Source organism: Peromyscus eremicus, unplaced genomic scaffold, assembly GCF_949786415.1.
Source record: "Peromyscus eremicus unplaced genomic scaffold, PerEre_H2_v1 PerEre#2#unplaced_582, whole genome shotgun sequence".
NCBI lineage: Eukaryota > Metazoa > Chordata > Mammalia > Rodentia > Cricetidae > Peromyscus > Peromyscus eremicus.
The window spans coordinates 113,095-185,183 of NW_026734818.1; the positions used below are offsets into that span (position 1 = coordinate 113,095).

At 38.0% G+C, this 72,089-nt stretch overlaps 1 protein-coding gene and 1 long non-coding RNA gene across 7 annotated transcripts; one reads left to right on the forward strand and one right to left on the reverse strand.

The window, feature by feature from the left end:
* The first annotated feature begins 22,171 nt into the window (after positions 1–22,171).
* Positions 22,172–47,331, forward strand: LOC131901878 (sperm motility kinase X-like). 6 transcript variants are annotated; one of them, XM_059252942.1, is made up of 7 exons: positions 22,172–22,949; positions 29,677–29,738; positions 42,208–44,318; positions 44,817–44,907; positions 45,289–46,561; positions 46,661–46,765; positions 47,170–47,331. In XM_059252942.1, the coding sequence occupies exons 3-4, from the start codon at positions 42,241–42,243 to the stop codon at positions 44,848–44,850; spliced, it is 2,112 nt and encodes a 703-aa protein (XP_059108925.1). In that variant the 5' UTR covers positions 22,172–22,949; positions 29,677–29,738; positions 42,208–42,240; the 3' UTR covers positions 44,851–44,907; positions 45,289–46,561; positions 46,661–46,765; positions 47,170–47,331. The 6 variants fall into 6 exon arrangements, with proteins under 6 accessions (XP_059108925.1, XP_059108924.1, XP_059108927.1 ...); XM_059252944.1 differs by lacking the exons at positions 22,172–22,949; positions 29,677–29,738 and adding an exon at positions 39,860–40,026 and having other exon boundaries at positions 45,289–45,474; positions 45,911–46,561; XM_059252941.1 differs by lacking the exon at positions 29,677–29,738.
* Positions 47,332–53,136: 5,805 nt separating this feature from the next.
* On the reverse strand, positions 53,137–57,027 carry LOC131901875 (uncharacterized). The gene is made up of 2 exons (XR_009376923.1): positions 55,999–57,027; positions 53,137–55,537 (listed from the first exon to the last, which is right to left on the reverse strand). It is a non-coding gene; the product is annotated as an uncharacterized LOC131901875 (long non-coding RNA).
* Between the last annotated feature and the right edge of the window lie 15,062 nt (positions 57,028–72,089).

Genomic DNA, 72,089 nt, shown 5'->3' on the forward strand with positions numbered 1-72,089 from the left:
CCTACAGTCTGTACTGTCTATAGAATGTGCTAGAGTAAGGGTGGCATAGAGATTGAGGGAGTGGCCAACCAATGACTGGTTCAGACTGAGATTCATGCCCTGATAGTGCCTGTAGCCCCAGGATCCAGTGGCTGGATGACACAGAGACCTAGGATAGAACCAAATATGACTGGGGAAAAAAGCCTGTCAATGTAATGAGACCTAACAATATTCTATTATACTCATAAATTGGTGTCTAGCCCAGTTGTTATCAGAGAGGCTTCATCCAGTAACTTGTGGAAACGGATGCAAAGACCCTCAGTCAAACATTAGGCCAAGCTTAGGGAATTCTGCTGAAGAGAGGAAGGATTGTAGGAACCAGAGGGGTCAAGGATATCACAAGAAAACCCACAGAATCAACTAATCTAGGCTCATAGGAGCTCAGAGTCTGAACTGACCAGGGAGCCTGCATGTGACTGAACTAGGCCCTCTGCCTAAACGGGACATTTGTATAGCTTGGTCTATTTGCGGGAGTCCTAACAGTGGGATTGAGGGCTGTCTTTAACTCTTTTGCTGGGTCTTGGGACCCTATTCCTTATACTGGGTCACCTTGCCCAGCCTTAATACAAGGGGAGGTGCTTAGTCTTACTATAACTTGATATGCCTTGTTTTGCTGATATCCACTGGAGGTCTAGCCTTTTCTGAACAGAAATGAGGTGGGGTGGATTTAATGGAGAAGTGGGGTAGAGAGGAGGTGTGAGTGAGGGACTAGGAAGAGAGAAGCGAAACTGTGGTCAGGATGTAAAATAAACAAATAAATTAAAAAAAACACACAGAGGACAACCACTGGAAGGAATAATTTAAAGTGATATATTAGAAAGCCATGTTTATAAAAGGAAAAGTTGTGATAGTTACTCTCAATTTTCAATTTCACAGGTGTTGAATCACTTGAGAGATGGACCCATGTTCGTGCCTGTGGAGGATTATCCTGATTAGTTTAATTGATGTGGGAAGAGAAACCATCCTGGGTAACATCACTTCCTGGGATGGGATCCTGAACTGCCTAAAAAAGAGAAAGCAAGTTGAGCTTTCTCAGTGCTCATCATTTTCTTCTTCTTCTGGACACAATGTGGCCAGCTCCCTCAGGTTCTTAATGCTGTGACTTCGCTCCCCACTGTGATGGACTGTAATCTGAACTGCTTTGGCCTTTATGTCCCTTTTGTCACAATATTTTATTTTACTTATTTAGTTTCATATTGTCCATAGAATCTATTGATCAAAAAGAAATTAAAGTGTAAATTCAATATAAAGGAAACAAAAGTTTAAATACTAATATCACTACATCCAATGAAATAAAGCAATAAAACATTTACACTAGATTTTCTAATCTCTGCTCATTCCTCTCAAACAAAAACCATCTAGTTGAAAGGAAATACTTTTGTAGATGAGTGTTTAAAGCCCTCTTCATCAATTACACAGAAAAACTCTAGGTACAGTCATAATTTCTATATGTTTAAGATACCTTTGAACTATAGATTAATGTAACAATATTTTAATAGTATCTTCATTTCTAATATGTAAAATTATTTTCTAGTCTCACATATTGCATGCTTTCATGACTGAATACATAACACTTCATTTCAATTCTAATGCTATTTCCAAACTTCTATGTTTTATAGGTACAAACTAAGCACCCAGTCATAGTCACTAAACCTACATGCTGTCACAGTGATTTTCAACCTTAACATATGTACTGTTTAAAATGGCCTGGAAATAAATATATTTCCCAAAGAGGAATAAGGTGAGATTTTCTTTAGTTATAAAAACAAGTAAGTTCTTAATTTGTGGGAATCAAAGCAGGGGCCAGAGGAAAAAAAATTTAACCAGAGCCAGGAGTCAGTAACTACTTTCTGTGAATTCTGAGGCATTTGTATCAATCATCTCAACATCTTCTTTTTACAAGTTCACTTTGTGATTTTTTTTTATCTTTAAACTTTCTTGAGGACAAAAAGGAACTCATACAGAAGATTTTTTTTTATCTCAAGGTTTAATAATGCCTTCCTTCTGAAAGAATAAACAGAATAAACAAAATTTCCTATAGGATTTACATTATCAAACCGCAGAGCTCTCTACTCTAAACTGTAGCAAAAGGAAAAGAAACTAACACAGAGACTAAATGCTGACTCTAGGAGGTCTTAAAACAATATTTGTTTAAGAAAAGTCTCAATATACCTGGATCCTTTTAATATCAACTTAATCTTACTTCAGCCACTCAACAGAATATAACTATCAAGGTGTAATAATGATAGCAAAGTCAGAATCATTGTGCCAGTGGGAATGTATTACAATCAACCTCATGGGTTGTTTGAGGGAGCTGTCATAATCACTTTAGAATGACACTAATTACTACCTGTGAAAGAAGCATGTCATTCAATTCTTTCCAGCCAGAGGAATTTTTAAACATTAAACTTTCATTTTCAGTTTTGGGCAATTGTCTCCTTTAAATTTTATCTTTTTTAAATGCTAAAGTATCTTACAGATAACATATCTACTTTGCCAAAATATTTATAGATTCTGCTTTATTTAATTGATTTTTTTAAAAAAATCTTATTTTGTCTTACAAAATGTTTAGAGACATGGGCTTTTGAATGAATGCCTAGAGAAATTGATTAGATTAGCCTGTGGTGATAAATTTATCTAAAGAATGGGATTTAGAGGAGGAGACTCTATTTTAACTCCCAGTCTCAGGTTATTGCCCATCACAGTAGCAAATTCACAGTGGTAATAGCTTCTGACAACTGGTGGTACTACTTCCATAACCACAAAGGGAGAAAGAATGAGTGAATGAATGTCTGCTAAACCTCGGCTTACTCCCTCCACTGTTATATCCATGATCTCCTGTACAGGGAATGGTGCCCCCCACAGTGAGCTGGTTTTCCAACCTCAACTGTTCCAATAATAGATTAATCTATCTAGACAATGTCTCATTACGACTCCTTCCTAGATGAGTTTAGATTTTGTTCAGTTGACAAAATGAACCATATGGGTTCCATATTTAAAGCCATAACACTTTGCTTTTATTCACTGTTTGCCCCCCCTCGCCTTTCCGACACACACACACACACACACACACACACACACACACACACACACACACAATCTGCCTCTTCTAGTCCTTTTCCTCTCTTCAAACAGCCCACCCTTTGCTTTCATCACCTGGAAATTCTCACTGCTGTTATTTCTTTACATATGTGATCTCACATTTCCTCCTCTGCCATTCCACTCCCATCCCAAGATATATGTACAAGGACATAATTTCTAAGTCTTCTAATTCTATGAATAAACTAGACCTTGAAGAGGTCACTAATCCATATTTTGAGAGCACCCAAATAACATAAACCTTTGAACACAAAGATAATAAAAACCTTGTATTGTTCCTCACCAGATAGTATATCATTATCCTTCAATGTCATTTATAAATATGAATTTAACTGCACCCTATACTAGAAGCACTTTGTTGGATTCTGAGGGATTAATGACAGAGAGTATAAAAAAATGTATTAAGATATAGTTTCTGCTCTCAAGAATTTTACAACCTATTTGGGAAAATGAGGGAGGCTAGACACAGAATGCAATTTAAAGATAATGACACAAAGCAGGCTACAGCATGGTTCAAAATGAGCAGCTTCCAGGGAGAAAATAAGGGACACTTAAAGTTATTGACAGTAAAGTAATTCAAAGGCTGGTAAGATAATAGTTGAGAATTTTGAAAGATGTCAAGAAGCAAAATGTTTGCATACACTTGCCCTCGGGCTCTGGGAGATCTGTTTTCTTTGAGATCTGCATCATTGCAAGCAATAGATATTACTCACACTTAAATTTTTAGGAGATTCAGTTGAAAATAAATAGTACCTACTAGAGCTCTAATTAAAATTGATCTCCTTATAAGGATGTTAAACTCACTAACATGCCTGTGAACACTTAATCCTAATAGCTTTTTCCTACTATTTTTCTATTGTTCTTACTTTTTTTGTATTGTTCTGTTATCATACATTCAGTTTATTTACTTATGGTAGGTATAATGGTGTAGTGCAGGTTGACAAATCATATCCTTTGTAGCTCACTGAACATTCAACATTAGGAAGGTAACAATGGAAATTCTCATGGATTATAGATCCATCTATATATAGGTTAATTATATTAGTTTCATGATGCAGGGCTACTTACAAAATCAGTCCACAATAAGATTCAGACTCTGTGCCAGCATGTAAGTCAACTGTGTTCCTCAACAAGAACACTTGGCTGTAAAACCGTCAATTCACTAAGCCCTGTGCTTAGTTATATATTTGTACTTATTAGTTACCATTTGGCTAGGTTCTCATAGCAGGCTTATAACTAGTAGTGTAGAATAAATTGCCAGTCCTTAGTGTCAGTTTTTCATATATCATTCTATACATTTCTGTGTTTTACATACACATTTAATTTACTTCTCTTTTTTTCTCATCTCTAAAATGTGTTATATATGCAAATATAATGCTATAGGTTAGTATAATTTGTATATTTGATATATATATCTATTATCTATCTATCTATTTATATACCATTTATCTATCTATACTTATACACACATATACATACATATGTAGATTCTATATGTCAAAATAAGACTCACTTGAACAAGACAACACTGTCATTTGCTTTGTTTGTATATTCTCCCACAGTAAATAAAAACAACCCTTTTTGCTTTATGCACAGTGGACACTTAATAGTTGCTTTTTAGTCATGTGACTTAATGGTAACAATTACTCTGCCAAGTATATTTGACTTAATTTAGTATGCTTAATATATCAGCAAATAATCAGCAATACTTCCTCAGCACTTATATGACAGATATTGAATATTGTCAAAAGCATCATGTATAATCAAATAAAATATGATGTCTTCTTTGGAAAAAAAGAGTTACATATGTGAAGAGTAACTAAGTGTTATGTGAGGCCAGATATATTTACAGGATATATTAGGACTTAAAAATAATTGGGTCTAGAGAATGGATTCAGCATTTAGGAGCACATGTTGCTCTTTTAGAGGACTCAGGTTTGATTCACAGCACCCACGAGGTGGCTTACTACCACCTATAATTTAAGTCCCAAGTGATCTAATGCCTTCTTCTGAAATCTCTGGATGCCGGCTATACATGTGGAATATACACATACATATGGGCAAAACACTCATGCACATAAAATAATAAAATAAATAAATCTAAAAGCATGTTGGAAATTGCTACTAGCTAGATGATTGGGAGAGGGGGAAAAAAATCTCCCCAGTAGAAAAGACACTTAATTCTGCTTTTATAAGATATTTTTCTTGGTAAATCTTAATTTGTTTAGCCACAGGACTTTGTGACTGCTTCCTTAAAAGTACGTTCAAGAACTTTCATTTAGTACACACATTGCATAGACAGTTGGGCATTTACATGCATATAGGTCAAATTGGAGAGTTCAATATCACTTTGATAAGATGATAACCCAAGTAGATGTCAGACACTCTAATATAATGAGATTTTTCATACCTATGAGTACTTCTGACATAGTAAAAATTCAAACCAAGCAATATAAGAATAAATTGGTCTTAATATATCTTGCTATTGTATATATCTTGACCTTTTAGTCTTCACCTGTGACCTCAGTGTTGCTCAAGGCACAGACTATCAGCACTTGTTTGGTGTATCCACATGACATGGCATGTGATGAAGTTTAGTGTTGCCGTGTCAAAATGTCAACATGAAGAGTAAAGAAGGATGAGGATACCATAATCTTCACCAATGTGGAAAGCTGCTCAATGCTGAATAATATATGCTATAATTTTGGAAATAGTTTCTTATCCCTTTTCCTGTGATTGCCTACTTCTTTTCAGTTCTTTTTCTGCCAAGAACCCTGAGTTTTTAATCTTTTATCAATTTCAGTCTTCTGTCTGTCACTATCTGAAGTACAAGTAAAATTCTTCAGTACATTTTATCCTGTATCATCCTTTACTTTTCTCCAAAATACTGATTACATAAACCACCTTATTCAAAATGGTTCTTCTGGAAGAAACCTAATAAAAACCTAAGCTTTTTCTAAACTGCCAGTCTTATATCATGTTTTCTTGAGGTAAACATCTCTATTTAACTTAAAAATCTATAGCTTTATAAAAGAAACTCTACCTTACACACACACACACACACACACACACACACACACACACACACACACGAGTGAGAGAGACAGAGAGAGACAAAAACAAAGACAGAGAGATAGAGAGACAGAGACAAAAACAGAGAGACAGAGATAGACATAGAGAGACAGAGAAAATTGTTTACAAAGTTATAGCCTCTGTTGAACACTTCTTACATTTTAGACACTGAGTGTTAGCAATATAGTAAGCATGAAAATTCAGGCCATGGTTTTGATATGCCCAAAAGTATGCTTGGCTCCTAACATCATCACTAAATCTTTGCTCTCCAATAAAGAAAATGAACAACACTTATAGTCTAAGCCTCTTTTGCTTGTGATTTCAGTGTTTTAAATTAAAAGTTAAAGGTTCAGATAGATGTTCTAAAGTTGCATTATTAAGGTAAATGTGGTCCCTCTAAAATGGTAGAAGCATGAAGACTTACTCTCTTTTATTTAGAAGGTTAAACACAAAAATTTAACCTCAGAAAAAATATTTCTCTTGTCTGTCACTGTTCATTTCTTCCAAATAATAATTTCATACATATTTTTAAATGTTTTACGTTTAACTTTCTTAGGTTATTTTTTGTTTTTTTGTATTAATCTTTAAAAATGGGTAGTTCCTATTTTAAGCTACTAGTGTCTGTTGAACCTGAACATTTGAAGGGAGAAAAGATTACTAAACTATGTTACCATTTCGAGTTATTCCAATTTAAAGCATTTAAAACACAATTTAATTAATTCTAGAAATATATAAGTAGCTGTAGCACCTTTATAACAAAAGAAATAGAAGGATTCACTAAAAGGAGAGTAGATTCCATCTTACTCCTGTCAGAATGGCCGACATCAAACAAATGCTGGTGAGGAACACTCATTCACTTTGGGAGGATTTCAAACTTGTACAGCATCTGTGGTAATCAATGTAGGGAATTCTCAAAATATGATAATTAGATCTACCATAATATACACCTAATCCACTCCTCAACACATGTCCATAAGACAGGACATCATATTCTATAGGTATTTGTTCAACCATGTCCACTGCCACTATATTCACAATAGCTAACAAATGGAAACAAACTAAATGTCATTCTATTGATAATAATGGATAATGAAAGTGGGGTATACATGCATTATATACATCTATTCATCTGTAAAGAAAAATAAGATCATGAAATTATTGCACAAATTGATGAAATTAGAAAATAATATACACAGACTCCAAAAGAAAGATGCTGAATTGTCCTTATTAGTAAATCTCAGCTCCTAGTCTTATATGTGAGTTGATGTGAGTATCATTTGGGGCATCCACAGGTCCCAGGAAAGGAAAAGACACCATGGGATGAGGGAAGCCCTAGAGAAAGGAATAACAGGACATAGCTGTGATCAAGGAAAAAAATAGGAACAGGGTCTTCTTTGAAGAGCAGGAAGGGAGGGAACAGAGGGACAAGAAACCAGAAGATAAAAATAGAACTAAGAATATTTGCAAAAGCCATGGGGATTCAATTTATCATTACTTAAAATTACACACAGAAATGTATGTGTGTAAACACACATGTGCGCACACACACTGAGACAGTTTTAATAAAGTCATGTGCTTCAGTTAATCTCGTGTCTTGCCTAGCATGCTTTTTTACACCATTTAGGACCTCCTCTTCAGGGGTGGCACCATTCATAGTGGGGTGGTCCCTCCCGTGTTAATCATAAATCAAGAAAATGCATCACAGGTTTGCTACAGGCCAATCTGTTGGGGATATTTTCTCAATTGAGGTGATTTTCTTCCCAAATAAGTCTAGCTTTTGTCACTGTGACATAAAAACTGGACAGCGCAGGTAACCTTCCTTACAGTTGCTGGTCACAGGAGTCCAAGAAATTCATAAAACAATATAGACTATTTCCATTGGCCTGAGGTGCCTGCCAGTACTTGTAAGTAAGACCTTATTGCTGATGACACCAAATATGTCAACACAGATCTTAGAGAAATTAAACTGGAACTGACCTGGAAGTCTCTTCTCTGAGCCTAGCTCTCCTAATATCAGTAGATACTATTTGAGCTACAGATGGAGAAAGACAATTAATAGTTAGTTATACCTAACCATAAAGCCTGTGAACCACAACAATGACCATTTGGGAAAATATCCCCAGTGGTACAATAGCAACACTTTTACACCAGTAGCTATCTAATTAGACTTAAGGTTCATGCAATATAGGAGAGAACTCAAGCCTGATACTATAAACCTAGCCAACTACCCATGGCTAGTGAGACCATGAACCCTAGAGGACAGCCTACTTTTGATGCTTCCTAAACAAGCATCAATTTCTAATGACAATCAATACATTTATCCTTAAATCTATAGACAAGTGGAGCCTTCACTCCTCACCAAAGAATTTTTTTTTCTGCAGATGAAGACCATTACAGAAAGCCACAACTGGTCAAAACGAAGAGAACAACTGACCGGGTTACTCATGCCCTGTTGATATATCTACAACACTAACATAGATGGGCAAATCTCACAAGATCCTACTCCAAGGTGAAGAGCTACAGGAAATTAGTGGTTGCTGAGAGAGGGGAGTCAGTCGTCTCCAAGGACAAGCATCTCCATAGGTTATTCAATTCCAAGTGGTCAGCCCTAAATACATGTACACATGAGCAACACTAAGGAGTCTCAGTAAGTTGTATTTCTAAATTTTCATATATATTAATATATTTATGAAATATTAAAATTCAACATTCAAATATACACATATATTTATGTTTAAGTAATTGTTAAAAAATAGCAGTCATGAATTTGAAGAGTTGTAGGGACTACAGAGGAGTTGGAAAAAGGAGATTCAGGGGAAAATGATGTCAGTACAGTTCCTATCCATGAATTCCCCCTCAAAAAAAAAAATAAATGTAACTGATAGTAACATATTCTAATCTCTTCTTATTAAGCATTTCGTCTTGTAACAAACTATTTAGGTATTAACACCTGAAGGGGTTTATAAGTAACGTGTATTATCATAAGAATTTAAAAATGATAAACAGGAAATACAAGAAATTTCCATACATCTGAAATGGTTTTTGTAGAGTTTCAATAATTTTTTTGAAATACTTTTTGAATGAAAACCATTATATTTTGCAACATATACTTTAAATATCTACATGGTGAGCAGTCACAGTGTTCACCCAAGCCCTGTCCATGTAACCTAAGGAGTGTTCAATAGGATGTCAGGGAGCTTTAACAGGTTTTCAGTTTGAAGGTAGAAAATACAAGCATCAAATAAATCAGGGTTAAATGCTGTGTATAATCTTGACCAACCATCACAAATAAGGTAATTGTCTAAGATGTATTGCCATAGTCAGTCTTAGCATGTGACCTGATTACCCCTGCCCCAAATAAAATTCCATTTACTGATCAGAATCCCTGAGTCTTGGGATATAAATAACCTCATGATTAAGACAATTAGACCTAAACTGATTACATTAAGGTGATACAAGCCATGACAAGAAGTGTGGCACAATAGAGCTAAGGTGGTTCATAAGGGATGCTAGATCCCTATGGAACACATATAAATTGAGGATGCCTGGAAGTGACTGAATCCTTTTTATCTCCTAGGAAGTGTTTTTTTTTTATTCTGGGTTCAAGTTGTCCCCTGGCCTTAGCTTCAGAGCAGCTGAGATTACAGGTGATGTCATGGCACTCTGAACAAGTCGATTTTAGAAAGCCAAAATGATTCTGAGGGTGTGTTGGCCAAGAACCTCCAGTAGCATTTGATCAGAGATCAGTGCTTTAACCGATGAGATGGAGGACAAATTCTCCTCAAAAGCAGGATCTTCTCCCTTTTTATTTTCCACTAAGTCATTCGAGAGGCTCTTGTGTATTTTTAAATTATTCTTTTTTTCTGCAATAATTTAACTGTATTATCTTGTGTATGTCTAAAAATAGAGTCCCAAAGCTTCTTCCTCCTGACTGAGATCAGTTGCTTGTTTGTTTGCTTGTCCTGTGAAATATTTTCTCTTAGATATACTCCTCTCTTCTAAGTTGTATTTTCAAGAGCCACTTCCTCATCTTAAGAAGGTCATTTAAATTTTCAAGTTTGTTCTCCAAGTACAATTCCCCCTCCCTATTTGATGTTATCCATGACTGTATGGAATAAGAGGTCTACTTAATCATCCTAGTCACTGATAAAGATAATAATGGACCTAGGACAGATTCTGAAGCACCCTTCAGTATCCACCCCCATCCCTCAGAGCAGCTTGGACCGATTAATAACCACTCTTAGAGTGTGACCTTCCAAGCAGTTCACACCCATGCTGTAATAACAGGATCTCAATTTTGCCTTCCTGCTCCGTAATTAATGTCGTATGAGACTAAATTAAAAGCCTGACTGAAATAAAGATCTTCTATCTATTGCTTTCCTCTTAACCACCGGATCTGTCACTCTGTCACAGAAGGGATTAGATTCATCTGAAATGATTTGTTCTTCATAAAAGCACTTAAAAGAATCCCCACCCCAGAGAGCCCCTGTATGTTTGCAAATTGAGAACTGGTAATAGAAATAGCACATAGAAAGCTTTCTGCTTCAGAAATCCACATGCTCACTGCAAAGGGCCTCAGAAACCAGCATCAGCATGCTGCAGCAATCACTGCCTTGACTTTCCACACAACACAGGAAGAAGCTCCTGTTTACTTTTTGTGATTTTAATCTCATCACATATTTTACACAGATGTGTAGAACAAAAAAGATCTATTTCCAAATCTGAAACAGGCCATAGACTCTGAAATAACATTAGAGAAGAACAGAAATGATTAAGAGTGTTTCCAAGGAATGAGAAGATCATTTGTGGCAAGGTCATTGAAGTAGTCTTGATTCGGCTTCAGAATCCCTCTTCAGATTTTATATTACATTTAAGAACACACAATTATAACTGTTACAGCAAAAATACAATGTATTGTTCAGGGTATGACATAGAAGCTATCCATAAGAAATCTGAAAGATGAGTATATTTGGTAGAGTTCTTAGTTTTTCAGTACCTAAAACTTTGCACACACTACCAAGTTTCACTAAATTATTTTTATCTTTTTTTCTTAAACATTCTAATAAGTAAATTTGCTGGACACAGGGGCCAGCCTGTTCTATACAGGCAGAGCCTATCCCTAAAGAAAAACAGAACAAAACAAAATCTTTAGGTAAATAAATGTAAGAGTTAATTGTGGTTTGTGATGAGTGGAGAAAAAACATGTATTTCGGCAGGTAGGAAGATGGGGAGAAACTGAAAGGACTTGGTGGAAGGGAGGACTGTGATCAAAATATATTTTATAGAAAAGGAAAATATGTTAATTGGTAAGTAATATAATTTCTAAGAAGAGAAAGGATGATAGACTTCCTTGTCTGAGGCACAGACAGATAACTCCCAAGAGCTTCCCATATGTCCAACCCTAATTCAGGCATAGCGGAAAAACAAATCAGACAGAGCTCTCCATCCTCAAGGAATCTTCAGTATAAGAAAAGTGATCGACCATAGGCACTTAGCTGAAGAACTCAAGACAGTATGAAGGCATCAGCAACTGATGGGGAGAAGGATGAAGCAGAGACGGGATTTTGAATAGAAAGGTCAGTGGAAAAGATGTCAGTGGGCAGTGAAACCATGAGGTGAACTGCTGAGGCACTGAATAACTGCAGAAGAATGTTTCCAGGGAGAGGAATTTCAAAGATTAAAGACATCATTTCCAGTTCTGAAACAACGGAGCCACAAGGTGAGTTTCCAAAGAAGAAAAGATAATGTCACTACGTCTACAAATACACCAATTAGATATATGTTGAAAATTAACTATGTTTTTGATTGCCTACCATGAATCACAAATATTTGCTGTGAGAATTCCTCTGTAATAAATTTGTATTTGAATATATTTTCATTTGTTGGTAAAAAAATAGTTGTATCTAAGAAAATGTTTAATTTTGAAGTGGACTTCATTCATTAGAAAAGAAACTCCCTGAACAGTATTTTCTGAATTTTTACAGTTGCATACTGAGGGATTATAGGAAGAATATACTTTCTCTGTGGGGAGCTCCATACATACACATGTGTATCCCAGTGCCTCAATGCCACAGAAAGTGATGGAGTAGAAAATTAACAATTGAAATGTCAAGATCTTAACTCATTTACCTCTTATCATCTTAAAATACACATGAAATAGCCAAGTAAGTGATTTAAAATAATTATACTTAAAATATTGATCGAAAGGAAACACATTTGTCTTATTTAGAAGAGCTTCAATTCTAAGGCTTAACGAACTGCAAACTCACTCAATGCGATTGCCAAATGTGCGCTATCCTTCTTTCACCCACTGCACTTACCCTCTCCGAAGGAAGCTTACACAGTTACCATTGGCACCCGTACAAAGGGAAATCCATAATGGAGGGCACTTTTCAAGGTGTGTCAATTTTAAAGGCCTAAAAACAGTGCAATTTTATGGAAAGTGAATGGTCTTATCCTTTTTAAAATTTCAGTGTCTGATTGAATCAACTGAAGCATTCAATCCATCATATTTCAGGTAAGACCAGCTATAACATGAGCAAATTGTCAGGTTAACCTTCGCTGGCTATAATTGGTATAATGTATTATCCAAAATGCATGAAAGGACATTAACATAAAGTGTGTAGTTTGGGATTCAAAAAAAAAAAATAGCCGAGATGATATCCTCCTAGGTCATAGGGAGAATGGGTTTAGGACATCCTATGAAAAGTCAGTAACTGAGAAAAGAGACAGAAACAATGACCTCCAGTTAACATGGTGAAATAGCAGAGGTAGCAAAGGTGTCAGAGCTTGCCAGATTGTTTTAGCCACAGAGTGGCTTGTTCCCACTATAAATTATAGACAAAGAGAACAGGCTTAATATTAATGATGCAATGCTTGATTACTCATGTGATAGAGAGAAATATTACTACTTAATTTATATCATTCCTTCTGCCTGGATAAGGGAAATATACACAAGTCATAAATTTATAAACATTTAAGCACTTACAATAGAAGAAGTGGAAAGGGCAATTGTTTTTAGAGAAAGTAGATATTTTGAGGTAGGCCTGTTCTTATACAGGCTTTTCCCAGCAAATTGTTCAAGTGATATTATACATCCATACTACAGTTAACAAACCATATGCATGAGCACATAAATGGCAAAGAATTAAAGCACTAAATGCCCAAATATTATAATAGTCTAGATAAGACAATAAAAGTTGGCAACATAGGATTTGTGACATTTTTCATAGTATAATTTAAAGGCATCCAGAGTGATCACTATCATTATAATTCTGGTCCATGCTTCTACCTTGAAGTAATAGACCTGGAACACATTTCAGTTGAGTCCACCTTCATGATTAATAGGCTGACATTGCTCACTGATAAAACATTATTTCTGTAAGAGTGATCAATAATTAGTTTCCACTGGACAGAAAATTACATGAATGACAAGGTCTCTTCTCACTCCATGAAATCGGGCTACAGGTGGAAACTTGTGAATAGTATACCTAAGGAATGGGAGCCCCAGTAACCACTGATTATAACCAGTTATTGTTATCAAATAACAATTATGTGATATGCCATGAAAGAAAGTAATACTTATCTTGGATATGCTCCGAGTTGGACTTCAGTAGTCAATCAATGATACTTTAAGCGATTATCTAAATGCTTGTTTTTGGTTAGTAATGCAGGATAAATGAGACATTATATGGTTCCTTTGAAAAAACTATTAAGCGTAGAGGGTAAAAAAAGCCTTATGAGCCGGGCGGTGGTGGCGCATGCCTTTAATTCCAGCACTCGGGAGGCAGAGCCAGGCGGATCTCTGTGAGTTCGAGGCCGGCCTGGGCTACCAAGTGAGTTCCAGGAAAGACGCATAGCTACACAGAGAAACCCTGTCTCGAAAAACCAAAAACCAAAAACAAACAAACAAAAAAAAGCCTTATGCACACACATAAGCACTGGAGAAGACAGGAAAGTTAAACACACAGCTCACCTCTTCAATGGAAGGAGGTGTGCAGCTGCTCTACCTGGAATGCCAGGAATGATGGAGCTTTACAGCCTGGTGATCCTTTGCTGTCTGAGGAGACAGGCTCTGCCCGTATCTCCAGAATTTACTTATCTCAGACCCTAAATCTTGAGCATTGCTTTTAGGCCATAAAGTCCATTCTTATGAGGGATGTCACTTGTTCTTTACAACAGCCTAAGTGACTTCTGTGTCTTCTTAGGACCAAGGCAATTCTGACACCCACTAGCATTATGATTACCACAGTCATTCTCCCCAGATCCTTATCTTGAGGATTGTTTCTATGTCAACAAGAAACCACCTTACAGATGAAGCTGTATGTATTTTGCAAAGAGCTTCAATGTAAACATGGCCGGGTGGTGGTGGCACACGCCTTTAATCCCAGCACTCGGGAGGCAGAGCCAGGCAGATCTCTGTGAGTTCGAGGCCAGCCTGATCTACAAAGCAAGTTCCAGGAAAGGCGCAAAGCTACACAGAGAAACCCTGTCCTGAAAAACCAAAGAAAAAAAAAATCAATGTAAACATGTCTGAAGCTTTGTTATAGTCATGCAACTGAGTTAATTGTTATCTGAATACTTTTTTCCAAAATTGTACCATGCTTAAATATGGACAAAGTAAAGTAAAATGATCTGGTCCAGACTATGGAAGTACTAGACTATGGAAGTGCTAGTTATGATAACATTGGGCTGAGACGAATTTCATTCTTACCTCACTTTGTTTAATTAACCCCCACAATTACCCCTTGTCTCTGAGATTAATACACCACAGAGGGAATTCATAATACTAAGGACCCACCATCGCCTAATCAGTAAGTGCACAGAGATAAGTTGCCCAGACAGTTGTTAAAAAAATGAAATTTAAATAGAAAAGAAGTCTATGACAAAATGGTGTCCATCTTCCATCTGGGAAACCCAAATGGAAGCTCTACTGAAATTTTATCTCACTTTAATCGGAATAGTTGTCAACAAGAAACCAAATGACAATAGTAGAGGGAAATGTAAATTAGTGTATCCATTTTGGGAGTGAGTAGGAATGTTCCTTAGGTTATAAAAACAGAACCACCACAGGATGCAGCTGTACCTCATCTGGGTAGTTACATATAGGAATTCCATTCAGCACAGTGCAGGGCTTCCTGCACACTCATGGTAAGTGCAGTATTTTTCATAACAAATGATTTATGGAATTGGTCTAGGTGTTCACCATTAGATTAGAGAATAACAAAATGATGTGAGTATGCTTAATTCAGTACTATTCAATTGTTAAAAAGAATGAACTGTAATTTTCAAAAGAAGAAAATGGATAGAACTGGAAATCATTATACGAAGTGGAAGATGCCAGGACCAGGAAGACAAATATCATCTTTTCTTTCATATGCACTCTAGACCTAAAATTTATTTGTTTTTTTGGTTGTTTTTTTTTTTTTTTTTTTTTTTTTTTTTTTTTTTTTTTTTCCGAGACAGGGTTTCTCTGTGTAGTTTTGCGCCTTTCCTGGAACTCACTTGGTAGTCCAGGCTGGCCTCGAACTCACAGAGATCCACCTGGCTCTGCCTCCCGAGTGCTGGGATTAAAGGTGTGTGCCACCACCGCCCGGCTAGACCTAAAATTTAATATTAAGACTTGAGAGAAGAGTGGGGGCTATTTAGATAAAGGATGGGGTCCAAGACAGGGTAAAGAGTATGTGTGAATAAGACCAAATTACATGCTATGAATACATGATTATTTCATAATGAAACTCATAATTTCAATTTGAAGAGAAAAACTAAGTGAAAAGTATGGGTCAAGACTGACCTGTAGTGGGTAGCCATTCCAGCTTTGATCTGAAGTTCCAACCCCCATGGAGACTTCGGCAACCGTCACGCCTACAAGGCCGGGCCAAGGGAGGCGCCTGGAGACCTGAGATCTGGATGGGCGGTGCTCTCACTTGGTTCCGGGACCTTGGACGGTGAAGGTGGGCCAAGCAGAGCTCCAGAGAACACCGCTGGACTGCGATACACCTTCCCCAGACCCCGCGACCTACCGATCCCTTAACTTGTAAGTTACGCCACTAAATAAATCTCCTTTTAGCTACGTGGAGTGGCCATAATAATTACACCAATATCTCCTCACTTGGTTCCGGTTTGTAGGCGTGACGGTTGCCGAAGTCTCAACGGGGGTTGAAACTTCCAGATCAAAGCTGGAATGGCTACCCACTACAGGTCAGTCTTCTGTGATTTCTTTATCAAGTTCTTAGCATTTTAGTGAAATACAAATAAATGGAACAAAGATTTTTGAGACCAAGTTTCTCTATTTTGCTCAGAATGAGTTTGACGTTGTTATTTTCCTGCCTCAGTCCCCTGGTATCAGGAAAAGCAATTCTGAGAAGAAAGATGTTTCCAGAAGAGTGGAATATCTTACCACGAGATTTAAAAAGGAAGGAATAATACCTAGGAAGAAGTGAAATATTTATAAAGCAAGTTTACCATGCAGCAAAAACTCACAGGCTCTAATTTACAGAAGAAGCATAAGCCAAATGAATTATTTTTTAAAGAAAAAAAAGCATTCTGAAAAACGTGATTGAGAAAGTTGATCAGAAAACAACCATATTAATAAAGCTAGGACAATCTGATTAGATTTCATATAAATAATGCTTGAAAGGCTGTTTCATGCTGGACTGCTCATTACCCTGGTAATTAGACTTTTCCTTTATGCTAACGTTACTGTTTTTCTTAAGTGATAATTTTAAAAGATAACAGATGTTGGTAAGGATATTGGCAGGAATGTGGGTTGATATAGCTATTCCAGAAAACAGTATAAAGTTTCTAAAGAAATTAATATGAGATCAGAATTGTGATTTAGTAATCCCTCTTCTGGTCAGAAACCTTAAAGAAATGGAATCACTGCCATGTAAAGCTTTGTACAGCCTCATGTCCTCTGAATGATCAGTTATAGTAGCCAAGGTTCTCAAATATTCTCTGTTGAGAGACGAGAATACAAATATGGTATACCAGAATATTATTCAATCCTAAAAGAACAAGCTTCTGCCATATGCCACACATAAATGAGCCTAGACATTATGCTAACCAAAAAAGAAAAAAATCTATTATCTTCTGGGATAGAAAATCTGCAGAAATCCAAGTATACATAGATAGACACCAATATCTTTACGTAGAGAAAGAATAGAGAGAGGTGTAGGTCAGGGAACACAAAGTATCAGGTGTACAGAATAACTCCAGGTTTAACGTACAATATAAAGATTATAGCAAAAAAAGTGCCATTAGATGTTAGCTGTTTTGGAAATACTGAGGACTGACTGGTAACTGGAACAATACATACCTTAATTAGCTTAAGTATAATAGTTAGATTTTAACCTGCATGCATTCCACAATTTGCCATGAACCTTAAAGTAATATAAGAAAAATTATAGTGATAGAGTCCCAATGATGTATATAGTAACAAACCCAGCAATAATACTATCAATTAGAGTTGAGCTCCAAGGTTCCAACCAATCCTTCTTTGGGGGAAATGTTAGGGTGGAGAGACAAGGCAGAATTCTGAAGATATGTAACAATAATAGAGTATAAAATGAGATCCTGTTTAGCAAACAGAATCTGGGTTAGGCAGCATGCAAATAAGTGTGGACTGAATTGTACCCCCTGCAAAAATACATTAAAACCTCAACCCCAGAATCATACATGATGATCACTGGAAAAGGAGTCTGCAGTGAGTTGTTAGGGCTGGCCCTACAGTATACAACACAAACTATGACTCGTGCTCCTAACAAGGGGAAACATAAACACAGAAGCAGACAGGCACAGGGAAAATCAACAGGTGGACAGGAAGCTAGAAATCAGGTCCTCATGTCTAAGAACACCAAAGATTGCTAGTAAACCACCACCAGCTGTTTAGGGTAGGTGGCAGATTCTCTCCTCCAGCTGCCAGAAGAAAACAACAGTGCTCATGCCAGATCTTCTGGCCCCTATAACTGGGAGTCAGTAATTTCCATTGTGTAAGGCCAGCGGTGAAGGCAGTGGGAGGGCAGGTCAGAGCGGTCTTGCTTGTCTATGTGCTGATGCCTCTATCAGGAGTGACCAGGTAGGTCTACCTACCCCTTACCTGTCAGGCAAATAGGAGTCCAACACATTTTTACTTCATCTTTACTGTTTCCTCTTTCTTCTATGTGAATAAGTCATTTCAAGTTCAGAGTGTTGGTATTCTGATTCATAAATTATTAAGGGTTCAAGGGGTCAAAATATGAGAGAGATATATCAGGAATATCTGGGTCATTTTTTAAAAATATGTAGTTGGGCTACATCTCTCAGCAGTATGAACAAGTGGTGGGGTCTATCTGTACATTTTAAGACTCTAAAATTAAATCTAAAAATGAGATTTCAAAGGTAACGATGAGATAGAGTATTATAAAATATTCTCAGGTCTAATTTCATTCGCTCTGTGATTACACTGTTGTGACATGAATCACATCAGCAGTGTAAGAGCAAGGCTGGCACAGGAAAAAAACATTGCACTTATCTACAATAAATACTTTATGTAAGAAGAGTTGTAAACAGTCTGGTGGAGATGAGCGTAGAACAGTTGGAATGACCCAGAAAGTTATTTTCAGTTTGTAGCAATAGCTAAAACTCTTAGTTCTTATATTTTATAAGAGTATGCTTCATGAGCTCTTAGCAAGAGGATACTTGCTGTTCTGTAACTGTGGCAGTTTAATGTGACACTGACATTATCATCTAATTACCTTAATTTCTTTTGTAAAATAATATATTGAGAGCACCACACTTATGAAGGTTCAAACTTGACAAATATCTTATGAATTCTTGCCGTAAATGCTGAGCGTTACAAAAGGAAATTTAGTACATACGAGCTCCTAGAAACTATTTACCACTTTAACATTTAACAAACCATACATTAGCATTTTAAAAGGCATAAAAAATCTACATCTATAAGCGATGTTATTTAATAGGTTAGCAACGTAGATTTTATCCAACAGAAGGGGAGCAGTGCTAATAAAATGAATACTGAGCTCAGTAAAAGTAATTTATACAACAGGAGCTTAGCTGGTGATTTGAGGGCAACTTTCGGTTACATGCGGTGGTTTTATTTGTTCCTAAAATTCATTTTTGCTCCATAGCCTCAAATAATTAGGATTGATAATCTCCTCAGAGGCAGAAGCAAGGCAAATGTGACCTTCCAACGTGTGACCGCCTTGAGAGGACCATGCTTAATTTTAAAGCAGCATTTAGTTCATCGTATAGTAAACCATGGATCTGACAAATGAAATAAGCCCCGTGTTTACTCTGATCCTGTGTTCATGAAATGTACAGCAAACAGATCAACAGCTAATTTAGTGACAGCATTAAATAGAGGTAAAATTATCAAGTAATAAGATAGCAAAAATGAAACAGAATATTCTTTTTAAAATTAATTTATTTTAGAAAGTTTTTTTTCATTTTACATACCAATCCTAGTTCCCCCTCCCTCCCTTTCTCCTGCTCCCCCCACCTCCCCTATTGCACCCCCCTTCCTCTCCTCAGAGAAGATAAGGCCTTCCTTGCAGAGTCAACAAAGTCTGGCATACTAAGTTGAGGCAGGATCAAGGCCCTCCCACTGTGTCACGGCTGAGCAAGGTGTCCCACCCTAAGGACTGTGTTCCAAAAAGCCATTTTATGCACTTGGGATAAGTCTTGGCCCCACTGCCAGTGGCTTCCCAAACAGATCTAGCCACATAACTGTCACCCACATTCAGAGGACCTAGTTCAGTCCCAGGCATGGAGCAGAATATTTTTGTGCAATTACTTCTTTCTTTCCCCCTTTGAAAGTGGTACACATCTTGGCAAGTAGAGTAACTAACTGCAAGTTACATCCATATAGCAGCCTAGTATACAAAATTAACTTTTCACACAGTGGTTCTCAACCTTCCTAGTGCAATGACCCTTTAATACAGTTCCTCATGTTGTGGTGAGCCCAGCTGTAAAACTATTTCTGTTGCTACTTCTTAACTGTAATTTCATTATTGTTTTGAATATTAATGCAAATATCTGATATCCAGGATATCTGATATGAAACCCCCAAAGGTGCCATGACCCACAGGTTGAGAACTACTTTTTTTTGTTGCTGTTGTTTTGTTTTTTTGTTTCTTTTTTTATTAAGAAAGTTTCTGTTTCTTTTACATACCAACCACAGATTCCCTTCTCTTTCCTCCTCTCCCCTCAACCCATTCCCACCTCCTCCAAGGCAAGTCCTTCCATGGGGAGTCAGCAGAGACTGGTACATTCAGCTGAAGCAGGTCCAAGGCCCTTTCCCTCCACAAAGTTGTGTAAGGTGTCCCACCATAGGCACTGGGCTCCAAAAAGGCTGCTCATGCACCAGGAACAGATCCCGATCCCACTGCCAGGGGCACCTTAAGCAGGTCAAGCTACACAACTGTCTCACCTACTGTTTCAGACGGAGAATTTTGAATCAAAAGTGGACCCACAGTAGATGGCAGGGGTACAATCAAAACTTGTATAAGAAAAACTTAGGGGTATTGGAAAGAACTACCCAAATGAGAGCGTCTCCAAGCATTGGCTGTGCTTGCTGTTGTCAAAGGAAACAACTCAGAAATAGAAATTCCAGTTGAGGAGTCCTGAAATTATGAAATCCTGAGTGGAAACACTCCTTGCCAGATTTATCATCTTCCATAAGGTATGCTTTTAAGTATCTTTTCCATAGAAATTGATTGATTAGCTGGAATTAAGTCAGTAGAACTGTAATCATTACTAAGTTGTAAAAGTGCCCTGATGTCTTCAATAACTGAGTCATCTATTATTACACTTCAGCATATAGATATTGTAGTATTAATGTTTTGTATGTATATTATCTATACTATCAATTGGAGGTGCTAAAGCTTTTTCATAAGAAATGCTTTATCGTTTATATATCTTATGGGTTGCAAAATATTACAACTGCTTTGCAAGTAATTGAGGAACTTTAAAGAAAATTTACAGACTCTGTGATTATATTTATATGTCTCCCAGAAAAAGACAAAATCTAAGGACAGAACTCTGAGCAGTGGGTTCCATGGGTGCGGTGGGGCAATGGTTTGGTATCAAAGAAACATGCCAGCTGTGTTAGGAGATGGGATGCTTTACTCCTCCGCTGAGGTGGTGGAAACAGTTGTTCTGTCACAATTGTTCACTCATACATCTAAGGGGAAATTTATACATGAATATTCTGATATCACCTGGATTGTTAAAAGCATTATACAAAGAATAAAGTGAAAACTACCTGTTACTTCATCCCTCAGAAATATTAGCTATCAATATTCTCCTTCTTGTGGTTATTCTAGGGTTAGGTTACATCAACACATATTTTTCTTTTCTTTTTCTTTTTTGCTTTTTCAAGGCAAGGTTTCTCTGTGCAAGTATTAGCTGTCCTGGAATTCGATTTGTACACTAGGCTGGCCTCAAACTCACAGAGATTCGCCTGCCTCTGCCTCACAAGGGCTGGGATTAAAGACATGCACCACCACTGCCCTGCTAACATGTATTTTTCTAAAAAAAAAAAAAAGACCCCAATTTATAAGCTACTTCATAACTGTTTTCAATAAATTATGTATCATAAGCAGTCTTGATTTTTAATGAAGACTCTTAGCAGCATATTTGGTAGTAATTATATTCTTTGCTTGTGTTAATAATCTAGTATTATATTTATGTTGCCTCTAAGTATTTAATTGTGGAATAATATTCTCATCTATGCTTACCTAAACATTTATATATCTGTATGTACTTGGGTGGTGGTTTGATTAGATTGCATAACTACCCATTAACTTTCAGAATTCAGACTGGAAAATATATGAAGTCATGGTATTACACTTCCAGCATCGACATCAGATGCTTATCATTTCTATATTTAATTTAGATCATTAAGTAATTCTAAATAAATAAACATTAAAATAATTCTAGAAAGGTAGAGTATTCCTCAGTTTTCTGAACCTAGACAAGAAGCAGAGTCTTGCTTGTACTGTGGACAAGGTGTATCCCTGAGCCCCAAATATTACTCATTCTAATTGATAGTGGTATCCTGAGAAGTTCCAAAGACCAAAGGAGGCAGGGTTTAGCTGTAGGAATATGTCATTATGGGTATGTCTTTGGGGACTCTAGATTGTCTCCTTCATTTTCTGCTTTTGGACTAGCCTGTAGTGAACAGTTTCCTTCCACAGTGTCTTTCAGTCCAGGCCCAGGACCTTTGAATCGGCACACCGCAGACCCAACTGCTTCAACCAAGGAGCAAAATTTAAATATATGCTAACTAAATATTTTTTTTCTGTTCTAGGATATTTGTATACTGAAACTGACTCATAATCCCACTAATCATTTCACATCTGGAAGTAGAAGTTTGACGTTAAGACACGATGTTTTTTTAACATCACATTTTGTGGATGTTTTTAACTTTTAAAAATGTCTCTAGTATTTGGATATATGTAGTCTTTGTATTCATTCTGCATGTTGTCTACAAATCTTGAGTGTTTCTTCATCCAGCCTTCCTTGCCTTTACATAACCTGATGAAGTTTGTCTTTCCATTGTTCTGTGATCTGGCGAGGGACAGGGATTATTCTTCCCTGTTCTAGCAGTGGGGCCACCATAGGAGCAGTGGACTCTTGCAGCATCACTTTTGTTCTTCGGGAACCCCAAAAAGCTGGAGGTCAGAATGCCGAGAGCTGTCGTGACTGCTGACTCCTGAGGCTCTTGGTCCTGTGCACAGGTCTGTAGAAACATGTTCCTATTAAAGTTCTCTTTGTTTAACCTTTTTATATATGTTATATATATGTTTTATGTATGTTATAACCCTAAGAAATACAAGAGTGAAGCAAAGGGCAACAAGTTAACTAATGAGATAACCATATTGTCAATGGAAATTTACTAAGAATTCAGTAGTAATGCTTTGTGTGTTTGTGAAATAGGGATCACACCAATGGTGTGTAGAAAACTTAAGAGAATCAAATTTAATAGAATATCTCAAGATTGAAAATAATGAAATATAGGAAAGAATGGAGGAACATTAACCAAAAGATGACAATAAGGTAAAGAAAATCTTAATAAATAATCTTTGTGCTCTCTGTACAAGACAGCCACAATTAGCAAACAAAAACAAAGGATGTCCAAGCAAATTTGAATTTCAAATAAGCAATGAGTAATTTTGCTGTAAGTATTTTGTCTGAAATGCAAATTCCATTTGGCATTCTCTATTTTATTTGGCAACTGTTGTCTTTGTACATAATTCATTAGCACAGTCTAGCACTTTCCAAAATTTCTTGATTTTTCTACTGAAAATTCAAGAAATGACAAGTGTCCTGGAGGCAAGTGGATCAAGTCAAGTGGATCAAGAAGTCAAGTGGCTCAAGAGCTAGTCTAGAACGACTTGTAGAGAGGCAAATCATCCAAACAACGTGCTAAGAATCAGAGTGATTAGGCAGGGAGACAGGGCAGGAATTCTGCATGTGGAGTCACTAATAAGAAATATATTCTTATGATGATTCTGAAGGAGCTATAACAAATTGTACTGCATAAGAAAGAATACAAAGTTTAAATATGTGGCATTGGGTTGTGGTTTGATAACAGAGCTATGAAATAAAAACTAGATTATTCAAGAAGGTAGGCACCAGTAGAAATATTATAAACATTTAGGAAGAGGTCAAATCAGTGGAAAGAGAAAAATATCATCCTGGACATCAGGATTTGTGTTCTAGTTTGGCTCTGAACAAGCCCTAGTCTTTCCAGACTTCATTATTTTAACTACAAGGTGAATTTTGGCTAATGTAGAGTTTTCTACAATCCAGAAATCCAAGTGGAATTATACATCAGAGAATAGAGTAGGAAATCTTCCCAGTTACAACAGCAACCACTGTTTCAGAATCAGGAATTCAAGATTCAAGTTAAACAACATCTAGGAGATGCTGGTCCTTAGGTGGAAATCTCTGCAGTGCATCTCAGCAGTAGAGATTAAGCATCTCTGTATAAGGGAGGCAGGTTTCTAACACTGCACAAAGCCAGTAACTATGGAACAAGCATAGAGATAAACCAAATGAAGAACCGCTTTTAATTTTAATGAAATGGAAGAGAAAAACATAAAACACCTGGGCTGGTGTGATGAGTCAGTGATTGCAATCAGAGTAGAAGACAAGGTATGGGATGACTAAAATTAATCATGTTTGAAAAAGACACATACACACACATATATAGTCATTTAAAAAATATTCATAGAATAATAACTATGAATATGTACATATTCATCTAACAAAGTATATATATATATATTATATACATTTATATTCATATAAAAAGTTTCTTTGAAGTTACATCAAGGCATTATGCTCATCGTTAAGAGCCATATGTTGACAAATGAAAAACCCAGTGCCAGATGTGGGCTATCTTCCCCTCCCCACTTGCTGGTCACTGGTGTTGTAGCGAGCTCCTGAATCAATACATGCTATTCTTATTGTGCTTGCTTGCCCACCAGAACTCTATTGCATGACCTTGTTACTGAAGACAGCGCACATTGTTCACAGGACATGGAGAAACAAAGTTGTACTAAATAGAAAGCTTCCTTCTTTGTGGCTAACTTTCATAGTACTTGAAGATATGATGTAGGCTGCCTAGGGGAAACAATCACCAACCATCTTATCAAAATAATAATAATGACAAGTTACTAACGTGAACTCTTGAGTGCAATAATGTCATGAATGTTATGGGATCACCAACCGCTCTTTGATTGGATTTAAGGCCTTCTACACAGGAACAAATATATTCATTGTACTGTAAATCTGACCAACAAGTCATGGTGGGGAAACTCACAAGCCAATGGGTGGATTACTACTATCACCTTGTTAAATGCAGGTAGTATCAAACTACCTTCAGAATTCATATTTCAATACTCACATGATATTAAAGCTGTCAGATCTCAAAGAAGTTTCTTTATGCAGAGGATGATTATTAACAAAGGAACTCACAACTGGTCAAAGTGCAGAGGTTAAGTGTCAGTGGAATCTTCAGCCATTCATGAGAAACCTTTATCACTGCCACATCCCCCAAGGATAAGGCACCAATATTGAAAAAGAGGCTAGATGACTGGAAGTGCCAGAGTTTGGGGAGGACTAACACAAAGCATTGTCTTCTGGATGTGATATCACTGTTGTTCTCATAAACTCACAGTAGCCATGGTTTGCCTGAGCAAGATCTAGCCAAGGTTAAGCCAATCAACATTCTATCATGATGGGAAAGGGTTTCATGAGCCCCATTCCTAACTGAGGAAGTATGGACACTTGATGGTTAAAGAAGAAAAAAATCGGTTTTCTGTATAGTATGGCTCTTGTTAGGTCAATTGTGCTCTAGTGTATGGTCCCAGACCCAGGAATACATGGGAAGCACAGAGTATGGTCCCACACCCAAGAATAATACATGGGCAGTACAGTGTATGGTCCCAGACCCAGAAATACATGGGCAGCACAGTGTGTGGTCCCAGACCCAGGAATACATCAGCATCACAAATTGGACTCAACATATTCTTAAAAGAAAACAAACAAAAATGAAACCATAAAACTGGAGTAGTAGGGTGATAGTGACTTATTCATCATAATGGATTCTAATCCTGAAATTTGAGCCCAAATAAACTCTTCCTTCCTTGGTTTGTGTTTACTAGGTATATTCTTGCAGTGTAAGACAAGTAACTATCAGACCATGCTATAAGACAAACTTAAGAAAAACAACCATAAAACCCATTAAACCTTCTCTGTGACTTATACTGGAAGAGAATAAACAAGTCAGAGACTGAGTAGGAGAGAGAAGAATTCCATGGATTTCACCTTCCTTTAGAGAAGAGAGAGAAAATTTTTATATATATATATATATATATATATATATATATATATATATATATATATATCAATCAGCAGCTCTGGGAAAAGAATTCTATGAAAAATTTCTGAGACTAAATACTTAATTTATGGGCTTAAGTCTCTAGTGCTCTGACATTTGATTCACATAAAATGTGTAGGACTAGACATTGCACAATAAGATATATATGTGCAAAAAGATGACTTTATTTTGAAAGTGAAAAAACTCTGAAACAGTAAGTGTGAAAAGATGCAAAGGTGATTTTTTTATGCTGCAGAGTTAATTCACATACCAGGGTGAAATGTTATGGGCTTATGTTTGATTCCATTATAAGAGATCCATTTTGATAGACCTCATTAGAGACATGCTAGAGTTATAGGTCCATCGAAGACAGAAAGAGATGTAAACAAGCACACAAGTGAAAGAAAAACATCACTAAGCAATCAGAGGCATGAATCTCCTAAAATATGCATTGAAGTCTAGGAAGAAACTACATTTAAACAGAATTGTTAAATCTACATAAAGAACAGCCAGCTTGTGCAATGTCAGAAGAACAAGAAACCACTAAGTCATTTCCTGCCCTTTTTTCTGTGCAAATATGGACATTTCAGAATCTACTTGCAGTAAGATAAGGAGAAATCTACTCCTAGGCTCCAAATCCAAGAACATATAAAAAAAAAGGAAAGAAAGAAAAAAAAGAAAGAAAGAAAGAAAGAGAGGGAATGAAAGGAAGGAAGGAAGGAAGGAAGGAAGGAAGGAAGGAATCATCCACTATGATTTACTAGGCTTCCTCCCAGAGATGCAGGAATAGTTCTATGTAAATTGATAAATATCTCCAACCCATAAACAAACTGAAAGACAAAAGAACAGAAGATCATCTCATTAGATGCAGAAAAGTCCTTTGACGAAATCCAACACACCTTCATGATAAAAAGTCTTAGAGAGACTAAGGATGCAAGACACATTGTAAACATATTAAAGGTAGTTTATAGCAAGTCTATAGCCAGCATTAAATTAAATGGAGAGAAACTCAAAGCCATTCCACTACAATCAGGAAAAAGACAAGGCTGTCCACCCTCTTCATAGCTATTCAGTATAGTACTTAAAGTCTTAGATAGAACAATGAAACAACTGAAGGAGATCAAGAGGATACAATTTGGAAGGGAAGAATTCAAAGTTTCTTTATTTGCAGGTGATATGATAATATACATAAGTGACCCCAAGAATTCCACCACAGAACTCTAACAGCTGATAAACAATTTCCAAGTAGCTGGACACAAAATTAACTCACAAAAATCAGTAACCCTCCTATGTACAAAGGACAAACGGATTAAGAAAGAAATCAAGGAAACAACAGTTTTCACAATAGCCTCAAATAATGTGAAACATCTTGGTTAGGGTTACTAACTCTAGTCAAGCAAGTAAAAGACTTTTATTTATTTATTTATTTATTTAGTTATTTATTTTGGTTTTTTGAGACAGGGTTTCTCTGTGTAGCTTTGCGCCTTTCCTGGAACTCACTTGGTAGCCCAGGCTGGCCTCGAACTCACAGAGATCTGCCGGCCTCTGCCTCCCAAGTGCTGGGATTAAAGGCATGCGCCACCACCGCCCGGCTAAGTGAAAGACTTTGATGATAAGAACTTAAAGTCTTTGAAGAAAGAAATTGAGGAAGATATCAGAAGATGGAAAGATCTTCCGTGCTCATGGATTGGTAAACTAGCCATCTTATCAAAACAAATGCAAACTACAAGTTCAGTGAAATATCCATCAAAATTCCAATAGAATTTTTTACAGATTTTCAAAGGATAAATTTCAACTTCATGTGAAAACACCAACAACCCAGGATAGCTGTGAAATCCTAAATAGTAAAAGGACTTTTGGAGGAATCACAACCCTTGATTTCAAGTTGTACTATAAATCTAGAGTAATTAAAAAAAAAAGTATGGTATGGTGAAAAAAAAGACAGTCATATTGATCAATGGAATTGAATTGATGACCTAGACGTAAATCCACACACCTATGAACACCTGATTTTTTATAAAGAAGCTAGAGTCACACGTTGGAAAATGACAGCATCTTCAACAAATGGTTGGGCGAATTGGATGGCTACATTTAGAAGAATGAAAATATGTCCATGTTTAGAACCCTGAACAAAATTCAAGTACAAATGAAAACTGATACCCTGAACCTGATAGAAGAGAAAGTAGGGAATAACTTTTGAATTCATTGGCACAGGGTAAGACTTCAGGGTAGTACACAAGTATTATAGGCACTAAGGTTAACAATTAAAAAAAGGGACTTCAGGAAGCCAAAAATTTCTGTAAGGAATAAGACACCATCATTTGGACAAAGAAGTAGCCTACAGGATGGGAGAAGATTTTTACCAACTCCACATCCAATAGAAGACTAATATCCAAAATATATAGAGAATTCAAGAAACTAGATAACAAAAAACCAAATAATCCAATTTTAAAATGGGGTACATATCCAAGCTGAGAAATATCAATAATGGAAACTTAAATGGCTCAGAAACACTCAAAGAAATGTTTAATATCCTGAGTAATATCAGGGAAATGCAAATAAAAACTACTTTGAAATTCCATTTTACCATTTTCAAATGGCTAAGATCAATAACACAAGTGACAGCTCATGCTGGTGAGGATGTGAAATAAGAGAACACTCACATATTGCTGGTAGGGCTTCAGTCTTGTTCAGGGACTATGGAAATCAATATGGCGATTCCTCAGGAAGCTGGAAATCAATCTACCTCAAGATCCAAACATGCCACTATTGGACATATACCCAAAAGACACTTCATCCTACCACAAAGACACTTACTCAGTCATGTTCATTACTTTTCTCTTCATAATAGAAGAAGCTGGAAACAACCTAGATATCCCTCAACAGAAGAATTGATAACAAAAATGTAATATATTTACACAATTGAGAGTTACTTAGCTTAGAACAAAATGGCATAATGAAATTTGCAGGCAAGTGGATTGTATTAGAAAAATTCTTCCCGAGTGTGGTTACCTAGACCTAGAAAGATAAATCTGGTATGTATTCACCTATATGTGGATATTAGGCATTAAATAAATGACAATCAACCTACAATCCATAGACCCAGAAAGGTTAGGTATAGAGGAAGTGATTGGGGTGTGTGGCACATGGATCTCTCTGGGTGGGAGAAATAGAATAGATATTAGAGGTGAGTTGGGGACAGGTGGGTATAGAAATGGAAGGACCAGATAGGGAGTGGGAGAGGAGATAGGGTTGAGGAAGGCAATGTGGAGAGAGGCAGATGCTTATGGGAGACATTCCAGGAATGATATAGAAATCCAGTGAAGTCAAAACTTCATAAATATATGAAGATGATCCTCATGAGGTCTCCTAATAATAAAGGATGTTTTCTTAGTCATTGATGGGAGAGGGCCCAGCCCATATTGGGAGAGGGCCCAGCCCATCTTGGGAGGTGCCATCTCGAGGCTGTTGGTGCTGGGTTCTATAAGAAAGCCTAAGAAGCCAGTTGAGTTTAACAATAATGAGCAAGCCAGTAAGCAGAACCCCTCCACAGAGTCTGTATCTGCTCCTGCCTCTAGGTCCCTGCTCTGTTTGAGTTCCTGCCTTGGCTTTCTTCAGTTATGGACTGCAATATTGACGTGTAAGCCAAACAAACCCTTTCCTTTATAATTTGCATTTGGTCATGGTATTTCATTGCAGCAATAGAAACCATAAGACAGCCAAATAAACAAAATTGAGGAATTTTTCTCAGTGAGTGCCTTGCAAGAAATAGTAAAATAAATTATTTTAAATAATAAAATAAAATTAAATATGTCAAAAATGAATTTGTATTTTTTTTAAAAAAAGAGTGTTTTTGGATACAGTAAGTGAAGCAAAATAACATATTTTTTATTATTTGATGTTCATTTATATAACTGGCAGTATTCAAACAACAGAAAATGTGCAACAGATAACCATTTTAAAATATGATATATAGTCTAAAAGAAGATGGAAAATAGATTCAAATATGACATTAAAGCCAAAGAAAGTGGAGAAAGAGTGAGGCATAATAAAAAAAAAAAGGAAAAAAGAAACAGTAACAGCAAATGGGAGAAAAGTTGCCATAACAAAGCATTCCTCACTCAAAGCACTCCTCACTCAAGGCACTCCTCACTCAAAGCACTCCTCACTCAAAGCATGTAGAGCAGGATTTTTTGTATTTTCAGTCCTAGCAGTCAAAATTCAAAATGACCAAATATGCAGAAATAGAAGACTGGGCAATAAATTGTTGAAGAATCATGAAAAGGTACTATTTAGTAGTTATGTAAGTAAAGCACTAAATTGTGCAAGTCCAATCACAAACATTCCTCCATCAAAAAGGCACCAGAAACTTCTTATACTAGGGTTAATTTATATGAAAGTTTAAAGCTCTTAATACTGACTTGTACTGTGTAAAAACTGTAAGTTCTGTCCATCAGCAAATGTCTAGAAAGCAATATATTATTTCTGTGAAATACCACTGTATCTTGATAGGAGAGCACCCATATTTTAATATTTATAGAACAGAATTTAAGGTCTGTGAAATTTACTTAAATAAATTCTCTTTAAAAAAGAAAGCACAACAAGACAGACATCAACTTCTCTTACAGATTGTACAAATTTCATGGATGTTATTGGCTCACTGGGTCATGAGATTGACCTATTTATTTCAGGAGATTCTTAATGAAGTAATAAAACTAAATACTAAATAAAAATTACTAGTCTCTTTCTTTTTATAGCTTTTTCTTGTGTTGTTTATTTTGTGTTTATTTGAGATATTCTACTGACAATTTTTTTTTAACTTTACTCAAAATGAATTCAATACTTTGAAGCAAACATGATGTTTTTATACCATAACACTCTGTTCACCAGTGTTCATATATTTAAATTACTTTTGGAGGTACACATAGCATTAATAATATCAAATTCAGAAAACTAGGCAGAAATAAGGGAGGCTTTTTGAAAAGAATTCTAGACACTAACATCAGAAGGACAGAACTGGTCCCAACAACAGGCATGCTATTTTAAAAAAGATAAACCGTGCTGCTTTGGTGCTAAATTCGGGACATTGGTTAACAAGCTTAGCACATTTACTATCATATAAATGAAGCTAAGGTGTAATTTGAAATTCCTGTAGCATTGTGACCCGATTAGATGATAAGTATAAGACTTTTGTTAAAGAATTTCAGAGCAAGTGGACAGCAAACAAAAACTACTAATTTATTCTAATATCTCTCCATGTTGGCAATAGCTTAATAACAATGATTGTCAGGTCAGATCATATTCACTTTTCATGTTCTGAAGAATGTAAAATGTAATCCTTAAATTAATTAAGGAGATTAAATCAGATCAAAGTTAAAATGAAATTCTGACTGTGCAAATCTGTGGTACTTATGAGTCAGTTTCTCTGAGCATTGCTTGGCTGGGGTAGAAGTCAGCCATGTAAGCATCATTCAGATTGTGTCTCCATGGTGATACTATCATCAAAGACCTGAGAAGAAAGCAAATTTGATATGTCTTATGTTTGCCCTGTTCTCACCATTGTAAAATCATTGTTCCCCTTTAGCAAATTTGAAGGAGAATGATGAAATAATTGTATGTTATTATTGTGAAATAACAAATGCAGGTCACTACTTTGTAGAAAAGGATTTAGATACCAGTGAATTTCATATCATAGTGATGGGTCATGCAAAAAATTCTACATTCTGAAATAAAACATCTAATGGAAGATGGAAGCAGGGTCACAGGGATAGACTAGCTCACTGGTCAGCTGAACTTGAGTATATTTACATGAACTAGGAGCTAAGTTTTCCTCAATAAAAAAAAGCATCAAATTTTCTTCCATAAAAAGAAGAGGAGCCCTGTGGTGATGGTGCATGCCTTAATCCCAGCACTCTGCAGGCAGAGACAGGTGGATCTCTGTGAGTTTGAGGCAAGCCTGATCTATAAATTGAGTTCCACAGAGAAACCCTGTCTCAAAAAACCAAATGAAAGAAAAAGAAATAAAAGGAGGACACACAGACCATAATAAACTATTGCATAATATGAAAACAACATCCCATTTAATTTTCAACCAGGTAGTTAGCTTTAAAAACACATTAAATAGTCTCAAAATGTCTAAAAATTATTTGCAATTTCCTGTCACCAGTTATTCAAATAAAAACTGACTATAGCTTAGCAGTCTCTGGAAAAATAATGATTTCACATAACTGTTAAACTCCACGGGGCCCCCTTTAATGTTTCACAGCTCTTCCATGGAAAAATACACAGATTAACATAGTTACATGTGAGTCTTCATCCAAGTCCCAATGATTCTGCCCTTATATGTATTTATTGTTATGATACTGCCACTCATCCAAAATAAAAGACAAAAGTCAGAGGTGGGACAGTTAGGGCATGAGTTTGTTTTTTCTTCCTGCTTTCCTCATCTTCAAAGCTGCCCACACTTCCAGTCCTCTTGGAGACTACAATCCAAGCAGCATTGGAAACCCCGAGTCCAGCCAACCAGACCAATGGGACTGAACATCTGTAGCCCTTGCATTTGGCTGCCTATAAGTACATGAGGCTTATGAATTACACACTTCCCCCCTATAGAATGCAAATTTCTACAAGTATCAGACAGATAATGGGGATTCAAAGGGAAATTTCTGAAGATGCCAACAACAATAATGAATTAAGAAGATACTAATTAAGCCTTGGATAAATCAGATGCTGGAATGCAATTATCCTCACCCCATATTTACCTTACCTATTTGGTCATATATTTGAAATAAATGAAGTCAAATAACTATACTTTGAAGCAAAAATATTTTCAGACATGATTCCTGTCTCTCCGAAACATATCCCTAATGTCTGCACACATAGACTGTCTCAGTGTCCTAGCTGATATAAAAGTAGAAGGCTATGACCGTAAATTCAGCTCAGTAGAAGCTAGCCCTGATTTCTCACAACATTGTTTTTAATTGCTAAGTGTATTATTAATTCTTGGGATAATGTGCTATTTTCTGAGGTGAAACATTCATGTCTTTCATCTTCACTTTCTCTTCATCCCTTAGAAGAAGGAGAATAAATGTAAGTATTAATGACAGGCATTGAGATGCATGAGAGATGCAATTAATGTTCAGTTTGAGTTACTGTAAAACTACTAAATTGTCAATTACTGTCCTTTTCTTCAAAGTAAGACAATTTAAGGCATTTCTGTTTAAGAAATAAAATACAAGGCTGGGTCATATCTCAATAGCACAGCATTTGTCTTGTATGTACAAAGTTTGCTTTGATCTACATCAGAAAAAGAAAAAAAATAAAATTAACAAAAATACATTTTTGGAGTTAGCATTTTCTAAAGAGTCATTGAAAGCAAGGCAGACATGTCTAGGAAAGCAATAGTATTAATGATCTCTGATTGAAGAAGCAAGAAGGCCAGAGAAGAGAAAGACAGCCTCAACAGAAACAATAACAGCAAAAAATGAGCACTTCATGAAAATGGGAAGTGGTCTTATATATAAGGAACCTTGGCATACAATTTAAATACTGCTCACATGTTTCTAAAATTAATTTTCTTAATAAATCATATTACTTCACTACCTAACAAGGATCTCTTTATTTGTAGCAACTTAAAATAGAAACATTGTGTTCTTATAGAATTAGATTAAATTTATTTTGTTTGTATGAGTGTAAATTTATTTCACTTTGTATGAGTGTAAATTTTCCAATAATTTACTGGAAAAATATCTAAATTACAATTTAGTGGGAAAGTTTCTCTAATTTGAAGAGGTTTAAGAAATGTCTTTTGAGCCAGGCTTTACTTGCTGCCATGATGCAGTGGACACTGCAGAAGGATTACCCTCCTGGGAATGATTATGACCGATACAAAGGACTCTCTGCTGGTGCTCTCCTTCTCAAACACTGCTAATATAATCTTTGGAAACTTTTATACCCTTTTTAGTTTGTTCCTAATATTACAATACAAATCAATGAAACAAATTCATTTTTTAAGTTTCCTTGGAGTTTTATTTTAATTAGTTGATTAATTAACTTTAGATATAATTATGGGTGTGCTAATAGAGATCAAACCAAGAGCCACACAGTAGGTAAATACCTTACCACTGAACTATATCCTCAGTCCTGTGTGGAATTCAATTTATTTTTAAATAACAAGATAAAATAAGATAAAATGTAACACATCAGATTATGATTAAACAAACAGAAAGAAAATTGCTTAAGGAAATATATAAGAATCAGAGACCCAATCTATGGCATATTCAGGAACCCCATAAAAACAATAAGCAAGAGGCCATAATATATACACAAAAGACCTGTAGCATACAAAGAGAAAAGAAAAAATATACAAATAAATCAAAATTAAAGAATAATAAGATAATTAAAAAAGAAAAAGAAAATCCATGACATGACATAATGACACAAGGAACTTCCAAAGATACCACTGATTTTGTTTTTTATTGGCCACCTACTTCTGGGGAAGCAGCCTACTCTTAAGAGTACTTTGCTTTTCTAGTGAAATTCCCTTGGAGAAAACTAAATTTTCATTTGAAAGATGTTATCAACTGCAGACACCTTCTGGGTTAGGGATGGAAGCTTGTGTCCATTTCTCCTTCCAATTATGGGACCCCATCTGGTACAGATCTATGCGGGCACCCTGGTTGCTGTCTCTGTCTCCATGAGTTCATATTTGCTTTAATTATTTTGTTTTCTTGGTGCCCTCTGTACCCAATGCATTTTACACTCTTTCTGCCTATTCTTCAGAGGAGTTCCCTGAGATCTGAGGAGAGGGATCTGATGGAGGCTTCCCTTTTAGGGATGAGAGTTTCAGGACCTCCTTTCTCTACATAATGCTTGGTTGTGGGTCTCTGTATTTGTTCTCATCAGCTACAGAAGGAAGCTTCTCTAATGATGACTGAGCAAGGCACTGATATGTAAGTATAGCAGAATGTCATTAGGAATCACTTTATTGCTACATTTTTATTATTTAGAGAAGAGGTATTTGGTTTTACTCTAGGTCCTTGGGCAATCTTGTCTAAGGTTCTCAGTCATCTAAGCAGTGTTGGGTACAGTTTCCTTCTAGTAGAGGAGGCCTTAAGTCAAATCAGATACTGGTTGGTTACTTGACAAGCTGTGCCCCACCATTGCCCTAGCATATCTTGCAGGTAGGACATTAGTAAGTCAAAGGTTTTGTGGTTGTGTTAATTGTTTCATTTCTCCTTAGTATTGTGGAGAGTATCTTTCTGTACCAAAGACTCCTGCACATAGGGGTTGAGGTTCTATGTATGTTGACTCCTCCATGGTCACTGAGTTGTGTAGGTGATATCTTCACCAATGTGGCCTTGCCATAAGTTTGTGGAGAGCAACCTGTAGTCTTGGCAACATCCTGGGTTGTTTGGAGATTTTTTTTTATTTTTATAATTTTTTATTTAAAAAAAAGATTTTCTTTCCTTTTACATACCAACCTGTTCCCCCTCCCTCTTCTTTTCTCGCTCCCCCTATCTACTCCCATCCTTTCCTCATAGAGAGTAAGGCCTCCCATAGGTAGTCAACACAGGCTGTTATACCATGTTGGGGCTAGACCTAGACCCTCCCTTCTGCATCAAGGCCAAGTAAGGCATTATATCAAGGGAATGGGGTCTAAAATCCAAGTTTGTGTACTTGGGATAAGTCATGGTCCCATTGCCACGGGACCAACAAACACATCCACATCAAGCCACACAATTTTCAGCCACATTCGGAGGGCCTACTTCAATCCCAGGCAGGTTCCCCAACTGTCAATCTAGAGGCTATGAGCTTCCATTAGCTTGGGTCAGCAATTTCTGTGGTTTTTCCCATCATGATTCTGACTGCCCCCCCCCACTCTTATAATCTTATAATCCTTCCTCCCTCTCTTCAACTAAACTCCAGGATCTTGGCCAAGTGCTTGGCTATGGGTCTCTGCTTCTGCTTCCATCAGTTACTGGATGTAGGTCCTATAACGACAATTAGGGTAGATACCAATCTGAGTGGAGGGAAAGCTTAGTTAAAGAACCCTCTCCACCATTGCTATGAGTCTTAAATGGGGACAATCTATGACTTCCCAGGGTTTTCCCTAGCTGCAAATTTCTCCCCATCCCCTTAATGGTACTCTCTGTCAAGGTATCTCTTTAATTGCTCTCTCTCCCTGTCTTGGCTCCATGTTCCCACCTCCCATCCCCTCCTATACCCTCCCCTCTATTCCCCTATTCTCAGTTTGCCCACGAGATCTTAACCCTTTTTCCTTCCTGAGGCAATCTATATCTGTCTCTCTTAGTGTCCTCCTCTTTACCTAGCCTCTCTGGGGTTGTGGATTGTAGGCTGGTTATCAATTGCTTTGCTTCTAACATTCACTTATGAGTGAGTACATACCATGTTTATCTTTCTGGGTCAGGGTTACCTCGTTCAGGATGATTTTTTTCTAGTTCCATCCACTTGCCTACAAATTTCATAATGACATTTATTTTTACTGCTGCATAATACTCCATTGTGCAAATGTACTACATTTTTTTATCCATTCTTCTGTGGAAGCACATCTAGGTTGTTTCCAGGTTCTGGCTGTTATAAATAATGCTGCTATGAACATAGTTGAGTAAATGTCCTCTTGGCATGGTTGGGAAACTTTTGGGTATATGCCCAGAAGTGGTATTGCTAGGTCTTGAGGAAGGTGGATTCCCACTTTTCTGAGATACTGCCACACTGATTTCCAGAGTAGCTGTACAAGATTGTATTCCCACCAGCAGTGGAGGAGTGTTCCCCTTTCTCCACATCGTCTCCAACATAAGCTGTCTTCTGTATTTTTTAGCTTAGCCATTCTGACAGGCATAAGATGGTATCTCAGAGTCATTTTGATTTGTGTTTCTCTGATTGTTAAGGATGTTGAATATTTCCTTAAATGTCTTTCAGCCATTTGAGATTTGTCTGTTGAGAATTCTCTGTTTAGCTCTGTAGCCCATTTTTTAATTGTATTATTTGATATGTTGCGGTCTAGTTTCTTGAGTTCTATACATATTTTAGAGATCAGCCCTCTATCTGATGTGAGGTTGATAAAGATCTTTTACCATTCTGTAAGCTGCCTTTTTATCTTATTGACAATGTCCTTTGCCTTACAGAAGTTTCTCAGTGTCAAGAGGTCCTGTTTATTAATTGTTGCTCTCAGTGTCTGTGCTACTGGTGTCATATTTAAGAAGTGGTCTCCTGTGTCAATGCATTCAAGGCTATTTCCCACTTTCTCTTCTATGATATTCAGTGTAACTGGATTTATGTTGAGGTCTTTGATCCATTTGGACTTGAGTTTTGTTCATGGTGATATGGATCTATTTGCATTCTTCTACATGTAGATATCCAGTTATGCCAGTACCATGTGTTGAAGATGCTTTCTTTTTTCCATTGGATAAATTTGACTTCTTTGTCAAAAATTAGGTGTTCATAGGTGTGTGGTTTAACATTAGTGTCTTCAATTTGATTCCATTGATCAATGTGTCTGTTTTTATGCCAATACCAAGCTGTTTTTATTATTATAGCTCTACAGTAGAGCTTGAAGTCAGGGATAGTGATGCCTCTGGAAGTTTCTTCATTGTAAAAGATTGTTTTGGCTACCCTGGGTTTTTTGTTTTTCCATATGATGTTGAGTATTGTTCTTTCAAGGTCTATGAAGAACTGCATCGGGATTTTGATTGGGATTGCACTGAATCTGTAGATTGCTTTCAGTAGGATTGCCATTTTTAATATGTTGATCCCATCTGTCCATGAATATGGGAGATCTTTCCATTTTCTGATATCTTATTCAATTTCTTTCTTCAGAGATTTTAAGTTCTTGTCATGCAGGTCTTTCACTTGTTTGGTTAGAGTTACCCCAAGGTATTTTATATTATTTGTGGCTATTGAAAAGGATGATGTTTCTCTAATTTCTTTCTCAGCCTATTTATCATTTGTATGTTGGAGGGGTACTTTTTTTTTTTTTTAGTTAATCTTGTATCCTACCACATTACTGAAAGTGTGTATCAGCTGTAGGAGTTCCGTGGTAGAATATTTGGGGTCACTTATATAGACTATCATATCATCTGCAAATAGTGAAAGTTTGACTTCTTCCTTCCCAATTTGTATCCCCTTAATCTCCTTTTGTTATCTTATTGCTTTAGCTAGAACTTCAAGTACTATATTGAATAGTTATGGAGAGAGTGGGCAGCCTTGCTTTAGGTCCCTCTATGCAATATTTCCCCTTTTGTGGCATCTTTTGCTCAGCATTTTACTTTCTCATATTACCCACATTGACATAAATGGCAGGATCTGATACTGTTTGTGATGCTTTAATAGGCAGTTAGAACCTAACTCAACAGCCCCCGCTGCCTCACCCCAAATGGTCAGTTTCAGAAAAGGAAGACAATGATGTTATAAAACATAGTGGTCTGTCCTCTTAACTATTCAAATAAGAGGCCACACAAATGGCCCAAGAGATAAGGTCAGATAAAATTTCTTTCTTTCTTTTTTTTTTTTTTTTTTTGTTTTTTCAAGACAGGGTTTCTCTGTGTAGCTTTGCGCCTTTCCTGGGACTCACTTGGTAGCCCAGGCTGGCCTCGAACTCACAGAGATCCGCCTGCCTCTGCCTCCCGAGTGCTGGGATTAAAGGCGTGCGCCACCACTGCCCAGCCAGATAAAATTTCTTAATTGCTGTAAAAATGGACCCCATTCACTGTAATGCAAGGGACTCTCTCAGAATTCACCTGCTGTGTGTCTGCCTAAAGTGCCTATTATTCATTAAAACTTTCATATCAATCTGGCCAGGCAAATATTTTACCCTACTCCTCTGGCTCTCATCTCAACATGACAACTTTAATAACAGGCATGTCCTCAGACCTTACATAAGGAATTTCTAGTTTGGCTTTGAGATCCTGCCGGATGTCAGTCAGGAGAAATGTAATGACTCACCTCAGGCAGGTCACGTCTACTGATGACCAGCTCTAGTTTGTGGGTTATCATGTTAGAACACGTGTCCCTCCAAATCCATGTTGGATTTTCATTTCTAAAGCAATGATAATATTGAGAGTTGGGGCCTTTGGAAGTACCAACCCAGGAGGTTCACCATCATGACAGAATGTGTCACCTATAGAACAGGGCCTGAAAGAGAATACAGTCCTTCCCAGGATCATGTGAGAACATATAACAAACTTCCATGTTAAAACAAGAAAGCAGCCCTCATATATCCCAAAATACACCTCATGCATTCCAAATATCATAATCTTAACATATCTACCCAATAAAACATAGAGCTTCAGGGGCCCATGTTTTCACTGTTACCATTTCTGTTGTTACTACTGTTAAAGTGGAGCCAGTCCTTCCTAGGGTTTGCTTGTGAAATGTCCCATGTAGACACTTCTGTGTTTGAACTCATGCTCTCCAGCAGGTAATGCTGTCTTGGGAAGTTGTGGTCTAGCTTTAGCAGGTGGGGTCTAGCTCCAGGAAGCAGTTTGTTAGCCTGGTATTGGAGGTGGAGTGACCACCAGTACAGTGTAAGCAGCCACATGCTAACACCAACTACTCTTGCCACCATGCTTTCCATGTTCTCACAGAATGTGAGCCCAAACAAACCTTCCTTATGTTACTTTCTGTGGGGCACTTGGTAGCAGTGACTGCAGAGTAGCTAACACAGGCCTTTGACAGGAGTGTGCCCATCCCTCATTGGTCCATGGCTTGCTCTGACCTCACAAGGAGCCACTGTGAGGAATGACTGACACCTGTGCATATAACACACTGCCTAGGGCTGGGTTTTGTCCTTCTAGTACAGAGAGCTGTTAGGTGGTGATCTGTGGGACTTGGATGTTGGTAAAAGTTTTGGACCTGGATATCGGTGAAGTTTTGGACTCGGATGCTGGTGACTTCTTGTACTTGACAGAGTGAGTTTTTCTCTCACTTTGCTGGTTGTGCTTTGGGGGTATTGGTTTTCATTTTTCCTTTTATTTCTTGTATTTTATGTTTCTGGTTTTAGAAGTTAGTTTTTACATATTTTAAATTTTCTTTGTTAACTATCTTCCATTTTTTTTCTAACTACTCATTTTCTTTGTCTCTTTTTACTTTATAAAGATTTTGTTAGTAAATATTTAGCATAAAAAGTAAAAAATATTCACTATAACATTTCTGTATATGCACATAATGTTTGATAATATTCACCTACTTTACATACTTACCCCCCTCCTCTTTCCCCTTCACATCCCTAATATCCCCTTTTACTATCAGGTCCCCTCCCCAAACTGAGATCCAAGACTTGAAAACAAATGTCATTGTGGGACTGGCCTGTTATACACAACACCATGATTTCCAGGTCCATGCGTTTTTCCCCTGAAAAATGACAATTTCACTCTTTTCGGCTGAGTATATGATTCTTGCCCTTCTGTTTCTGCACAGCATTGCTAATCAGTTGGCATATTTGCAGCCCTTACATGACCGGGTGAACCCATCTTCATCATGAAGTATGATCCTTATAAGTGCTGTTGAAGTTTGTGTGAAGTATTAAGTACTCTAAGGACTGTTGCATCTGTGTTCACCAAGGATGTTAATTATACCTTTCTCTTGTTACTGTATCCACCTGGTTTTGGTACCTAAGTAATACAGGCTCCTAGGATGAGTCTGGAAGCATCCTTCCCTTTTCATTTCATAGAATCATCTGAGAAGCATTGGTATCTTGGTGATATTTTGTTTATGCTCTAACAAAGCTTTCCTGAAGATCATTAAGACAAAGAAGCCAGTAACTAGAGAGACTTCTTAACTCTAGCCATCCTCAGACTAAAAGTGTGCAACATTCTGTCTCCAGGAATCCTCAGACTGAATGCAATGAGCTCCTGTCTCCTCCCACCTCTCTCTGCCCAGCCATTTCCCTTCTTGTCTCCACCTTTCTAGTACTGGGATTAAAGGTGTGAGCCATCAACACCTGGCCTCTATGGCTAACTAGTGGCTTAGCTCTGCACTCTGATCTTCAGAGGTCTGATAGAAATCACCAATGAGTTTGTCTGATCCTGGAGTTTTTTTTGTTTGTTTGTTTGTTTGTTTTTGTCAAGAGATTATTTTAAATTACTATTTCGATTTTGTTGCTTTTTTTCTGTTTTAAATTAGTTCTTTGAGAATTTCATACAATATATTTTGGTCATGTTTATCCCTTCCTCCAATTCCTCCCAGATCTTCCATACTCCCTTTCCTACCACCCATATTTGTGTCTTTTTGTTTTGTTTTTCACCATCAAGTACAGTTTCTGTTGTCCTTATACTCTTGGATATATGGCCTTCCACTGGAGAGTGGTCGGTCCCACCTACCAGGGGCCACACCCTTAAATGTGTTCTCCCTCTCCTGGAATCTATCAGTTGTCAATAGTTCGTCAGGGGTGTGATTTCTTGTCCCACCTCCCCTCTTCATGCAGAGATTTTTGTCTGGAGTGAGCTTAAGCAGGTCACAATGCTGTAAAGTCAGATGGGCAACTGCCCTGCTTTGTCCAGAAAACAGTTTGTATTGTCATCCACTGCCTCTGACTCTGACAGTCTTTCAATTTAGGTGTTTTATATCTTCTCAGTTGAGTTTTGGTAGCTAATGTGTGTCTAGAAGTTTATTCTAGATTTTTCCAATTCACTGGAACATTTTAAAAACATTCCCTAGTGATTGTCTAGATGTCTGGATTTCAGTTGTATCTCTGGTAATACCATGTTATTTTGTCTCCCATATTATTAACTTGTATCTTAAAGTTTTCTATTAGTTTCTTATTTTGTCTCTAATATTATTAACTTGTATCTTAAATTTTCCTATTCGTTATTTTGGCTAAGATTACATCAGTTACATTTATTCTTAAAATAATCAAGTCTTTGTTACATTGGTCTTTGTATTATTTTAGTTTCCATTTTATCAATTTCTGCTCTGGACTTGAGCATTTCTTCTATTTCTCTTGGGTTTGGCTTGTTCTTGTTGTCCTATGACCATGACATGCATCATTAGGTTATTTTGGACAACCATCTTTTTTTTTAACCGCGGGAATTTATAGCTATAAATGTTTCTCCTAGACCTGCTTTTAATTAATTTTTATCTTGCATCACTAGTTGGTCTTGGTTCGAGCATTTATATCAACAAAGATGAGGAAGTGGGAAATGGCTCAAGGCAACACCCTACAGTACAACTCCTTTGACGAAGAGGCTTTAACAGAACACTATCAAATCCTAAAGACCCTTGGTCGGGGAGCATTTGGAGAAGTAAAATTGGCTAGCCATCTACTCACCCAGACAAAGGTAGCAGTAAAAGTTCTCCCAAAAAGCTCAAAGAACATCTTCATCAAATCAGAAATTGAAATAATGAAATCTCTAGACCATCCCAATATCATTAAACTTCTTCACATAATCGACACCACAAAAAACACTTACCTGGTTATGGAACATGCCATAGGCGGAGAGCTGATGGCCAGGATTGTGGAGTTTGGCTACCTACCTGAGGACGAGTCCCGTAAGGTATTTAAACAGATGGTGTGTGCCCTTCAGTATTGTCACAGGAAAGGGATTGCTCACAGGGATCTAAAGCCTGAAAATATTTTAGTGGACGGCAAAGGAAATATAAAACTCAGTGATTTTGGGCTGGGCACCAAGCTTCCCATGGGGCAGAAGCTAGCATATTTCTGTGGGACCCTTCCTTATTGCGCCCCAGAACTCTTTGAAGGTGGAGGCTACGATGGCCGAGCAATTGACATCTGGAGTTTGGGCGTTGTACTCTACTTTATGTCTACAGGGTGCCTCCCTTTCAAGGGAACTACCTTTGGAATACTAAAGGACAAAATCTTGGCAGGAAAGTACCCCGTTAATTTCAAGCTGTCGCCAGAGCTTTGGGATGTTATTGCTAAGTTGTTAACCGTAAATCCTGGAGAAAGACCAAGAATAGGTGACGTTGTGGACTTTCAATGGCTGAAGCATGGCAATGAAGGTTCTCCCAATCCCTTTAGAGAGAACAATGAGGACAGCTACCCAGACCCCACTGTGATGGTCATCATGGGCGTCATGGGTTATAAGCAAGGAGAGATAATGGAAGCTTTACGGGAGAAGAAGTTTGATCAAGTGATGGCCACCTACTTGATTCTTAGGCAGCAGTCACCCTGGGAAGATGACATTATAAAACATCTTCAGTCCAAGCAGTCTGCTGGAACCTTGAACCTTACAGGCCTTCCCACAATACCTAAAGTGACTATAAAGAGGGGATCTAGTGTCCCTATCCTTCCCACTTCTTCCATTTTGCCCACTCTACCTGAGAGTCCCGAGAATGACAAAAAGGGGAAAACGAGGTACAGTATGCCTCCCACCGTGAACTGCCCTGACAAGAAAACAGCCCCAGTTCACAGAATCTGCCCCCAGCGTGTACATGAGGCTAATTTCATGAACAGCGCCCGGGGGGATTCAGAGAGCACTATTAACACCTCCGATGAAATATGTACCACAGTCTCTTCAGCACTAGAAACTTATTCCAGCAAGTTATCCTGGAATGTGTCCAAAGCTGGCCCTAACAAATCAAAGAGCAAGGCGTCTTCACAGGATGTTTTATCTCATCACACCCCAATGGAGGAAGTTCAGTGCCAAGACGTCAACATACCAGGTGAAATTATTGGCTCATCTCTCCCACAAACCTCACCTCAAGAGGACCTCAGAGGACAGCCCCACAGCATGTCTACTGCTGGTCGGAGAGGTGAAAGGACTAGCTCATCTCTCTCACAAACCGCACCTCAGGAGGACCTCAGAGGACAGCCCCACAGAGTGGCTACAGCTAGTCGGAGAGGTGAAAGGACCAGGTCATCTCTCCTACAAACTGCACCTCAGGAGGACCTCAGAGGACAGCCCCACAGTGTGGCTACAGCTGTTTCAAAGAACAACATGACCTCACAAGATAGATCAACTCCATTCTCCAGCAAGGAGGCCCAGGATGAGGGTCCGATTGTACAAGAAAAAGACCTCAGCCCATCCTCCCCAGAAACATCCCAGGGACACCTCAGTGGCCGGTGCCAGACAGCACCCAGAGCCCCCTTTAGAAAGCGGATTTGGAAGAGCCTACAGAGCAGGATTATAAAAGGCCTGAGAAGTTTATGCTGCTGCATACCAACAGAAAAGAGGGAGCGCCTAGGCTGCAACAAAATCCTGCCTGTGACCTTAGAGGACCATGGAGGGAGCCAAGGTAACAGGTAGGTGGAGAGGCTCCAATGCACTTTTCTATCTAGGCCTCTTTTTTTTTTTTTTTTTAATGATCTTTTCTTTAAAGAAAAAATATTTATTTACTATATGTGTATGGAAGTTAACTTGCAGGAGTCAGTTCTGTCTTTACACCATGTGGGTCCTAGGGAATGAATTAAGGTCCCCAGGCTTAAGGTCAAGTACCTTTACTCAGTACGCTGTTTCCTGGACTAAATGCTATGCTTTTAAATAAAAAGATTATAGGAATAGGTGATACTATATTATCACACCAGAAAGCAAATCCCACAGTATCCTTCCTGAGAAACTTGACCTAGATGTAGATAGACAGCAGAGGATAGTGGCCCGAGGCTGGGCAAGGGTGAGGAGAAGGGTGGGTAAAGAGCAATGGGGCAGGCACTCAGGAGGAATCAGACTGCACAGGGCCAGCACAGCCAAGCAGAAGACCTGCATGCTCTCCTAAGAGGGCCCTTTCTTGTGTCTGTTTCAAGTGCTGTTGGAGGCACTGTGCTCCCCCTAAGCTGAAACCAGAGAATGAAGAGCAGCATGCTGAGGATGCACACGGGCGCTGGAGAGAGCCAGGTAGGAAGTTCAGATGGCTGTGTGCCATGGGAAGCTGTGTTCATATCACAGGCTGAAACTAGGTGCAAAGTGTTCCTGTGTCTGCAGATGATGACTTGGGAGGAGGGGGCATGGCACACCCTTCTCACATCACCTGGACCCTGAGGACTGAGAAAGGATTCTGGGAGGCGAGTCTGACAGACTCATGATCCTCCTGACTCTCCCTTGTAGGTAGGTTCATGATGGCTGGTGGTGCCACAATTGTGCCAGTAAAGTGAAGCACTCTGTGGGACCAGAAGTCCTTTAAACAAGGATCCACGGAGTGCTGTGATCATTAGGAAAACAGGCCTCAGAGGACCTTCCATGCACAGTGTGATCGTCATTCCAGCTACCTGTCTCCAGGTGTACCTGTGAGCCATTAGAAGAGACATCGGCACCGGAAGCAGAGGAGGACCCCAGAGGGCCTGCCCAGTTTGTATGTGTTCACGATGAATATTGCTGACCAGGTTGGAGCCAGACACAGAGGGACGAGTTTGCAGGGAGTGTCCATCTTGTGCTCATTTGGGAAGGTAGAGTGTGTGAGAACAGGTGAGTCCATTAGTTATGGTGCAGCTCTCAGCACCATCCTGAACTACTAGACAGCTTGCATCCCGTCCCCACCAGATCCAGACACCTTCACAACTCACCCTAGCACTTACTGGTGAACTGCTTGTTGCTTTGCAACCTGAGTCATATAGATGCGCTCTTCTGTACTCTGTATCTGAACAGACAGGGACACACACACACACACACACACACACACACACACACACACACACTCACACACATACTTCTCCCAATGTACCTCATGCACAGTTGACACTAGTGAAGTTTGCTTGAACTGGAGAGGACTCCTATTCAAGCAAGATAATTTCATATTTCATGTGATTTCCCTCCTGGAAATGCCTCAAATCCCTCTAACTCAGCTTGTTCCTGTCTCTACCCCCAACGCAATCACTTACCACCCTGCTCTACTGCTTCGCAGGAGTCATATGAAGCCAACACATGCCATGGTGCACATTTTGCCCCAGGGCATCCGGTCATGTGCAAGGTAAGGCCCACCAGCTGTGCTTTGAGTGGAAGCAAGGTGAAGTCTGGAGTGTTTGACAGTTGGATTCAGAGATGGAGCTGGTTCCAAGCGTGATCGTGGATAGAATCTGTTGATGGAAAAACAATGGCAACCCCCGGCCTGACAGTGCGGGTGTTCCTCTGGGTGGCTCATGGTCTCCTGCCATATTTCCACCTCCTAAGATAACTCAGAGACACTTAAAGGGATTTAAGGGGTCAGATTCACACCCCTCCTTAGGCCCACACTCTAGTACACCCCAAGACCACACTTTAGTACACCCCAAGACCACACTCTACTACACCCCAAGATACTATTTTCAATAGTATCTCACACAAAGATCCCAGCCGTTTTCTTTCTGACATCCTGTAGGGACATTACCGTTGCTGAGGCTTTGTGTCCCCAGGCAGCAGGCTGGGAAAGTCCTTTGCTACCTGTATGACCCTATGCTGGGGCTACCAAAGAGACTCCTGGGACTACACTCAGCAAGGGACATTTTCAACTGGATGGTGCTTAGAGCAGGAGATGCCACTCAAGCCCTAACACACTGGATGGAAGAGGGACACACAGGTGATGCTCCTCTGCTCAGGCCATGGGGAAGAGGTGATTGGTTACAGGGTGATGGACAACTAAACATTTTGTAATCTTACCAAAATGTCTTGTTTTCAGGTCTCCTTGATAAAAGAGGCTTCTTCTGATTGACAGAGAAGTTGGGCCAGAGACTCTCAAGCAGATGGACTAAAGAGGAACAAGGGAAAATGTCTACTGATCCAGGTAGCACCCAGGCCCTTGTACTAACCCCTGGTTTAGGGAGAACAGTGGCTGAGGCAGCTCAGAGACTTACCTCACTGAGGGTGATGCCTCTCTGTCCTGGCAGGAGCCACGTGAGGGTGAGGTGCTGCTCAAGTCCCCTCCATCTACTCTATGGAGTCAGCTGTTGTTACTGTTTTCTTGGTCACCTAGGCAGGGACACCACTTCTCCATCAGAAGTACTGCCGGCTGCAAGAGACAGACATAGAGAACACTGACAGTAATTTGAGAGCTTTTTAGAGTGGGGCTCCTTTTAGAGAGTGACATCAACCAATACCTAGAGAACTGAACCATGAAGACAGTCTCTAAGGAAAGGTCCTAGATAGTGAGAGCTGAGGGATTGATGACTTTATGCCTTGTGTATCCAGGTGAAGATCAGCCATGGAGGATATGCTCAGAGAGCTGGGCATAAGATTGCTCTGCAGAAGTGTTACCAAGAAAGACAGGCACCAGACAAAAAGATATACGACACAAATATCTGAATAAAGAGACTGTTTTCTTGCTATAATAAATTCCTTTGTATATTTGAACCACATGCTCTGGTGTCCTGATTTATATCTATATAAACATTCTGATAGTGAATTGGTCAGCATGTCTGTCTTCTGAATGCACCCTTTCTCCCTGTGGTGAGAGCAACCCTCATTCTCCATGATGTACTTTGGTCTTCATTCTGTGCATTAGATCTCTGCCCTCTTCCTCCTACATACTGCCTAGTCTACATCCTAGAAACATCTCTCCATCCCGCTATTATCACTAATGGAGAATTTTGGTTTTGGCTCCACATATGAAGTATTTCTCTTTTTTAAGGGTAATTTTTCTTGGCATAATGTCCTTCAGGTACACTCAAGTTGACCACAAGTCTCAGTATCAATCTCTCCTTTCTTTTTCTTAGTCAGGGTCTTACTGTGTAACCTAGGTTGACCTACAACTCCTGATACTCCCGTTCAGAATCCTGGGTACTGGGGTGACAGGTTTGTACCTCCTGAATTATAAGGCCTAATCACATTCTTCTTAGACAGACATGTGGATGTAGGCTAGACATATTGTTAAAGGATTAGGTTTTGATTCATTTTGAAATACTTCCATCTTTCTCTGCAGTTGTCCTATCTCAGCATCATCAAAAAATCCTTATATTTGGGTGTGGAAATGCTCACAAGGGCCCTGACTCCTAATCACAAGGCACTGCCTTTGTGTAGCCTGTAACCTGCTTCCCTCCTCAACTTGTATTTCTGCCCTGCCATTCACATCCTGTTGAGGGGGCAGAGTTTTCTTCAAGGGACAAGGGCCTGTGAACTAGAGACTGAGAGGTTTCCAAAATGTCAGAAGTCCTGGCCCCCTGCAACCAAATCACTGTCAGAAGAAACTCAAAAAGCAGCTCACTTCTCTTCCTGTGGAGACACAGACAGCATGGGCCATCTGGCAGGTCTGGTTTTGGTTTCATGAGGGGTCCTGTACTGTGCTGTATCAGTTCACCCCTTGCTGCACGCTGGTTAACTCCATAGCCTGGTTGTCAGGAACAGGTCTTGGGTACATGGGGCAGTACAGAGGACTCTTTGGCATCCTGACCTCCTTTCCTTTGTTATGTCCAGAATGTTGAGATGACTGGATCACAGGGCAGACATGATTTCAGACTTTGAGAAATCTCCACACTGTGTCTCAGGATGATTGAATCAATGTTTGCTCTGCCAACAATGTCCAAGGGTGTTTAATTCACACAAAGGCAATTTTTTTTTGTCATTTGATAATATCCAGACTAGTTCATATGGTGACATTTATGACAACTCATTTATCAATGGTTGGCCATATCTCCTGGATGAATGGAGTTTAATTCACAAAGTTCTAACCTATGTCTCTTCCTTGGAGAGTTTTCCCTACTTTTCCAATAGTAATTCCAGAGTATCAGGTCTTACATGAAGGTAGCTGATCCATTTGGAGTTGATTTTTATGCAGGCAGAGAGATAAAGATCTAGTTCACTCTTCCACATCAAATGCCCAGTTATTTATAGCACCATTACAGGTCTACATAGAAAGTTGCAGGCCAATCTGTGATAAGTAGGGAGACTATATCTATAAATAATTAGATAGATAGATAGATAGATAGATAGATAGATAGATAGATAGACAGACAGATAGATAGACAGATAGATAGACAGATAGATAGATATACAGACAGACAGACAAGTGAAAGAAAATGCAAAAGGTAGATACAGGAATTTTCCCAGGTGCCTGCTCAGAGATGATTCCTTCCAGAGTCAAGGGGAAGACACTATGTCCACCATGGAGTTATCTGAAGATAAAGAATCTATTTACAACATGCTCTTTTGTCCATTCACTTTATTTATCTAAGACAAAATTCTGTCTATACAGCTTCAGTTCTGTCCTGAACTCTCTGTCCCTTCTTTTTCTGTCCTCTCATAGTTTTAGTAAGGATGGATGTCCAATTCCCGGCACCCACACAAGGTGACTCACAGACAACTGGTGTAATTTCAGCTCCGTGTGTTCAACACCTCTGGTCTCCATAGGTGCCTTCATTCACATGTACACACCCACTAGACACACATGTAAGTGTAAGGGAGGGAACAGTAAAACCCTGAACAAGGCCACTTCCCAGGTGGAAAGGTGGTTTCTTTCGGGACTTCAAAGCTGCCATGGGTACTTCTTGGGGACAAAAAGAAGCAAAAATCATTTGGAGGAGTCCAAAGCTGACATGACTACCCCTTGGGAGGCCGAGGACAGCAGAATGGTAAGGAAAGTCATGCCAATTTTAAAGAAGTGGGGGAAGTATGCAGCCCAAAAGAGCCTGGTGAGGAGGTTTGAGAGCCACAAGAGACCAGCAGCCAGCATGGAACTTTGGTATGTCATGGGTATGTGCTAATAGGGACCTAGATTCCTCATTTGCTGAGGTAGGGAGAGATAGCTCTTTTTACCAGACAGATACCCATTTCACAGGTTTTCCAGGAGTGCTGAGTGTACACATCAGTAATCCTCTGTTGAACCTGTCAAGAGTCTAGGCAGAGCTGAGCCCAGACTGTCATTTAGGACATTGTCAGTGGCACTGCAATTGGAGGCGGGTTAGGACTTAACATTCCAACATTTTGCTGATGATAGGGGCTGATTGTAATTATCATCTGACAACTTTAAGCTGAATTGGGATGTTGTAGGGGTTCCAGGAAGGCTGGGAAGTAGGTTAGTCAAAAGTTGAGTGTGAAGAGACAGGCAGGTAGGTAATAGTAGGAGACCCAGGGAAATTTTGTCACAAGTGTCTGGTTTATGGGCCACTGTGTAATGTTGCCAATTTTTTTTTTCTGGAAAAATCCTGCAGAGATAGACAGCAATCATGATTATGTGGCACAAAGAGACTACACCTGGAACCAACTTCAAATGTGGCAACACTTACACCTTGGCAGAAAACTGCCCCACACTTCACCTGATGCCAGGCCCTTCTCAAACTGTGAACAAACAACACTGGAGGGTCGACTACCCCTCTCTGCCTTGTCAAGGTAGGTCAGGTCCTAAGGCTTTAGTGGAGTCTCTGAGTCCAAGGAGGAAAGAGACTTCAGGAGACAGGCAAAGGGAGGGGTGGGAGGAGTCAGGGGCCTAAGAGAGACCCAAAGGAGAGCACTGCAAAGAAGTCAGCCCCTGGAGGATGTAGTTTGTGAGTCAGCTCATGGAAGTCCTTAATCCTCTCTTTCACTTGGCCAGACTGCCTCACACAGAACATTCTGCATCAGTAGGTAAAAACCCTACCACTGAACTATATCCTTAGTCCTTTGTGGAATTCCATCTTTTTTTAAAAAACAAAATAAAATAAGATAAAATGTAACACATCAAAATAGGATAAAACAAAACAAACAGAAAGAAAATTGCATAAGGGAATGAATAAGAATCAGAGACCCAATCTGTGGCATATTCAGGAACCCCATAAAAACCATAAGCAGGAAGCCAAGATATATACACAAAAGACCTATAGCATAAAAAGAGAGAAAAATACATAAATAAACTAAAATTAAAAAATAAGATAATGAAAAAAGAAAGAAAAAATCCATGACATGACATAATGACAAACGGAACTGAGTTTGTTTTCTGTTGGCCATCTATTTCTGGGGATGCAGCCTACCCTTAAGAGTACTTTGTTTCTCCAGTGAAACTCCCTTGGAGGAAACTAAATTTTCATTTGAAAGAGGTTATCAATTGGCGACACCTTCTGGGTTAGTGATGGGGACTTGTGTCCACTTCTCTTTTCAACTCTAGGACCCCATCTGGTACAGATCTATGTGGGCACCCTGGATGCTGTCTTGGTCTCCATGAGTTCATATTTGCTTTAATTATTTTGTTTTCTTGGTGCCCTCTGTACCCAATGCATTTTACACTCTTTCTGCCTATTCTTCAGAGGAGTTCCCTGAGATCTGAGGAGAGGGATCTGATGGAGGCTTCCCTTTTAGGGATGAGAGTTTCAGGATCTCCTTTCTCTACATAATGCTTGGTTGTGGGTCTCTGTATTTGTTCTCATCAGCTACAGAAGGAAGCTTCTCTAATGATGACTGAGCAAGGCACTGATATGTAAGTATAGCAGAATGTCATTAGGAATCACTTTATAGCTATGTTTTTATTATTTAGAGAAGTAGTACTTGGATTTACCCTAGGTTCTTGGGCAATCTTGTCTAAGGTTCTCAGTCATGTAAGCAGTGTTGGGTACAGTTTCCATCTAGTAGAGGAGGCCTTAATCAAATCAGATACTGGTTGGTTACTTGACAAGCTGTGCCCCACCATTGCCCTAGCATATCTTGCAGGTAGGAGATTAGTAAGTCAAAGGTTTTGTGGTTGTGTTAATTGTTTCATTTCTCATTAGTATTGTGGAGAGTATCTTTCTGTACCAAAGATTCCTGCACATAGGGGTTGAGGTTCTATGTATGTCAACTCCTCCATGGTCAGTGAGTTGTGTAGGTGATATCTTCACCAGTGTGGTCTTGCCATAAGTTTGTGGAGAGCAACCTGTAGTCTTGGCAACAGCCTTGGTTGTTTAGAGACTCTTTTTTTTCTTTGTTTGTTTGCTTGTGGTTTTTTTTTTACAATTTTTTATTTTAAAAAAAGATTTTTCCCCGAGGTATTTTATGTCATGTGTGGCTATTGTAAAGGGTGATGTATCTCTGATTTCCTTCTCAGCCTCTTTGTCAATTGTACATAGGAGGGCTACTGCTTTTTTTTGAGTTGATCTTGTATCCTGCTATGTTGCCGAAGGTGTTTATAAGCTGAATCAGTTTTTTGGTGGAATCTTTGGGGTCACTCAAGTATACTATCATGTCATCTGCAAATAGGGAAAGCTTGACTTCTTCCTTTCCAATTTGTATCCCCTTAATCTCCTTATATTGTCTTATTGCTCTGGCTAGAACTTCAAGTACTGTATTGAATAAGTATGGGGAGAGTGGACAGCCTTGCCTCGTTCCTGATTTTAGTGGAATTGCTTTGAGTTTCTCTCCATTTAATTTGATGTTGGCTGTTGGCTTGCTGTAAATTGCCTTTATTATGTTTAGGTATGTTCCCTGTATTCCTGATCGCTCCAAGACCTTTATCATGAAGGGGTGTGGGATTTTGTCAAATGCCTTTTCTGCATCTAGTGAGATGATCATGTGGTTTTTTTCTTTGAGTTTGTTTATATGGTGTATTACATTGACGGACTTTCATTTGTTAAACCACTCTTGCATCCCTGGGATGAAGCCTACTTGATCATGGTGGATAAATGTTTTGATGTGTTCTTGGAGTCTGTTTGCCAGTATTTTATTGACTATTTTTGCATCAATGTTCATGAGGGAGATTGGTCTGTAGTTCTCTTTCTTTGTTGTATCCTTGTTTGGTTTGGGAATCAAGGTAATTGTAGCCTCATAGAAGGAGTTTGGTAATGTTTCTTCTGTTTCTATTGTGTGGAACAACTTACAGAGTATTGGTATTAACTCTTCTTTGAAGATCTGGTAGAATTCTGCACTGAAACCATCTGGTCCTGGGCTTTTTTTTTGCTTGGGAGACTTTTAATGACTGTTTCTATTTCTTAGGGGTTATTGGACTACTTAAATAGTTTATCTGCTCTTGATTTAACTTATGTATGTGGTACTTATCCAGAAAATTATCCATTTCTTTTAGATTTTCCAATTTTTTTGGAGTAGAGGCTTTTGAAGTATGACCTGATGATTCTCTGGATTTCCTCAATGTCTGTTGTTATATCCCCCTTTTCATTTCTGATTTTGTTGATTTGGATGCTCTCTCTCTGTCTTTTGGTTAGTTTGGATAAAGGCTTTGTAGATGTAACCAACCTTCTTATTAAATAAGAAACACAGAACCAATGCAAAGAAGAAAGCCAAGAGGTCAGAGCTAAGAGCTAAAACCTTACCCTTCCTCCTGCAGTGGTCCTACCTTTCTGAACTAGCTACCCTTGTGTTAAAGTCTTTATATAGTGTTCCTATTCTGCCTTCTCATTGGTTGTAAACCCAACCACATGACCACCTCGTCACGGCCTGTCTGTATAGGCCTCCAGGTTTTCCTTGCTTGGTATTGAGATTAAAGGCATGTGTGTCCAATAATGGCTGTATTCCTGAACGCACAGAGACTTACCCAGCTCTGCATACCAAGTGCTGGGATTACAAGTGTACGCCACCACTGCCCTGCTTTCCTATGGCTTGCTAATAGCTCTGACCCCCGGGCAACTTTATTTATTAACATACAAATAACATTTTAATACAAATAAAATATCACCATATTTCCCCTTTTCTATTTTAATAAAAAGGAAAAAGAAAAAGCTTATAACTGACATAAGAAAAACTATATACAAAAGTACAATAACTATATACAATATATACAAGTAATAAATACCTAAACAATGTTAGTTCATTTGTATTTGACAAATTCAGAGAAAATAATTCCATTATCTATTCTATTGTATCTAATTCACTTTCTATCCTAATTAATCGTCAACTATAACTAACTAATCTTCAACTCCCTCAGAGACCCAAGAAGGAAATAGTATTAGCTAACAAAAAAAATAAAAACAGGAAGTATATGCAAGCAACTTCCAAAAAATCGTGAGTTGACAGAAACAGCCAGCTGCCTGGACAATCATCTGAGGTTTCTCCGCAGTGTTGGGGCATCATCTTCAGCCTATAGGCTTAGCGTATCTGACAGACTCATTTGTGAAGTAGAATGTACACAAGGTCAACAGTTCAACCTCACATTGGGTGAGAGCAGTCTATATACCAGAAATACCTGAATTCCACTAGTGTCATGTCATGATTCAGGATTTTAAATTGTGGAAATTGTTGATGTTTTTTTAATTCAGCTGTCCATTCTTTTTGGCTATGTGTGTATGTGGCTTCATTTCAGCATCCCGTTCTTCTCCACATCCCTCTATTAAATGCCATTCTTCTGTTGAGAGGTGTGAGCTTAATTACTCTTCAAGAATAACTGTTTCAGCCACCTCCCCATTGCACATCAGAAGCCATTGGCCCACTGCCTGTTCAGCTGCCTTCAAGAAAAGGGCACTGTACCTTTCCTGGATTGCGAAGGCCACTTCAGGGATGGTGCCATATTGTCCTGGCCTCAGAAGATGCCTTTTGATAAAGCCATAACCACACTTATTTTGACAAGAATCGGTAGTCCTTTGTTTCGTGTCCTGTCTGACCTGTTTGTCAGCAGTTGATTCGAGGATACTTTGTTGTCCAATGGCTAACTTTTGCTACAATGAAAGTTAACTCCAATTACAGTTTTTTCAATGCCCATATTTTCTCTGAAGTAGATTGGTACTGTCAGGAGCCGACATGTCTCATAGTCATAGCAAAAAAGAAAAATTTTCTAAGTTATTAAAACATTTTAAATGCCATATTCTGTAGATCTCTGAAGGGTTTGAAGATAACCTGTCTATCTAAAATATATCTACTCAATCTTGAAAACATACCTAATATAACTACAAGTTCTATTATAATGTCTAACTACTAACTTTCATTTCTTTATATCCTAATAGTTGGTAATAACAACATTCAAGGATCAGAAAATTGCATTACATTGTTAAATGAACGGTACAATTAGAAATATACATATAGCATTTTCTAACAGTATCAATTTCAATATATATAATTTGTACACAATATAAAACAATCCAATCCAATGTAAAGTATTTACATTTTTCTTTTCTTTTCTTTCTTTTTTTTTTAAATAAGAACCTTAAATCTAATCTCCTTTGCTTAGCCCTTTTCCTCACCCTTGACAACAACTTGTAACCAACCCCCCTAATCAATGAAAATTATCCCAGACTCAAAACCCATTAAAAGACCTAAAAGACCAAAAAAACCAACTGCCCCACACCACCTCTTTAGGAATGTGGGCGTCGTATTCTTGAAATTGCTTCCTTCTGGGTATGGGCGAAGTTATCTTTATCCTGAAAGAAAAATTTTAGGTTAATTGTCAAATTCTAGGAAAGGTAACTATATCCTTCGTTATCCAGTCTGTGTATAATGCCAAAGTTCAGGGTTTATCTCAAATCCTTATTCAAGTAGTCTTTGAGACTGGATCATCTCAGCTAGCTCTCTCAAAATTGCTCTGAGCACTTTGTAGTTCAAAGTTGATCTGTAGATGATGTTTGTCAGCTTAATGATGTTATTATTGTCCACGTGGAATTGTTGTTGTTGTGGGGCCCCATTTTCTTCCTGGAGACTTCAGTTGATGTTAGGCCTGACCGTGATTTCCTGCAAAAAACTGATAAGAAACTCAAACACAAAGACTATATATGCGGCTTTTTAGAATTAGTTAGTACTCTATATGACCATTTATATCTTAACAAAGTTTAAAATGTATATATATCTATATATATTAATCTTGTAGATTTTGATATAAATTTCATACTTTAAGAAAAGTTTAAAGAATCAGAATAGAATCAAAGAGTTGAGATTAGTAATAGAATAGTCCCTTAATTAATTTGGCTTTTCTCCTGTCCCATAGCAGAAGATGGCTCTTTTCTTCTGGCATGATACAGGGAGTTTGCATTTTCCTTTTAACAACATGCTTGAGTTTAAAGAAGGAGAGAGCCATTCTCCAACTCCAAAGTCAGCTTTAAATTTTAATTGAACTGGGACTATTAGAAGTTAAATAGTGTTAAATCTTTAAAGAAAAGCAGAAACAAACATTTAGAAAGACATAAAATTTTTTAGATAACATACCCATACGCCATTTCACTCTGTTTCTTAGGATAGACGATTTGTCCCTTTTCTTCAGTTGTCTCATTTGTCCAGTGTTCTTCAAATTCCTTAACCTTCATTCTCCTAAAAGGCAAAAACAAAAACCTTTCCCCAAGGTTTTTTGGGGATGTTCCTTTTTGGCAAGTTATTATCTAATTAAATGAAAAGGCATATGTTACTGGTGTAAGTTAGTTTAAATTGGATGTTCATGATAGTTGATGAACTATCACCTCCTCTAATTAAGTGGTCTCTCTTGTTCAAATCGAACCTTTATCAATTTTGATGGTACCGACAGCTTATAGTCTCCTGTAGAAATAAAAGCAAAACCTCGTCCCCAATGTAATACATATCCTGGTTTCCATTCTGAGGTCAGCACATCCTTAAAGTATATAGGTTGATTTAATTCTGTAGTTTTTTCTATTATCCAATGTCTCTCTGCAGCTGTTGTTCCTTTCTCACTGGCATTGAGAAAATTCAAAGTTAATAGAGCATTATGTAGTCTATTTCTGGGGTTTTTTGTTACTCCTTTTTGTTTATTTAGCATATCCTTTAGAGTTCTGTTTGATCTTTCTATAACTGCTTGACCTGTAGGATTATGTGGTATACCTGTAATATGGTTTGTATTATAATAAGCAAAAAACTGTTTCATTTTAACAGAGACATATGATGGAGCATTATCAGTTTTGATTTGTGCAGGTATACCCATAATGGCCATAACTTCTAGCAAATGAGTGATTACAGAATCAGCTTTTTCAGAACTCAAAGCAGTTGCCCATTGAAATCCTGAATAAGTATCAATAGTGTGGTGTACATATTTCAATTTTCCAAATTCTGCAAAGTGAAACACGTCCATCTGCCAGATTTCATTCCTCTGAGTACCCTTTGGGTTACATCCTGCTGGTAATGGCGTTTGATTGTAGAAGGAACAAGTAGGACATTTCTTTACTATTTCTTTGGCTTGTTGCCAGGTTATGGAAAAATCCTTTTTTAAACCTTTACTATTTACATGATTTTTTTATGAAATTCTGAGGCCTCCAGCACATTTCCTATCAATAATTTATCAATCTCATCATTGCCTTGTGCTAGAGGGCCTGGCAGACCAGTATGGGATCGGATGTGAGTTATATATAAAGGATGGCTCCTTTTTCTGATTGTATCTTGTAATTGAATAAATAATGAAGTTAATTCTGAAGCATCGTGGATAAATTCTGCAGTCTCAATATGTAATACTACTCTTTCAGCATACTGAGAGTCAGTTACTACATTGAGAGGTTCTGAAAAATCCATTAATACCAACAGAATAGCATACAATTCTGATTTTTGAACTGAATTATAAGGACTTTGAACTACTTTACTTAAATTTTCTGATTTGTAACCTGCCTTTCCTTGTTTGTTGGCATCTGTATAAAATGTACGAACTCCAGATATGAGTTTTTTCCTCACAATTCGAGGCAAGATCCAATCAGCTCTCTTTATAAGATCAATTCTATTGCTTTTGGGATATTTCTCCCAAAAAATTACTACAAGCTTTTTGCCAACCTTCATTTTCTATCTATAATTTTTCAATATCCTCCTTAGTTAAAGGTACAACAATTTCTGCTGGGTCTATTCCTGCTAATTGATGAAGTCTCAATTTTCCTTTCCAAATCAAGTCAGAGATTTTTTCCACATAAGTTTTTAATTTTGTATTTGGTTTATTTGGTAAAAATGTCCATTCTAATATAATATCTTCCCTTTGCATTAATATTCCTGTTGGAGAATGCCTAGAAGGTAAAATAACCAAAATGCAATCCAGCTTTGGATCAATACGATCTACATGCCCTTCATGTACTTTCTTTTCTACCAAGGCCAATTCTTTCTCAGCTTCAGATGATAATTCTCTTGGACTGTTCAAGTCCTTATCACCTTCTAAGGTTTTAAACAAATTATTCAGTTCATCATTTTTTACCCCAACAATAGTTCTTAGATGAGAAATGTCTCCAAATAATCTTTGAAAGTCATTAAGAGTCTGTAGTCTATCTCTCCTAATTTGCACCTTTTGAGGTCTAATTTTTTGAAGTTCTATTTTATATCCTAAATAATTAATAGAATCTCCCCTTTGTATCTTTTCAGGAGCAATTTGTAATCCCCAGCAAGGCAAAATTTTCTTTACTTCTTCAAACATTCTTTCTAAAGTATCTGCATTTGAGTCAGCTAATAAAATATCATCCATATAATGATACATTATAGATTTAGGAAATTTTTTACGTACCACTTCTCATGGCTGTTTTACAAAATATTGGCACAAAGTTGGGCTATTCAATATTCCCTGTGGGAGAACCCTCCATTGAAATCTTTTAACTGGTTGAGAATTATTATAAGTAGGCACTGTGAAAGCAAATCTTTCTCTGTCTTTTTCTTGTAACGGTATTGAAAAGAAACAGTCTTTTAAATCAATAACTATGAGAGGCCATCCTTTTGGTAACAGAGTAGGCAAAGGAATTCCAGATTGTAAAGAGCCCATTGGCTGAATTACTTTGTCAATTGCTCTAAGGTCTGTTACCATTCTCCATTTACCAGATTTCTTTTTAGTAACAAATACAGGAGAATTCCAAGGGCTGGTTGATTCTTCAATATGATGAGCATTTAACTGTTCTCCCACCAGCTCTTGTAAAGCCTGGAGTTTCTCTGTTGTTAAAGGCCATTGCTGAACCCATACAGGCTTGTCTGTTGACCATTTTAAAGATAGAGCTCTTGGTGTTTTTGGAAAATTATCAGTTGTTGTGCCCTGTTCTTGTATGACATGGATGGCTGGTGAATTATTATTAGAATAATATCTTTTAATATTTCTCTCAGAAACATCCCTGGGATAAATAAATGTGGGGGTTGCTCCCCCACAGTAACCCCAACTAAACATTGTGGGACACACATGGTGTTCTTGAAATTAGGAAGCAACTATTCAGAAGAAAATGGAGTCCCTCAGCTGTAGAAGGAAATGTGACAAAAGGACAATGGGAGTAAATATGTTAAAAGTATTTTATACATGTGCATATGAATGTGAAAGAATAAATTAGGAAAAAAGGCCAAAAGGATAGTTCTCCAAATAAAAGTGCTTGCTTTGCCACGGAAACTACCCAAGTTTAATCTTTGGGACCCATGTAGAAAGCTGGGTGTAGTGGAATGCATCTAATTATCTTATTATTCCTATGATGAGATGGGAGGTGGAGAGAAGAATTAACTTGATGCTTGCAGGCCAGTAAGCCTGAATTAGGCTACACAACTCTCAATACAAGGAAGACTCTGCCTCAAGGTGGAAGGATAAAACTGACTTCCCCAAAGTCATCATTTGACCTCATATGCATGCTCTTTGGCAAGTGTGCACTGCCATTCACACATACACACACACACACACACATACACACACACACACACACACACACACACACACAGAGTTCACATTGAGGCCACAAATGACATATGCATTGATGGTATTCCAACATAAAAATTCCACAGTGAGAAAGTCTGCAATGATGTTAATGATGTGCTAATAATAGTGTACTTTAGATGCTATAATTCTACTGAGAACTTTAATTTTAGAAAAATAGTAAGAATGAATTAATGAGATGTCTGTCTTGTTAAAGAATTAGCAAACTTAATCTTTAAATAACAGTGATTATACAGTCAACTGTTTCCTATGGATGTGAAGAAAGAATTTAAAGCTAAAAAAATTAAAGAAAATAATATCTTTGGGGCCCAGAGCAAATAAAAATGGTTAACTTGGAAGATCAAGTTCACTATCATGATAGGGCTCAAGGTCAAAATTTTAAAGCAGTGAGAAATTATTCTCACAAAGGAAAGATAGTTGACTCAACCTAAACAGATTGCTTATTAAATTATTCAGAGTCTATAACATAAGAAATGTACATTCGAACTAAGTAAAATTATTAAAGACACAATATAAATTTGTGAAAGCTCAGAATGTCATAAAAAACCACTGGAAGATTTGAAAAATAAATAACCAACGTGTAATGTGCAATAAAAAAGCCAAGATTTTAATAAACAATGGCTTAGACTATGGGCTAAATACATTAAATATAATCTAAAAGAGAATATGTAATGAAAAAACATCTTTGAGAAAATTGCTAACATATACACATACATAGAAATAGAGACTGAGACAGATACAGAAGGAGTGGATCTGAAAACTATGAAAGGAAATTTTGAAACATAGTGTAGAAGTTCAAATGAATACAAGTTCATTGGAGTTTCCTGAAAGCAAGAATAGAATTAATGGGAGAAATGCTGAGAATCTTTAAAACAAAACATGAGAAGAATGTATCAAGGAAGAACCAGAGATGACTCATGACCACCATGATATAGCATGACTATTGATATGAGTTAACTCTAGAACACACAATGTGTCCAGATTGGCAGTTTGGTTATCACTGTATAGTTCCTCTACCTCTTCCACCATTATGCAACAAGTATTCAGTTTGGGCAAAACTGACCCTGTGTTGTTGAAAGAAAATTCTATTAATCTAATGATATTACTGCTATAGTATGTGGCTCAGAATTTGAGCATGTGAACTAAAATGGCCAAGGTGGATAGTCTTTTGTTTATTACTTATTTTTTCTTTGTTTAATTTTTGAGGTGTGCATGTGTGTGTGTGTATGTGCAGGCTCATGGATATATGTACCCAATCTCACAGAGGCCAAAGAGATGACACTAGGTATCCTGTTCCATAATTCTCTGTAGTATTCCTCCAAAGCTAAGTCTGTTACTGAACCTAGAACTAGAATACAGGCTAACAACCAGTGGTTACAGCCATGTATTTTACCACATTTAGCTTTTGTTTTGTTTTGTGGGTTCTAGGGTCTTGAACTTAATGCTTTTACAGCAAGCATTCTTCCCCCCCCCCTTTTTTTTTTACTGAAAACAGATTTTTCTCCTTAACATAATATACCCTGATTATGGTTTCCCCTCCTTTTACTTCTCCCAATTCCTTTTCACATCCCCTCCCATCCAGATTCACTCACCTTTTGTCTCTCATTAGAAAAAAATAGGTTCCTAAGGGGGTAATAACAAAATATAACAAAATAAAAGATACAAAACAAAACTATCATATTAGAGTTGGGCAAGACAAACCAACAAAAGGAAAAGAGCCCAAGAGAAGGCACAATAATCAGAGACTCACTCATTCACTCAATCAGGAGCCCCATAAAAGGGCTTAACTGCAAGCCATAACATGACATAGAAGACCTGGTGCAGACCTATGCAGGCCCTGTGCATGCTGCTTCAGTCTCTGTGAGTTCTTATGAGCTTTGATCATGTTGATTTAGAGCTCCTTGTTTTCTTGATGTCCTCCATCCCTTCTACTTCTACACTCTTTCTGCTTCCTCTTCTGAAGGATTCCTGAGCCTTGAGGGGAGGGACTTGATGGCGACATCACATTTATGGATGATTGTTCCAGGTTTCACAATTTCAGCACGTATGCTTGTGAGTCTCTGTATTTTTTCCTACCTGCTGCAAGCTTCTATGGTGATGGATGAGCAAACCACTGATCTGTGAGTGTAGCAGAATGTCATTAAAAGTGATTTTATTTTGTTGTTAACTTTTTTTTTTTTTTAAGAATAGTAGTATTTGGTTTTCGCCTAGGTCCCTGGTTTCTCTAGACTCTGGTTTTTAGTCACCCAAACAGTACCAGGTATGCGTTTTAGCTTGTGGAGTGTGCCCTAAGACAAATGAGATATTGGTTGGATATTGCCACAGGCTTTTACCACCATTGTCCTGGTATACCTTGCAAGCAGGACACCAGTGTAGATCAAAGGGTTTGTGGATGCCATGGTGTTTATGGTTCTCTTTTAGTAGAGTGCAGAGTACCTTCCTATACCAACAACACTAGAATTAAGGGTCGGAGGATCTTTGCAGGCACCAGCACAACTTCTCCATGTTCGGTGAGTTGCATTGGTTTTGTTTTCAGCAATTGGGCCTATTATAGCAAGCATTCTTAACCACCATTTTACGGCAAGCTTGACACAAAAAGGATTTTTTTTTATTATAGGTACAAGATATTTGTTAGCAGGACTCGGGAACCTCCCCCAAACTAAAACTTTGTGGGAGATGTGTTTCCTCTACTGTTTAATCACTATGCTACACTGCTTTAGTCATTATTTATGGTTAAAAGCATTATGAACTGTATACAACTGAACCATGTTAGAGAAGGAACCAAAAGTATTCTGTAGTTCCACTCAGGAGGAAATAATGGGGGAAACAAAAGCTGAAACTGACAATGATTAAGCTCCAAATTACTGAAACATCCGTACTATGAAATATAACTAAAACCTTTCATAGTCCTTTCTTCCACAGAACTACATAAATTAAATCTAATATTACAGTTGTATCCTGAATCTCTTTACAGAAATGTGACCAGACCTAAGTTCAGTTCATCCAAGTTCAGCTGTATCAAACTAATAATACAAAGTTTTACATGTGCTTATTTGTATCTGTTGTAAATGCCTCTTGTGATTTTCTTTATGAACAAAAAATCTAAAACATGGTTTTAGTATCCACTTAATGTTCAGTTATATGGGCATGGTATAGTGTTTATGTAATTTTTGTACTCTATTAGCCTCCAAAGTAATGGTTTCTTGGAAAAGATACTTTGATTTCAGGAAGAGAACCATGAATAAATCATTTTACAGAAGAAGCATGGTGTTGTCTATTTTTTTTTTTTTTTGCTATAACCAAATGCTAGAGAGTTAGTAATTTCTGAAAACAAAAAATTTATTTCTCATAGCCTTGAGGATGGTCAGTCTAGGAACAAGCTACACAAACTCTGGAAAGCCTACTTCTACGATTATACTTACATGGAAAATCTAAGTGCCTGTCTTAGGGTTTGGTTTCTAGGGCTGCGACAAAATCAAAAATCAAGTTGGGGAGGAAAAGGTTTCTTTGACTTACACTTCAGCATTGCTGTTCACCACAGAAGGAAGTCAGGATAAAAACTAAAACAGGCCAGGAGCCTGAAGGCAAGAGATGATGCAGAGGCCACGAAGGGGTGCTGTTTACTAGCCTGTTTCCCCTGGTTTGCTCAGCCAGCTTTTTTTTTTTTTTTTTTTTTTTGGTTTTTCAAGACAGTGTTTCTCTGTGTAGCTTTGTGCCTTTCCTGGAACTCACTTTGTAGACCAGGCTGGCCTCGAACTCATAGAGATCTGCTTGTCTCTGCCTCCCGAGTGCTGGGATTAAAGGCATGTGCCACCACCACCCGGCTAGCCTGCTTTCTTATAGAACTCAGGACCAGCAGCCCAGGGATGGCACCACCTACCAGAAGCTGGACCCTCCCCCATTGATCACTAATTGAGTAAATGCCTTACAGCTGGATTTCATGGAAGCCTTTCCTCAACTGTGGCTCCTTCTTCAGTGGTAACTCTAGCTTGTGTCAAATTGACACACAAAACTAGCCAGTACAGTACCCTTTGGGATATGTTATCACATGGAGGTTTCTATTACATGTTATTAAATGCAAACCTCAAGTTCTTGCCTTCGTGATATCTACACCATGATTCCTGGGATCTACAATAATGTTTTTCTCTCTTATATTGCTTTTGCTTTATAACAGCAAAAGGAAAAGTAACTAAGATATTCCATACACTATAAAGAAAACAATTTTTATAGTTCACAAAACACATGAAAATCAATTTACACAATTAAAATCAACAAACAATGCCTGATGTGGAAATAACTATTTCAAATTTAGTACATAGTTTTGATGTAAACTTAATCTATAAAAATCAAATTATTTAAAGGGACAGTAGAGGCTTTTGTATTTAACTTTTTTTACTTAGCATAACAAGCATGTATAATTTCTGATCCTAAATATTTCAATCTGGATGAAAGCAGACATCAGATTTAGCCTGTTGCTTCACAGGTTTCTCTAAATGTCACAGGATCAAGCTGTTCAAGTCATTTCTGTGAAGGTTCCCTGCTTGATATACTGAGTATTATAGTTGAGGTCTCTTTAACAATAAAATGACTATTTCTCTTTTCAGGCCTTTCAGTTTTACCAATTTGTATTTTGACACAATTGTTAGGTACACACACATGAGAGACTGTAGTACACTTTTAAGAGAATTGACAAGTTATCATTCCTTAGGGAACCCTGGAAGTCTTCTGTCTTTAGTGTTTAATATTAACTTGAGTCTTCATATTTATATTTGATGGTTTTCAGAGAACATATGGGTAGTATTATGGACTGATTGTACGTTGCCCAAATTCATGTTGAATCGATCACCCACAGTGCAATGACATTAGAATACTACCACTTTGAGAGATAATTAGATGAAGTCAAGGGAGAACCATGCACACATAATGGGACCAATATAACCATATGAGGAGTAAGAGAAGAGAATTTTCTCCCTGATATCTCTAGTCACAGCAGGGAGATGGCTGTAAGTCAAGAAGGAGTCCTCACCAAGAAGTGAATTGCAGTGAATTTGATCTTAGACCTCCAGCTTCCTGACCTACAAAAAAATGTATGTCTGTTGTTTCAGTTACCTAGTTTGTGGTATTTTGTTGTTGTAACTGAAGGAGACTAACAAAGTTGAATTTTAGTTAACCAGTATGAACGTATCTCTTCTAAACCTTCACTTAAACATTGACTTCATCTTTCATACTGTCTATTTTTTAAGTGTTGTCACAAGGGTATGTGCACACACACATGCATATATATATATATATATATATATATATATATATATATATATATATATATATATTCCTAAGTACAACATTCTCAGTCTATATGAAGTGACTTGTATGTATGCTTTTGGTGTTGGAAAACCAGCTGGTGTACTTCACACTAGGGAAGACTATTTCATCTGCTTGTGACTTTCTCCATCCACTTCGGATTGTCTGTTCCATCATGGTTGTTCAGCTTATGTTTAGGTAGTCATGTTGGGGAGACTTTATGGGTGGTGTACCTTCTTAAATTACTAGAAGACCCAGTCTCACAGCTAATTCACTGATCCTCTGGACCTTACAATCGTTCTATCCATCTTCTCCAATGTTCCTTGAGCCTTATGTGCTGGAATGTTTTGTAAATGTATCTGTTAGGACTATGCTCCATAACTCTGTGTTTTGATTTGTTCCTGATTTTCTATAATGGTCTTTGTCTTCTAAAAAGTTTACTGAGAAGTTTCCTTGAAGGGGAGTAAGAAATATAATTATCAATAGGTATAAGGACAAATATTCAAAATGAAGTTAAGGCTTATGCTAGATTAGTGAAGTAATAGTTGGTGGATTTCTTCCAAAACCCATGACTCCACTAGCCCTGAGTCATTGGCTAGGTTTTCAGTAGCAGGCATAGTTTCTATCTCTTCGAGCGGTTTTAAGGCCAATTAGAGAGCTTAAGTTACCAGCACTTATGGGTGCCATGACTGCACTCTTCTGGTTATTGTGCCTGCTGTTACTTGATATGGTTCATAGGCTTCACAGCTGTATAGAATTGGTGGTTGCTTCCTTCTTATGGAAGCTTGCATGGAGTCTTCCAGTCAGTTTAGTCGGGGATCAGTTTGGAATGTTTGTTGCTGTGACTTCTGTTCTACCACGTGTCTCAAAAAAATCCTTGATTGTCGATTTAATAGCTGTTTTCTTCTACATCAAGAATGACAACTTTAAAGCTTTTACACGTCATCATCAAACTGAAATTCCCAGTATTTTAACAATTTTGTTTCTGTATTTATACCATCCCCTCACTTATTAAATCTGGCTTTCAAAAGTAATACTTGAAAAACGAAACTGGTGAGTAAAGAGATATGCATCAATTACTTGAAAATACCCACACATGCACAAGTTTTTTATTCAACAATACAGAAATAAAAATTCATGTGCTCTTAAACATTTCAAAATTACAGCAGATTATCTTTTCCAAATTTATTTTTCACCTTCTCACTTAGGAGAGACACTTCTGTAAGAAGGACAAGGTAACTCTATGACAGGGACCATTCATTTCAGGATAAACTTGAGACGGCCTTCCATCAACAGAAGATGTGAGGCAGAGCAAGAGCGAACTGATAGCTTGGAACTGGTATGGGGTTCGAGAGCAGCTTAATCAGAGGACTGTGAGTTTTCTGGAAGTAGTGGAATTGCCTTAATATTTTTGGTTTGTTTTGCTCTTGTGGCTGAGAGCTGCAGATTACGGGAAGGTTGTGGGCAGATTTAGGTCCTTTGTTTCTTGGGTGTGGGAAGAGGAATGGAAAAGGTGGTGGCTGGAGTGATTTTTGCAGGTATCAAGAAGCTTAATCAGTGGGGGTGGAAAACAGGATTGACACCAGTAAAGATATGATATGAGCTAGTACAGGCTTGCACATAGGTAACTCTGAGAATCTAGAAGTCAACTGTGCCATTTCCCCCCCTGGGGAGTTAGTTGTTAAATTTATTCTGGAGCCAGGCCATAAACAAAAGAAAACTGAGCTTGTCTGGCTGAACTCCACTCCTGAAATCCAGTTTGAAGAGGTTTAACAAAAGGCTTCCCATGTAGGAAGTTGAAGGTATTTCAAAATTTGGGAGGCTGTTATGGAGAAGATAGCCTGGAGTGTTCTGAGAATAATCCTCGGGATAAAACTGGTAGTGAAGAAACTGGAAGTATATAGACCCATGATAGGCAGACTGATGGGGAGAGGAACCATAAACAGAAAAGGAAGATGGCAAACTTACAGCTTCATCTTCACACTCCTGGCCTAAGACTTCAAAGGCTGCTGTTAGGCATGGCCACAGTTCCCTGCAGAAAACTGAAACATTTTAAATGTCATATGCAGCAGATCTTGAAGAGGTTAAAGGACCATTTTTTTATTATGTACATCTAGAGTACAAAAACTTAATTCCTTGTTACCAGATAGGGACTCAAACCTGAAATAATGTACAGGAAGCTAAATGAAGTCTTTTTCTAGAATTAGTACTTTATATGACCATTAATATGACAAAAGGTTAAAAAATATATATATATATATTATTTTTATAAATTTTGAGATGATATTTACACCTTAAAAGGTGTTAAAGAGTCAAAATAAAACAGAAGGATTATGAGATTACTGGCAATAGAATAGCCCCTTAATTTTCGTTTTTCCTAAACACATAAATACAACCTGCTAAGCCCATATAATGTTATATTCTTGTCCAAGTCATGTTCAGGCATTCATAATGATGAAACTTCATGCACATACAACTTCCGTCATTTCTAAGAGACAAAATCTCACAGCAAATTCCCTGATCCTCTGACTCTTATAATCCTTCCACTTGCTCTCCCACAATGTTCCCTGTGCCTTAGGCACAGGAGTTGTTTTAAAGATGTATCCATTGAGACTGAGTCCCACAACTCTGCATTTTGATTGGTTGTGGTTTTCTGTAGTTGGCTCCATTTGTAGCTAAGAAAAGATTCCTTGATGAGGAGTGATGGTCACACTTATCTGTAGGTATAAGGACAACATATAGGAATGATGCTACTTTAAGAAATTGGCACTTGGAGTTGGCTAGGTTCTAGAACCAAGTATAATTTTCTCATGTTTAGAAGGTCTTAAGTCCAATCAGAGAGTTTTTGGATACCACTAGGGTATGTGTGCCACTTATTGACTATTATGACTATGGTACCATTTCAGTTGTTGTGGTGGTTCATAGATATAATAGGTGAGGAGGCCTGTTGGTTGCTTCCCTCCCTTGGAGCTTGCATATTCTCTTCTGTAACCATGACATCTAGTCGTCAGGGAGGAAGCCTTCAGGTCACAGCCTGCTTGAAGCTTTTTGGCATTGTGTCCAAAGTCTGTGGTTTCTTTAGCAATAGGAACTTACTTTCTACCACCATGAAAAAACCAAGGGCAATAGCATTTTCCTATAATGTTTAGGGAGTCTCACAGACAACTCTGACCAAGAGTTGATAAATATTTAAAATGCAGATAGAAATTATACTAGCTTAGTGAAGTGGTAGTAAGTTTTCTTCTAGCATGCATGCTTACCAGCCATAAATAGTTGACCATTATATATTCATATTGAAGAAGTGTAAATGTCCCTATACCGACACATTCAGGGGAGCAGCCACAGAATAACCTGGAATCTTGCACTAAAACAAATACAACCAATCATTAGGAAGATTCAGTATCATTCTTCTGAATTGTGCCTACAAATGTGACATTCTCTGAGTTTTGCCATCTTTATTTACCTAACATGAGAAAAGACAGAATGACCAAGTCCTGCAATTTGGAATACTTCTTAGAAAGCTCCAACAATGTGCATGTGATAAGCAAGCACTCCATGGATACGTGAGGAATTCATTTGAAGCCTTTTGATGTCAAATTATGAACATTTTTGAGGATCCATACAAAAAGACGCTTACGAAACAAAAATCCTAGATTCTTCTCCTGACAGAGACTGCTACTCTATCTCATATTACCTAATTGTATCTCACCGTTTGAAAAGAAAACACAGGTAGGCTACAGGATCCAAGTAGGCAACACAAAAATACCAGGAGCAAGGCCAACTGAAGCCCATTTCTTGTTTTTTTGTTTTTTTTGTTTTTTTTTTTTTTGGTTTTTCGAGACAGGGTTTCTCTGTGTAGCTTTGCGCCTCTCCTGGAACTCACTTGGTAGCCCAGGCTGGCCTCTAACTCACAGAGATCTGCCTGGCTCTGCCTCCCCAGTGCTGGGATTAAAGGCATGCGCCACCACCGCCCGGCTATTTTTTTGTTTTTGTTTTTGTTTTTGTTTTTTTATTTCTTGTCTAAAAGAATAGATTCTATACAGACCTGACTGATCATGTTCAAAATCCTGTGTATCATGTTTTCGAACATTCCAATGTAAAGAAAGAACAAGAAATGCATCTTTTTCTTTTTTTGGTTTTTTGAGACAGGGTTTCTCTGTGTAGTTTTGGTGCCTGTCCTGGATATCGCGCTGTAGACTGCTGCGACCCGGAGCAAGGAACGCCGAGGTTAAACAGCACTCTAGACACCCAGTCTCAGTTCGTCAGGGAAGCAGCTATCTTTATGCTTACCAACATGGATTTATATACTCCTCCAACAGCAGGGGTCAAGGAATGGTTACTCTGTATCCGGAGGCAACCTGGACACTGTTCTCCAAACAGGAAAAACCACAGGGGAACTGATCCCCAGCACCCTCCGGAACCCAACTGCACATTTTTCACACAAACAACTTAACTGGGACAGGACAAAAAAGGGCATTTAAGATTAAGGCAGCAAACTTAACTGCTGCCGACAGTAGACCAGGCTGGCCTCAAACTCACAGAGATCTGCCTGGCTCTGCCTCCTGGAGTGCAGGGATTAAAGGCGTGTGCCACCACTGCCCAACTAGAAATGCATCTTTTATGTAAAATCTTCTACTTAATCATTTTAAATCTAATTTAGCACTTAAAAAAAATCGAGTGTGTTCAAGTACACCCAGAGGCCACATCTAGATTGCTGGTTACATAGTGGAGCTGCGAAAACTTTACTTTGGTAACTGTGATTAGAAAGAACTGGGGAGAAAGGAACACAATGTATCATTTGGAAGCAGTGTGCTAGGGGCGTTCCATGGCCTCAAAGAAAATGATGGGTTTGAGGGGTCTAGATGGGCTTCAGTTCTTTCTTCATATACAAGCCCTGACCTAGACATGTGCCATGTTAAAAAAAAAAAAGGAAAAAGAAAAAAACTGCAGGTACAGGATAAATCCTAAAATGACAGGGAAGCACAGATGGAAGAACTCAGACAAGGAGACAAAAATCTTGTTTGCTCAAGCTCTGCTTGCAGTGCGGCTCTTAGGAGGTCCCTGAACAATGTGTAAACAACAGTGGGAGGAAGCGGTATAGGTTTAGGCAGAGTGTGTAAGCTTGCGGACGCAGACTGCCTAGTGACCACACTAAGAACAGAGCTGAGGGACTCTGAAGGTGTTTGGGAAACGTGTCCTTTCCTTAATCATATGTTGAGGGAGGTAAAATTAATAAAGAAGATTTAGATCAATGTGTAGATACGATAATTGACTACAATCTACAGTTTCCAAAAAAAAAAAAAAAAAAAAAAAGGAACATTAGAACCTGAGAATTAGCAGAAAATAAGAAAAAAAGTATAAAATCAAAATCCGAGCAAGGTGAACCAATTCCTGCCAAGTTCTTTAGCACCTGGAGGGCTGTTCCTGTTGCTTTGGTGTCTCTAGGAGACAAATCAATGTAACCCCAGGGACAAGCAAACTGGTAGGAAAATTCTTGTCCTCCCTCAACACTCACTTATAAAGCTCTTAATCCAGATGAAAGCAACCAAGAGGAGAAGGAAAAGGAGAAGAAAAAGAGAAATATTTTATGACTTTTAAAACAGACCAAATGACAAAGAAAAGAGGCTGAAATGAGGTTGTTCTAAAGAGGGTTAAAACGGACTTCGCAGGAGTGCCTAGAGATTTCACACTGTCTTCCTTCCCTCAGGCTCCTAAACTTTCTCATAGCCGTCACACCGCGTCTGCACAACTCCTTGCCCCAGGCTCTGCCTTCACCGGACAATTCAGCAGCCCTATCGCCTGCTGGCCTGCTGCTATAGCAGCAAGCCTGCCTTCACCAGCTCCTCTCCCAGGCTCTGGCCCGTCTATCTATCCATAACTAAAACGTCTGCTTTATAAACAGTCTGGCTTTGCAATAAGTTTATTATTAAAGAATGGGCATTGTGCTTGTGTTAATCCTGTGATTTGCTGGAAAAAAAAAACAAAACACACAAGTTCCACCATTTTGAGCCAAATTTGAAGCAAGCAAGTATTTAATTTAAAATATTAAATACTGACCAAGATGGACTTTGGTCAGGACTACTACCTGGAAATATCCCAACTGAGTGGCCCTGAGACATGCTCTCTCAAGGCTTTTATGGACAAAACTCATAGGCCACCATACTTTCCCATTAGGTTTTGCTGTTATTTTTCAAGAACTACAACTCTCAGCAGCACAGGACATTACCTAGTTCTTGGGCAAGTGGGGCTTTACAGGTTAACTTAGGGTATTACATTTGCTGGTGATACAAATTTGAGAGCTTTAAGGAAAGTTGAATTACCCGAATCTTTTAAATAAGAGAATGTCAAAACTAAGGCTGAATTACCTGCCAGCCCTCAACTGGTTAATAAATAAATGGATGGAGCCTCCCAACAGGTTCACAGACTCTTTCATAAGGAAGTAAATAAACAAATAATAAAAGTCCCTGATCTTAAAACATACTCTAGGTTTTCTTCCACTACAGAAAAAAAAAAAAAAAACTTTATGGACTTTGTTAATCTTCTCCAACATACTATAAAAACATAGATAATAAAGAGATTGCTACCAACTCACTTCTTTCTTTGACTTAGGAAAAGGCAAATTCCCACTAAGCCTCTTAATGTTTCAAATGTAAAATTGAGACCTTGCCTAGAGCTCATAGGCTTCCTACTGAGATGGGTAAACTCACAAACAACTTTCAGTAAAGAAGCAAACTCAAAACTACCATGCTTTTGTTAATGATTTAAAAGCTGTTTTTTTACATTTTTATGCTTCAAAGATGATTAAAGAAAGATGTGCTTTTTCAGTGGCTACTATGAATAATCCACCACCTATTTCTCATGGTATTAAGAAAATATAACAGTAAATAAGAAGGTTAAATGAATATACAAATGGAAATATTTTTGATAAAATGACATTTATATATTAAGTTTAAAATGGATGAATATGTCCAGATGGAAAGGACAGACAAAAGATTTAAGCAAATTGTTATGAAGGGTAAAATGATGGGTTCTTTCCAGATGGAAAGGAAAGGTAAAAAGTTTACACAGTTGTGATAAAGATTTAGATAGTTGGATCTTTCCAGAATGGAAAGGAAAAATAGGAGATTTATGCATGTTCTGGGGGTCTTAGTAGGGATTTAAGGCATGTAAGAGACGAGACTTAAATATGATGCATGCAATATTAAAACTGCAAAGGTTAAAGTTTAATACATTGATGTTGAACCTGTACTTAAATCAATGGAATTCTAAGTTATTAATCTTTCTTGGTTATAGTTGGTCTACTAAAGCTTTACAAAAACAATTAAAATTATCATAAACACAGGCTCAA

Coding starts and splice junctions, on each gene's coding strand:
- LOC131901878 (XM_059252942.1), top strand. CDS start 42,241: ATGAGGAAGTGGGAAATGGCTCAAGGCAACACCCTACAGTACAACTCC. Junction 44,319..44,816: donor GGAGGGAGCCAAGGTAACAG/GTAGGTGGAGAG, acceptor GTCTGTTTCAAG/TGCTGTTGGAGGCACTGTGC.